At 41.7% G+C, this 61,731-nt stretch overlaps 4 protein-coding genes and 1 long non-coding RNA gene across 13 annotated transcripts; 3 read left to right on the top strand and 2 right to left on the bottom strand.

Moving 5' to 3' along the window:
* Window positions 1-33,934: 33,934 nt before the first annotated feature.
* Window positions 33,935-34,712, bottom strand: LOC117158459 (uncharacterized). The gene is made up of 2 exons (XR_013058381.1): window positions 34,381-34,712; window positions 33,935-34,310 (listed from the first exon to the last, which is right to left on the bottom strand). It is a non-coding gene; the product is annotated as an uncharacterized LOC117158459 (long non-coding RNA).
* Window positions 34,713-38,107: 3,395 nt separating this feature from the next.
* Window positions 38,108-41,639, top strand: SelR (methionine sulfoxide reductase SelR). Of its 2 annotated transcripts, none has more exons than XM_033337824.2 (3): window positions 38,108-38,343; window positions 38,963-39,135; window positions 40,839-41,639. In XM_033337824.2, the coding sequence occupies exons 1-3, from the start codon at window positions 38,222-38,224 to the stop codon at window positions 41,027-41,029; spliced, it is 486 nt and encodes a 161-aa protein (XP_033193715.1). In that variant the 5' UTR covers window positions 38,108-38,221; the 3' UTR covers window positions 41,030-41,639. The 2 variants fall into 2 exon arrangements, with proteins under 2 accessions (XP_033193715.1, XP_033193716.1); XM_033337825.2 differs by having other exon boundaries at window positions 38,109-38,343; window positions 40,875-41,639.
* A 177-nt stretch (window positions 41,640-41,816) lies between these two features.
* Window positions 41,817-49,814, bottom strand: Pak (serine/threonine-protein kinase PAK 3-like protein). Of its 3 annotated transcripts, none has more exons than XM_076618351.1 (10): window positions 49,679-49,814; window positions 49,318-49,506; window positions 48,383-48,578; window positions 46,965-47,133; window positions 46,725-46,881; window positions 46,537-46,654; window positions 46,154-46,437; window positions 45,567-46,062; window positions 45,241-45,459; window positions 41,817-45,123 (listed from the first exon to the last, which is right to left on the bottom strand). In XM_076618351.1, the coding sequence occupies exons 2-10, from the start codon at window positions 49,371-49,373 to the stop codon at window positions 45,040-45,042; spliced, it is 1,779 nt and encodes a 592-aa protein (XP_076474466.1). In that variant the 5' UTR covers window positions 49,374-49,506; window positions 49,679-49,814; the 3' UTR covers window positions 41,817-45,039. The 3 variants fall into 3 exon arrangements, with proteins under 3 accessions (XP_076474466.1, XP_076474467.1, XP_033193708.1); XM_076618352.1 differs by having other exon boundaries at window positions 49,318-49,426; window positions 49,679-49,813; XM_033337817.2 differs by having other exon boundaries at window positions 46,725-46,860; window positions 49,318-49,685.
* Window positions 49,815-50,129: 315 nt separating this feature from the next.
* Window positions 50,130-55,132, top strand: RagA-B (Ras-related GTP binding A/B). 6 transcript variants are annotated; one of them, XR_004464443.2, is made up of 8 exons: window positions 52,408-52,718; window positions 52,806-52,887; window positions 53,018-53,117; window positions 53,201-53,585; window positions 53,655-53,870; window positions 53,940-54,055; window positions 54,121-54,308; window positions 55,012-55,132. XR_004464443.2 is itself a non-coding variant. In XM_033337819.2 (8 exons), the coding sequence occupies exons 3-8, from the start codon at window positions 52,876-52,878 to the stop codon at window positions 54,210-54,212; spliced, it is 921 nt and encodes a 306-aa protein (XP_033193710.1). In that variant the 5' UTR covers window positions 52,413-52,472; window positions 52,642-52,718; window positions 52,806-52,875; the 3' UTR covers window positions 54,213-54,262. The 6 variants fall into 6 exon arrangements, 5 of the variants coding, with proteins under 5 accessions (XP_033193712.1, XP_076474468.1, XP_033193711.1 ...); XM_033337819.2 differs by lacking the exon at window positions 55,012-55,132 and having other exon boundaries at window positions 52,413-52,472; window positions 52,642-52,718; window positions 54,121-54,262; XM_033337821.2 differs by lacking the exons at window positions 52,408-52,718; window positions 55,012-55,132 and adding an exon at window positions 50,130-50,256 and having other exon boundaries at window positions 54,121-54,262.
* On the top strand, window positions 54,171-58,559 carry CAHbeta (carbonic anhydrase beta). The gene is made up of 6 exons (XM_033337823.2): window positions 54,171-54,308; window positions 55,207-55,406; window positions 56,094-56,178; window positions 56,466-56,653; window positions 56,723-56,914; window positions 57,680-58,559. Exons 2-6 carry the CDS (start codon window positions 55,314-55,316, stop codon window positions 57,887-57,889), a joined length of 768 nt encoding a protein of 255 aa, XP_033193714.1. The 5' UTR covers window positions 54,171-54,308; window positions 55,207-55,313; the 3' UTR covers window positions 57,890-58,559.
* Window positions 58,560-61,731: the final 3,172 nt, after the last annotated feature.

Below are 61,731 nucleotides of genomic sequence, written 5' to 3'. Positions count from 1 at the left end.
CCCAACCTAACCCAACCTAACCTAACCCCAACCTAACCCCAACCCTAACCCCAACCTAACCCCAAACAACCCTAACCCAACCCAACCTAACCCCCAACCTAACCCCAACCTAACCCACTAACCCCAACCTAACCCCAACCTAACCCCAACCTAACCCCAACCTAACCCCAACCTAACCCCAACCTAACCCAACCTAACCCCAACCTAACCCCAACCTAACCCAACCTAACCCCAACCTAACCCAACCTAACCCCAACCTAACCTAACCCCAACCTAACCTAACCCAACCTAACCTAACCCAACCTAACCTAACCTAACCCCAACCTAACCAACACCCAACCTAACCCAACCTAACCCCAACCTAACCCCAACCTAACCCCAACCTAACCCCAACCTAACCTACCCAACCTAACCCCACCTAACCCCAACCTAACCCCAACCTAACCCCAACCTAACCCCAACCTAACCCCAACCTAACCCCAACCTAACCCCAACCTAACCTAACCTAACCCCAACCTAACCCCAACCTAACCCAACCTAACCCCAACCTAACCTAACCTAACCCCAACCTAACCCAACCTAACCCCAACCTAACCCCAACCTAACCCCAACCTAACCCCAACCTAACCCCAACCTAACCCCAACCTAACCCCAACCTAACCCCAACCTAACCCAACCTAACCCCAACCTAACCCAACCTAACCTAACCCAACCTAACCTAACCCCAACCTAACCCCAACCTAACCCCCAACTAACCCAACCTAACCCCAACCTAACCCAACCTAACCCCAACCTAACCTACCCCTAACCTAACCCCAACCTAACCCCAACCTAACCCCAACCTAACCCCAACCTAACCCCAACCTAACCCCAACCTAACCCCAACCTAACCCAACCTAACCCACCTAACCTAACCCCAACCTAACCCCAACCTAACCCCAACCTAACCCCAACCTAACCCCAACCTAACCCCAACCTAACCTAACCCAACCTAACCTAACCCCAACCTAACCCCAACCTAACCCCAACCTAACCTAACCCCAACCTAACCCCAACCTAACCCCAACCTAACCCCAACCTAACCCCAACCTAACCCCAACCTAACCTAACCCCAACCTAACCCCAACCTAACCCCAACCTAACCCCAACCTAACCCCAACCTAACCTAACCCCAACCTAACCCCAACCTAACCCCAACCTAACCCCAACCTAACCCCAACCTAACCCCAACCTAACCCCAACCTAACCCCAACCTAACCCCAACCTAACCCCAACCTAACCCAACCTAACCCCAACCTAACCCCAACCTAACCCCAACCTAACCCAACCTAACCCCAACCTAACCCCAACCTAACCCCAACCTAACCCCAACCTAACCTAACCCCAACCTAACCCCAACCTAACCCCAACCTAACCAACCCCAACCTAACCCCAACCTAACCCCAACCTAACCCCAACCTAACCCAACCTAACCCCAACCTAACCTAACCCCAACCTAACCCCAACCTAACCCCAACCTAACCCCAACCTAACCCCAACCTAACCTAACCCCAACCTAACCCCAACCTAACCCCAACCTAACCCCAACCTAACCAACCTAACCCCAACCTAACCTAACCCCAACCTAACCCCAACCTAACCTAACCTAACCTAACCCCAACCTAACCCCAACCTAACCCCAACCTAACCCCAACCTAACCCAACCTAACCCCAACCTAACCCCAACCTAACCCCAACCTAACCCCAACCTAACCCCAACCTAACCCCAACCTAACCCCAACCTAACCCCAACCTAACCCCAACCTAACCCCAACCTAACCCCAACCTAACCCCAACCTAACCTAACCCCAACCTAACCCCAACCTAACCCCAACCTAACCCCAACCTAACCTAACCCCAACCTAACCCCAACCTAACCCCAACCTAACCCCAACCTAACCTAACCCCAACCTAACCCCAACCTAACCCCAACCTAACCCCAACCTAACCCAACCTAACCTAACCCCAACCTAACCTAACCCCAACCTAACCCCAACCTAACCCCAACCTAACCCAACCTAACCCCAACCTAACCCCAACCTAACCCCAACCTAACCCCAACCTAACCCCAACCTAACCCCAACCTAACCCCAACCTAACCTAACCCCAACCTAACCCCAACCTAACCTAACCCCAACCTAACCCTAACCTAACCCCAACCTAACCCCAACCTAACCCCAACCTAACCCCAACCTAACCCCAACCTAACCCCAACCTAACCCCAACCTAACCTAACCCCAACCTAACCCCAACCTAACCCCAACCTAACCCCAACCTAACCCAACCTAACCCCAACCTAACCCAACCTAACCTAACCCAACCTAACCCCAACCTAACCCCAACCTAACCTAACCCCACCTAACCTAACCCCAACCTAACCCCAACCTAACCCCAACCTAACCCCAACCTAACCCCAACCTAACCCCAACCTAACCCCAACCTAACCCCAACCTAACCCCAACCTAACCCCAACCTAACCTAACCCCAACCTAACCCCAACCTAACCCCAACCTAACCCAACCTAACCCCAACCTAACCCCAACCTAACCTAACCCCAACCTAACCCCAACCTAACCCTAACCTAACCCCAACCTAACCCAACCTAACCCCAACCTAACCCCAACCTAACCCAACCTAACCCCAACCTAACCCCAACCTAACCCCAACCTAACCCCAACCTAACCCCAACCTAACCCCAACCTAACCCCAACCTAACCCCAACCTAACCCAACCTAACCTAACCCCAACCTAACCCCAACCTAACCCCAACCTAACCCCAACCTAACCCCAACCTAACCCCAACCTAACCCCAACCTAACCCCAACCTAACCCCAACCTAACCCCAACCTAACCCAACCTAACCCCAACCTAACCCCAACCTAACCCCAACCTAACCCCAACCTAACCCCAACCTAACCCCAACCTAACCCCAACCTAACCCCAACCTAACCCCAACCTAACCCCAACCTAACCCAACCTAACCTAACCCCAACCTAACCCAACCTAACCTAACCCCAACCTAACCCCAACCTAACCCCAACCTAACCTAACCCCAACCTAACCCCAACCTAACCCAACCTAACCCCAACCTAACCCCAACCTAACCCCAACCTAACCCCAACCTAACCCCAACCTAACCCCAACCTAACCTAACCTAACCTAACCCCAACCTAACCCCAACCTAACCCCAACCTAACCCCAACCTAACCCCAACCTAACCCCAACCTAACCCAACCTAACCCCAACCTAACCCCAACCTAACCTAACCCCAACCTAACCCCAACCTAACCTAACCCCAACCTAACCTAACCCCAACCTAACCCCAACCTAACCCCAACCTAACCCCAACCTAACCCCAACCTAACCCCAACCTAACCCAACCTAACCTAACCCCAACCTAACCCCAACCTAACCCCAACCTAACCCCAACCTAACCCCAACCTAACCCCAACCTAACCCCAACCTAACCTAACCCCAACCTAACCCCAACCTAACCCCAACCTAACCCCAACCTAACCCCAACCTAACCCCAACCTAACCCCAACCTAACCCCAACCTAACCCCAACCTAACCCCAACCTAACCCAACCTAACCCCAACCTAACCTAACCCCAACCTAACCCAACCTAACCCCAACCTAACCCCAACCTAACCCCAACCTAACCCCAACCTAACCCCAACCTAACCTAACCCCAACCTAACCCCAACCTAACCCCAACCTAACCCCAACCTAACCCCAACCTAACCCCAACCTAACCCCAACCTAACCCCAACCTAACCCCAACCTAACCCAACCTAACCCCAACCTAACCCCAACCTAACCCCAACCTAACCCCAACCTAACCCCAACCTAACCTAACCCCAACCTAACCCCAACCTAACCCAACCTAACCCCAACCTAACCCCAACCTAACCCAACCTAACCCCAACCTAACCTAACCCCAACCTAACCCCAACCTAACCCCAACCTAACCCCAACCTAACCCCAACCTAACCCCAACCTAACCCCAACCTAACCCCAACCTAACCCCAACCTAACCCCAACCTAACCCCAACCTAACCCCAACCTAACCCCAACCTAACCTAACCCCAACCTAACCTAACCCCAACCTAACCTAACCCCAACCTAACCTAACCCCAACCTAACCCCAACCTAACCCCAACCTAACCCAACCTAACCCCAACCTAACCTAACCCCAACCTAACCTAACCTAACCCCAACCTAACCCCAACCTAACCTAACCCCAACCTAACCCCAACCTAACCCCAACCTAACCCCAACCTAACCCCAACCTAACCCCAACCTAACCCCAACCTAACCCCAACCTAACCCCAACCTAACCCCAACCTAACCCCAACCTAACCCCAACCTAACCCCAACCTTTTTTTTTTTTTTTTTTTTTTTTTTTTTTTTTTACGTGGAGAAATCCTCATGGACACCCGCTAGCGGGTAGTGTCGGACTCTTACCGACTAAAACTCCACGGTGGCCTGTCCTGACGCCTGAGTCGAGATGCACCCGGGATCTCTCCCGAATTACTACCGGTTACCCCCGGGCGTCTATCTCTCCTTTCGTCGAAGGGAGGCGTCCTGCTCTTCTTGGACCGCTAGGGGGGGACCACGCCCCCTAGCGCCTCGCTCCTGCTGCTTCGTCCTGGGACCCCGTCCCCTGAAGCCTCCTCCTGGTTTCCACGCGCTCCTACGGCGGGCGTGGCGGCGCCGGTGGTGGCGTCGCGCCCCTGTGGCGCGCGGTATTCCTAGGGCGCTGCGATGTCCTGGACGGGTCGCGAGCTCGTTCCCTGATCCTTTCCGCCCGCTCCTTCGCCAGCATCACCTGCTCGCAATAGGTGCGGACAGCGGCGTACTCCTGGCGCCCTCTCAGCATGGCCGCGACGACCGCTTCTGGGGCTAAGCTCTCGCCGATTTCGAGCCGTAGGACGCGTCGTGGTTCCGCCCACGCCGGACAGAACTCCAGCGTGTGCTGCGCCGTGTCCTCCTCTTCCTCGCAGTGGTGGCAGACGGACGTCGCCTCTCGCCGAATCCTGAGCAGGTACTCGCCGAATACTCCGTGGCCGGTGAGCACCTGCGTCATCCTGAAGGTCAGCGGTGCTCCGCCTCGATCCCTCCACGTCTCCCAGTTGGGAAGCACGGCGCGAACGGCCCGGTGCGGCCGCACGGCGTCCTCCCGGATCAGCTGCGAGCGCCATCGTTCCCAGACCTCCTTCTTCGCCTCCTCCCGGATGTTCGAGGCCGGCTGGCCAGAGGCCGATGGCGTCGGGTTCCTCCGCTGGTGTTCGTATACGCGTTCGAGCGCCAGGGCTTGCAGCTCGAACGGCGGGGACGCCGCTAGCACGGTCGCCGACGCGTACGATGTCGTCCTGTAGCCTCTCGCGATGCGGATAGCGGTCGTCCTCTGCAGCCTCCGCAGCAAGGTCAGGCTGCGGCGACTGGTCGCCAGGCTTCTGGCCCAGACGGGTGCCCCGTAGAGAACTCGGGACCGGACTACTCCCTCGTAGAGTCGGCGGACTCTCGATCCTGCTCCGCCGATGTTCGGTAGGAGGCCGCACAGGGCGTTGGCCGCGGCCGTCGCCTTCGGGACCAGTTGCTCGAAGTGCGGTTCGAAGGTCCATCCGCTGTCGATCGTGAGACCCAGGTACCTCATCTGGCGTCTCACCGGAACCTCTTCTCCGCCGATGTTCACCGTCGATCCTGCGGGAGGCGTTCCTCTTCGTCGCTGGTCGAAGAACCACAGCGCCTCGGACTTGGCCGGCGACACCGTCAGGCCGAGCCTCCGAATGGCGCTCATCGCGCACGCCACGGCGTCCTCCGTGCGGTTCGCCGTGTCCTGCCACCATCGTCCCCCGGCCAGGACCAGGGTGTCGTCTGCGTAGCACACCATTCCAGCCCCGGGGGGCATCGGACATCGGAGGACCGAGTCGTATGCCGTGATCCAGAGTATCGGACCCAGCACCGACCCCTGCGGAACGCCGCGCTCGATCCGTCTTCTTTCTTCCCCGTCCCTTCCGGCGTAGACGATGTACCTGTCGGAAAGGTACGCGCGGACGATCCTCACCAGGTACGCCGGGACGTCAAAGTGTCGCAGGGCCTCCACGATCCTGGCCCAGGGGATGGAGTTGAAGGCGTTGGTGACGTCGAGCGACACCGCCACCGCTACCCCTTCTCGGGCGACCTTGTCCTCGGCCATGGTCCTCAGCCTCTTCACCGCGTCCACGGTCGAGCGGCCGCGGCGGAATCCGTACTGGCTGTCGTGCCATCCGGGCGTCCTCCGGGTCACGTGAGCCTCCAGCCGGGCGGCGACGATCCTCTCCAGCATCTTGCCCACCTCGTCCAGCAGGCATATCGGCCGGTACGCGGACGGCGAGTCCGGCGGGCGGCCCTCCTTCCGTAGCAGCACCAGCCTGGCCGTCCGCCATGTCCGGGGGTAGGCGCCCTCCTCCAGGCATCTGTCGAACAGGTGCCGCAGGCGGGGAGCCATGGTGACGATCGACTCCGCCCACGCTCGGCCCGGTATTCCGTCGGGGCCTGGCGCCACGTCGCGGGACGCCGTCCTCCTGGCTGCTTCGAAGAGTTCCTCGTCGCTGACTCGCAGCTCCTCGCTCCATCCCGTCGCGGTCGCCGTCGCCGCCTCCTCGTCGTCGTCGGCGGAGGGGGAGGATGGCGCCGGTCGGCTCGCGTCCCTGTCTTCCGGCGGGAACAGCGTCCCGATGACGTTGTCCAACAGCGTCGGGTCCATGTCCGAGGTCAGCGGGGGCGCCGAAGGTCGCAGCTTCTTGGTGACCACTTTGTACGGCCGTCCCCACGGGTCGGATTCCACCTCCTCGATCAGCTCCGTCCAGCACCGAGATTTCGCGGTCTTGATCTCCCGCTGAAGAGTCCGTCTCGCCTCTCTGTACTCCTCGTAGAAGCGGGAGATCTCCTCCTCGTCGCGCGTCAGTCTGCGACGACGGGCTCTTAGAAATCTTCTGCGGGCACGCACGCAGTTTTCTCGCATCTCGGCGATCTCCGGGGTCCACCAGTACGTTCCCTGGTCTCGTCCACCCCCCGGGACGGAGCGCGGCATCGAGGCGTCGCACGCCGCGGTCATGTATCTTCGGAGCTCCTCCGCCTCCTCGTCGATACTTCCTCGCTCGGTCGTCCGTCGGGCGTCCCAGCTCCAGGCGGACACGGTCGTGGCCGCCCGCAGCATCTCCTTGTCCATCTCCTTCAGGCGCCATCGCGGCGGCGGCGGCGGGCGGCGACGGTTCTCTCTCGGTCCTCGTCGTCTTCTCCCGGCGTCGTCGTCCTCGGTCACCTCCATCAGTACGTAGAGGTGGTCGGACAGCGTTTCCACCCCCTCGGCCACTCTCCAGTCGCGGATTCGCCTGAGCAACTCCGGGGTAGCCCACGTGATGTCCACCACGGAGGATCCTCTCCAAGCCACGCAGGTGCTCGCCGAGCCCCTGTTCGCCAGCAGGAGCCCCAGACTCGCTGCCCAGTCGGTGAGCATCCTTCCACGGGAGTTGGTCCTTGGGTTTCCCCATTGCGTCGAGTGGGCGTTGAAGTCCCCCAGCACGAGCACCTGGCGGGGGAGGCATCCTCGGATGCACTCGCCGACTCGGTCCAGGAAGTCCCCGTACGCGGCCAGGTCGATGTTCGGAGAGACGTACACCGCCACCACCGCCGCTCCTAGCCACTCGACCGCGACGAAGCCGTTGCCACGGTCCAGCGAGACGCACGAGGCCGACGTCCACGTTATCCCCGCGGATCCGTCCAGGTCCCCGATCCAGTTGGGCGAGTCGGGTATACGGTGCGGTTCGGCCACCGCCGCCAGGGCCACCTCGTTCTCCCGGACGGTCTGGACGAGCAGATCTTGCGCTCGTCTCGACCTACCGAGATTGCATTGCAGCAGGCGCTTGAACTATGCCGTCACCTCCATGGCCTCCTCCCGGCCATCCGCCGCTGCTGTCGGTTCGGCGGCGCTTCCTGGTGACCGTACCGCGGCGGCTGCTGCTGCTGCTGCTGCTACCGCTGCTGGTTGGCGGATGGGTCTCCTCCTCTTGACCTTCGGGGGATTGCATGCCTCTCCGCCCATCCTGTGATTCGCGGGTGCCCCGAGCGATTCGCACAGCGGACACTTGGGAGCGGAGGCGGGACAGCCTCTGGCGCGGTGTCCGCTCCCGCCGCACCTGTAGCACAGGTGCCCTCGGTCTTCGCCGGATACGCACGTGGCGCGCACGTGCCCCAGTTCCAGGCACCTGAAGCACTGCAACGGGCGCTTCGGCACGGCCCTTATCCTCGCCGTTGACCAGCCCAGGGCTATCTTCTCCGCCTGGGCCAGCTTGCGGGCTCCTGCCGCCGGGCACTTGATCCATGCAGAGCCGAGGCCGCCTCTGGTGGCGCCGATCTCGCCCACCTGCACCTCCGCGCTGCCGCATCCCGCCGCCGAGGCCAGTGCTCTCCGCAGCTCCTCCTTCTTGACCGAGATGTCTATCCCGGTCACGCGTAGCTCCGCCATCCTGGTCGGGGTGGCGATTCTCACCGCCGTCGGGTCCAGGGTCTCGGCCAGCCGCGACGCCAGTAGCGTCGCCTTTCCCCTGTCCTTGTCGCCGGGGACTTGTATTATAATGGCGCCCGTCATCGCCTTCTTCATCTCCAGGCGCTCCGTCCCGAGCTCCGACAGCGGAATCCTCGTTCTCGCTGCCTCCAGGACGTCGGCGTACGACATCCTCGCTCCCTCGTTTAACGTCAGGGTCACCGCGGATGTTCGCGGTGCGCGAGGGGGCGTGACCACCTTGGGTGCCCGCGGTGGTCCTCTCTGCGTCGCGGGGGCGCTCGCCTTCGGTGCGCCCGTCGTGTCGCCGCCCGGCTGGGGTTGCTCCTGCCGCCGTACCCGCGTCGGTGGTGGCGCGGTCGATCCTTTCCTCGCCGCCTCTGCTCCGGCGGCGGCGGTGACGGCTGCCTTCGTCCCGTTCGCCGTCTTCCTGTTTCTCCTCCTCTTCCTCTTCGTTTCCACCAGCTCCCATCCGCCGTCCTCCCGTTCCCTTCGGGTCGGCATCGGCTGGGCCGCGGGAGGGTCGACGGGGCGGTCCCCGCTGGGTCGTCCTTCGGGGGTGCGTTGCCGTCGTGCGTCCCCGAATCGTTCCTCGATTGTCCGGAGAATGGAGGGTCCCAGTTCTCGGACCGCTCTTTCCAGGGCGTCCAGCCGCGTCCTGTCGTTTCCGCCCTCCCACTGCGCGCGGACGTATTCGGGCGCCGCGTTGGCGCATCGTGGGCACTCGTTGACGCGGGCAGCCAGTCTCCTCAATTCCTGGCGGAGGGCTGCGTTCTCCCCCTCCAGCATGGACAGCCTCGCGTCCACGTCGTCGCCGGCGCCTCGCGCTGGCCTCGCCCTCCTTGCGGATTCCTCGTTCCACGCGGCGGTGATATAACTCGCCGCGTTTTTAAGGGATCTGATGTAGGTCCCCTTCAAGTTCGACGACGTCGTCGCGACGTGCATTATCTCCGACACGTGCATCGTCAAACCTGCGCTGATTTCGGCCGGGGAGCTCGTCTTCATCTGCACCTCCAACTCCTCCGACACCTCCGGTGTTGTCGTGGCTCCCGTTCTCTTCCTCTTGCACCTGGACGCCATCGAAGCCAGCGACGAACGCGAGGCGAACGAGGCGACCGACTCCTCGTCGTCGGACCTCGCCCGCCCCCGCGATCCCCCCGCCACCGGTGACGTACCGTCGTCCATCGTGGCCGGCGCGAGAAAAACGTACTCGGACCTGTTCGCGGCTCTCAGCGAACGTCTCGTCGCCTTCCTCGGAGGCTCCTCCGCGGTCTCCGTCCTGCCATCCTCTGGATGAACCTAACCCCAACCTAACCCCAACCTAACCCCAACCTAACCCCAACCTAACCCCAACCTAACCCAACCTAACCCCAACCTAACCTAACCCCAACCTAACCCCAACCTAACCCCAACCTAACCCCAACCTAACCTAACCCCAACCTAACCTAACCCCAACCTAACCCCAACCTAACCCAACCTAACCCCAACCTAACCCCAACCTAACCCCAACCTAACCTAACCTAACCCCAACCTAACCCCAACCTAACCCCAACCTAACCCCAACCTAACCTAACCCCAACCTAACCCCAACCTAACCCCAACCTAACCCCAACCTAACCCCAACCTAACCCCAACCTAACCCCAACCTAACCCCAACCTAACCCCAACCTAACCCCAACCTAACCCCAACCTAACCCCAACCTAACCCCAACCTAACCCCAACCTAACCCCAACCTAACCCCAACCTAACCCCAACCTAACCCCAACCTAACCTAACCTAACCCCAACCTAACCCCAACCTAACCCCAACCTAACCTAACCCCAACCTAACCCCAACCTAACCCCAACCTAACCTAACCCCAACCTAACCCCAACCTAACCCAACCTAACCCCAACCTAACCCCAACCTAACCCCAACCTAACCCCAACCTAACCTAACCCCAACCTAACCCCAACCTAACCCCAACCTAACCCCAACCTAACCCCAACCTAACCCCAACCTAACCCCAACCTAACCCCAACCTAACCTAACCCCAACCTAACCTAACCCCAACCTAACCCCAACCTAACCCCAACCTAACCTAACCCAACCTAACCTAACCCCAACCTAACCCCAACCTAACCTAACCCCAACCTAACCCAACCTTTTTTTTTTTTTTTTTTTTTTTTTTTTTTTTTTTTTACGTGGAGAAATCCTCATGGACACCCGCTAGCGGGTAGTGTCGGACTCTTACCGACTAAAACTCCACGGTGGCCTGTCCTGACGCCTGAGTCGAGATGCACCCGGGATCTCTCCCGAATTACTACCGGTTACCCCCGGGCGTCTATCTCTCCTTTCGTCGAAGGGAGGCGTCCTGCTCTTCTTGGACCGCTAGGGGGGGACCACGCCCCCTAGCGCCTCGCTCCTGCTGCTTCGTCCTGGGACCCCGTCCCCTGAAGCCTCCTCCTGGTTTCCACGCGCTCCTACGGCGGGCGTGGCGGCGCCGGTGGTGGCGTCGCGCCCCTGTGGCGCGCGGTATTCCTAGGGCGCTGCGATGTCCTGGACGGGTCGCGAGCTCGTTCCCTGATCCTTTCCGCCCGCTCCTTCGCCAGCATCACCTGCTCGCAATAGGTGCGGACAGCGGCGTACTCCTGGCGCCCTCTCAGCATGGCCGCGACGACCGCTTCTGGGGCTAAGCTCTCGCCGATTTCGAGCCGTAGGACGCGTCGTGGTTCCGCCCACGCCGGACAGAACTCCAGCGTGTGCTGCGCCGTGTCCTCCTCTTCCTCGCAGTGGTGGCAGACGGACGTCGCCTCTCGCCGAATCCTGAGCAGGTACTCGCCGAATACTCCGTGGCCGGTGAGCACCTGCGTCATCCTGAAGGTCAGCGGTGCTCCGCCTCGATCCCTCCACGTCTCCCAGTTGGGAAGCACGGCGCGAACGGCCCGGTGCGGCCGCACGGCGTCCTCCTGGATCAGCTGCGAGCGCCATCGTTCCCAGACCTCCTTCTTCGCCTCCTCCCGGATGTTCGAGGCCGGCTGGCCAGAGGTCGATGGCGTCGGGTTCCTCCGCTGATGTTCGTATACGCGTTCGAGCGCCAGGGCTTGCAGCTCGAACGGCGGGGACGCCGCTAGCACGGTCGCCGACGCGTACGATGTCGTCCTGTAGCCTCTCGCGATGCGGATAGCGGTCGTCCTCTGCAGCCTCCGCAGCAAGGTCAGGCTGCGGCGACTGGTCGCCAGGCTTCTGGCCCAGACGGGTGCCCCGTAGAGAACTCGGGACCGGACTACTCCCTCGTAGAGTCGGCGGACTCTCGATCCTGCTCCGCCGATGTTCGGTAGGAGGCCGCACAGGGCGTTGGCCGCGGCCGTCGCCTTCGGGACCAGTTGCTCGAAGTGCGGTTCGAAGGTCCATCCGCTGTCGATCGTGAGACCCAGGTACCTCATCTGGCGTCTCACCGGAACCTCTTCTCCGCCGATGTTCACCGTCGATCCTGCGGGAGGCGTTCCTCTTCGTCGCTCGTCGAAGAACCACAGCGCCTCGGACTTGGCCGGCGACACCGTCAGGCCGAGCCTCCGAATGGCGCTCATCGCGCACGCCACGGCGTCCTCCGTGCGGTTCGCCGTGTCCTGCCACCATCGTCCCCCGGCCAGGACCAGGGTGTCGTCTGCGTAGCACACCATTCCAGCCCCGGGGGGCATCGGACATCGGAGGACCGAGTCGTAGGCCGTGATCCAGAGTATCGGACCCAGCACCGACCCCTGCGGAACGCCGCGCTCGATCCGTCTTCTTTCTTCCCCGTCCCTTCCGGCGTAGACGATGTACCTGTCGGAAAGGTACGCGCGGACGATCCTCACCAGGTACGCCGGGACGTCAAAGTGTCGCAGGGCCTCCACGATCCTGGTCCAGGGGATGGAGTTGAAGGCGTTGGTAACGTCGAGCGACACCGCCACCGCTACCCCTTCTCGGGCGACCTTGTCCTCGGCCATGGTCCTCAGCCTCTTCACCGCGTCCACGGTCGAGCGGCCGCGGCGGAATCCGTACTGGCTGTCGTGCCATCCGGGCGTCCTCCGGGTCACGTGAACCTCCAGCCGGGCGGCGACGATCCTCTCCAGCATCTTGCCCACCTCGTCCAGCAGGCATATCGGCCGGTACGCGGACGGCGAGTCCGGCGGGCGGCCCTCCTTCCGTAGCAGCACCAGCCTGGACGTCCGCCATGTCCGGGGGTAGGCGCCCTCCTCCAGGCATCTGTCGAACAGGTGCCGCAGGCGGGGAGCCATGGTGACGATCGACTCCGCCCACGCTCGGCCCGGTATTCCGTCGGGGCCTGGCGCCACGTCGCGGGACGCCGTCCTCCTGGCTGCTTCGAAGAGTTCCTCGTCGCTGACTCGCAGCTCCTCGCTCCATCCCGTCGCGGTCGTCGTCGCCGCCTCCTCGTCGTCGTCGTCGGCGGAGGGGGAGGATGGCGTCGGTCGACTCGCGTCCCTGTCTTCCGGCGGGAACAGCGTCCCGATGACGTTGTCCAACAGCGTCGGGTCCATGTCCGAGGTCAGCGGGGGCGCCGAAGGTCGTAGCTTCTTGGTGACCACTTTGTACGGCCGTCCCCACGGGTCGGATTCCACCTCCTCGATCAGCTCCGTCCAGCACCGAGATTTCGCGGTCTTGATCTCCCGCTGAAGAGTCCGTCTCGCCTCTCTGTACTCCTCGTAGAAGCGGGAAATCTCCTCCTCGTCGCGCGTCAGTCTGCGACGACGGGCCCTTAGAAATCTTCTGCGGGCACGCACGCAGTTTTCTCGCATCTCGGCGATCTCCGGGGTCCACCAGTACGTTCCCTGGCCTCGTCCACACCCCGGGACGGAGCGCGGCATCGAGGCGTCGCACGCCGCGGTCATGTATCTTCGGAGCTCCTCCGCCTCCTCGTCGATACTTCCTCGCTCGGTCGTCCGTCGGGCGTCCCAGCTCCAGGCGGACACGGTCGTGGCCGCCCGCAGCATCTCCTTGTCCATCTCCTTCAGGCGCCATCGCGGCGGCGGCGGCGGGTGGCGACGGTTCTCTCTCGGTCCTCGTCGTCTTCTCCCGGCGTCGTCCTCGGTCCCCAGGGTTACCTCCATCAGAATGTACAGGTGGTCGGACAGCGTTTCCACCCCCTCGGCCACTCTCCAGTCGCGGATTCGCCTGAGCAGCTCCGGGGTAGCCCACGTGATGTCCACGACCGAGGATCCTCTCCACGCCACGCAGGTGCTCGCCGATCCCCTGTTCGCCAGCAGGAGCCCCAGACTCGCTGCCCAGTCGGTGAGCATCCTTCCACGGGAGTTGGTCCTTGGGTTTCCCCATTGCGTCGAATGGGCGTTGAAGTCCCCCAGCACGAGCACCTGGCGGGGGAGGCATCTTCCGATGCACTCGCCGACTCGGTCCAGGAAGTCCCCGTACGCGGCCAGGTCGATGTTCGGAGAGACGTACACCGCCACCACCGCCGCTCCCAGCCACTCGACCGCGACGAAGCCGCTGCCACGGTCCAGTAAGAAGCACGAGGCCGACGTCCACGTTATCCCGGCGGATCCGTCCAGGTCCCCGATCCAGTTGGGCGAGTCGGGTATACGATGCGGTTCCGCCACCGCCGCTAGGGCCACCTCGTTCTCCCGGATGGTCTGGACGAGCAGGTCTTGCGCTCTTCTCGACCTACCGAGATTGCATTGCAGCAGGCGCTTGAACTATGCCGTCACCTCCATGGCCTCCTCCCGGCCATCCGCCGCTGCTGCTGGTTCGGCGGCGCTTCCTGGTGTCCCTGCCGCGGCGACTGCTGCTGCTGCTACCGCTGCTGGTTGGCGGATGGGTCTCCTCCTCTTGACCTTCGGGGGGTTGCATGCCTCTCCACCCATCCTGTGATTCGCGGGTGCCCCGAGCGACTCGCACAGCGGACATTTGGGAGCGGAGGCGGGACAGCCTCTGGCGCGGTGTCCGCTCCCGCCGCACCTGTAGCACAGGTGTCCACGGTCTTCGCCGGAAACGCAAGTGGCGCGCACGTGCCCCAGCTCCAGGCACCTGAAGCACTGCAACGGGCGCTTCGGCACGGCCCTTATCCTCGCCGTTGACCAGCCCAGGGCTATCTTCTCCGCCTGGGCCAGCTTGCGGGCTGCTGCCGCCGGGCACTTGATCCATGCAGACCCTAGGCCGCCTCTGGTGGCGCCGATCTCGCCCACCTGCACCTCTGCGCTGCCGCATCCCGCCGCCAAGGCCAGTGCTCTTCGCAGCTCCTCCTTCTTGACCGAGATGTCTATCCCGGTCACGCGTAACTCCGCCATCCTGGTCGGTGTGGCGATTCTCACCGCCGTCGGGTCCAGGGTCTCGGCCAGCCGCGACGCCAGTAGCGTCGCCTTTCCCCTGTCCTTGTCACCGGGGACTTGAATTATAATGGCGCCCGTCATCGCCTTCTTCATCTCCAGGCGCTCCGTGCCAAGCTCCGACAGCGGAATCCTCGTTCTCGCTGCCTCCAGGACGTCGGCGTACGACATCCTCGCTCCCTCGTTCAACGTCAGGGTCACCGCGGATGTTCGCGGTGCGCGAGGGGGCGTGACCACCTTGGGTGTCCGCGGTGGTCCTCTCTGCGTTGCGGGGGCGTTCGCCTTCGGTGCGCCCGTCGTGCCGCCGGGCTGGGGTTGCTGCTGCCGCCGTACCCGCGTCGGTGGTGGCGCGGTCGATCCTTTCCTCGCCGCCTCTGCTCCGGCGGCGGCGGCGACGGCTGCCTTCGTCCCGTTCGCCGTCTTCCTGTTTCTCCTCCTCTTCCTCTTCGTTTCCACCAGCTCCCATCCGCCGTCCTCCCGTTCCCTTCGGGTCGGCGTCGGCTGGGCCGCGGGAGGGGCGACGGGGCGGTCCCCGCTGGGTCGTCCTTCGGGGGTGCGTTGCCGTCGTGCGTCCCCGAATCGTTCCTCGATTGTCCTGAGAATAGATGGTCCCAGTTCTCGGACCGCTCTTTCCAATGCGTCCAGCCGCGTCCTGTCGTTTCCGCCCTCCCACTGCGCGCGGACGTATTCGGGCGCCGCGTTGGCGCATCGTGGGCACTCGTTGACGTGGGCAGCCAGTCTCCTCAATTCCTGGCGGAGGGCTGCGTTCTCCCCCTCCAGCATGGACAGCCTCGCGTCCACGTCGTCGCCGGCGCCTCGCGCTGGCCTCGCCCTCCTTGCGGATTCCTCGTTCCACGCGGCGGTGATATAACTCGCCGCGTTTTTAAGGGATCTGATGTAGGTCCCCTTCAAGTTCGACGACGTCGTCGCGACGTGCATTATCTCCGACACGTGCATCGTCAAACCTGCGCTGATTTCGGCCGGGGAGCTCGTCTTCATCTGCACCTCCAACTCCTCCGACACCTCCGGTGTTGTCGTGGCTCCCGTTCTCTTCCTCTTGCACCTGGACGCCATCGAAGCCAGCGACGAGCGCGAGGCGAACGAGGCGACCGACTCCTCGTCGTCGGACCTCGCCCGCCCCCGCGATCCCCCAGCCAACGGTGTCGTGCCGTCGTCCATCGTGGTCGGCGCGAGAAAAACGTACTCGGACCTGTTCGCGGCTCTCGGCGAACGTCTCGTCGCCTTCCTCGGAGGCTCCTCCGCGGTCTCCGTCCTGTCATCCTCTGGATGTCCTCCTGTGGTTATCCTCCTCCTCTCTCCTGCTGTTCCGTCGCCAGTCGTATAAACGCGTCCGGGGGCCTGACGGTCCACCCTCGAACGGCCGTGGTCGCGAGATATCGACGCAGCGGGGCCCACTTCACTACCCACGACTGCGCCGGTACTGGGGTATCCCTCCCCTGCACCGTAAACGTTGTCGTTTCTGTTCTCCATTTCCATGTTTCTTTGTTTGTTTTTCGCCAAGGTCGTCGTCGAAGTCTCCGTCCTGGTGCCACTCACTCTTTCGCACCCTGCCCCGGTCGAAGCCGGTGCAGGGCGACAGGGAGCCCCGCGAGAAGGTGAGGTGAGTGGTCTTGACAGGCATGGGCCCGCCAACTTCTCCGAAGTTCTCCGCACCGGATCGGCGAACCGACGGGAGCCAAGGGCACCGATCGGCCGCCACCCGACTGTAAGAGAACATCAGATCCATCGGGGTTTCCCAGGGCATGGTCCTATGCCCCGGGAACCCATGCCCGCCTCGTGCTCCCCAACCTAACCCCAACCTAACCCCAACCTAACCCCAACCTAACCCCAACCTAACCCCAACCTAACCTAACCCCAACCTAACCCCAACCTAACCCCAACGGTGACCAACGCTGTCCAGCTGTCCAGCGTTGTCCAACGGTGTCCAACGTTATCCAGTGGTGTCCAACAGTGTCCCACGGTGGACACCGATGTCCAACGCTGTCCAACGGTGTCCTACGACGCCCGACGTTGTCCAACGTTGTCCCACGGCGTCAAACGTTGCAGTCCAGTGTAGGTCATCCAAAATTCTTTTTTCGAGGCATTGGATGACCCACACTGGCCCGACGATGTCCCACGTTGCAGTCCAGTGTAGATCATCCAAAATTCTTTTGGCGGCTTTTGGAGACCCAAGCTGGACTGGTGCGTAGTTCTTAGCTTGGCATTGTTTTCCAAAGATTAATCAACTGATTAATTTTTGAAAAACGATGCCAATTACCAGGTCTCACCACGAGGAGGTGACTACGCACGAGACCCGCCCATGAGTGATTCAACATTATGCGTCGGTCTCGACATTCAACCTATTGGTAAGAATGTCGAGTTCTGACTCTACTTGATCATGGGCCTGCGTAAAGAGATAGTTGTTTCGTAGCCTAACTGCGAAACACATATCTCCAACGCAGCGCTTACATGAATCTTTACAAACGTAGAACAAAGCCTACGTAACGCAACATCCATCTCCCACACAACGATTACATCGATCAGTACAAATATCGTACAATAATTCGCATCCCTACTGGCATCATTCGGTATCAAACACACATTTATCTAACTTGGAATGAAAGCAAGAAAATGTAGCTACTGACACTGTATATACCATTTCGTGTCTCGCAGAAGGGACATACGAGTCGCTGTACTAAACTAGTTATCGTTCTATTTTTGCGACACTGTAAGATATTGAAGATACTGAAAAGTTATAAACTCTAACGTGATCTCAATCAGTATCCCTTAAAAATGGGTAAACAAGAAAATGCCCGATGAATCAGATGATAAAGGAAAAAAAAAAAAAAAAAAAAAAAAAAAAAAAAAAAACGCGGCGCGCCCGAAACGAACGAGATCGCGATCTCTCGAAAGAACTAACAAACCTACACGACGTACCCCCGTACACGAGATAACCCCGAGGTTCAGCGGAAAGCCCAAGAATTGACCGTAACTCGATTCCTGTTTCGCCGTTCGAAACTTACACGAGTCGCGGTCGATGGCGCCGACCGATGATGCTAGTGATCCACGGGTAATTCAGCCGTGGATCCAGCACATAGGCCAGCAACTTAACACACTCCAACTGAACATGTGGAACCCGGGGATGGACCGCTGAACAGGATTACGAAGGCAAGAGGCCTCAACTGAACAGTGGGGTCCACTCACGGGGAGGGACCGCTGAACAGGATTACGAAGGCATTGACCTCAACTGAACAGTGGGGTCCACTCCCGCGGGCCCGAACAGAATTACGGAGGACGTGAAATTGCAGGTCCCTGACCGAGTACCAAAGTACCAATCGGACAGGACTGCAGATCCACGACTGAATCCCCAACAGATTCGCCAGCATCACCGGCGCGACGACAACTCCCGCGATACGATGCGAACGTCGAGCAGTCGTCGAGCAGTCACCAGGACAGAGGTGTCCTTGGGGCGACTTACGAATCCAAAGAGTTGTCCAGTGCACGTTGACCCGCACGTACGCGGAATACGCGCGAGCGAGTACGTCACGCTACGGTTTGAAAGAACTGAGTGATCGCGAACCGATAAATCGCGAGTACAATAAGTACTGTGTGGTAAGCGAGTGAAGGGAGACGAGATTTTCCTTTTTTTCGTTCTAAGGTGGATAAATGTCGTTGTACAGAATGAGCTCACAATGCACTTAACATAGGTATCTACCTTACGATTAATTAAGACTAAAACGTACGCATCCCACGATGTCCAACGGTGTCCCACGGTGTCCCACGGTGTCCCACGATGTCCCACGATGTCCCACGGCGTCCCACGATGTCCAACGGCGTCCCACGATGTCCAACGGTGTCCAACGTTGTCCAACGTTGTCCAACGGTGTCCAACGGTGTCCAACGCTGTCCAACGGCGTCCAACGTTGTCCAACGGTGTCCAACGTTGTCCAACGACGTCCAACGACGTCCAACGACGTCCAACGACGTCCAACGAAGTCCAACGATGTCCAACGGTGTCCAACGATGTCCAACGACGTCCAACGGTGTCCAACGCTGTCCAACGATGTCCCACGTTGCAGTCCAGTCTAGATCATCCAAAATTCTGTTGGAGGCTTTTGGAGACCCAAACTGGACCGACGGTATCCCACGGTGCAGTCCAGTCTAGATCATCCAAAATTCTGTTGGAGGCTTTTGGAGACCCAAACTGGACCGACGGTATCCCACGGTGCAGTCCAGTCTAGATCATCCAAAATTCTGTTGGAGGCTTTTGGAGACCCAAACTGGACCGACGGTATCCCACGGTGTCCCACGTTGCAGTCCAGTCTAGGTCATCCAAAATTCTGTTGGAGGCTTTTGGAGACCCAAACTTTACCGACGGTATCCCACGGCGTCCAACGGTGTCCAACGGCGTCCAACGGCGTCCCACGTTGCAGTCCAGTTTAGATTATCCAAAATTCTCTTCGTGGCTTTTCGTAATCCAAACTGGACTGTATTAGCGTGGTTCTTAGCTTGGTATTGAATTATTGTGCAATGTATGTACTTATCGATGTTGTGGTTTTCCAAAAGTTAATCAACTGATTAATTTGCGAAAACGATTACATCGATCAGTACAGACATTGTACAGTAATTCGCAACCGTACTGGCAACATTCGGTATCAAAGATACATTTGTCTAACTTGGAACGAAAGAATGGAAATGAAACTATTGACATTGCGTATACAATTTTGAGTCTTGCAAAAGAGACATACGACTCGTTGTACTATACTTTTGAAAATATCGAAAAGTTATATACTCCAACGTTACCGCAATATGTTTCTTTTTAAAATAGGGGACGGGAAGAAGCCTGAACAATCAGACAATGGAAGAAAAATCATTTGGGTATCTAGCATACATATTTAATATGCTATGAAATTTTCATATATGTAACTGAAATGTACTTTCTGCAAATTGATAAATTTGAAACAAACTCATTTATTTGATTTGGTATATGAAAGAAACAGGTATCTTTAAAACGAGAACATTTTATACATGGAAAATAAACTACTAATAATGGTTAATTATGGATCAAATGACTATTGATTAAATTTTAGCAAATATAGGGAATCATTTGTATCTTTTTAATCGAAACTAGGGTTACGTTGAAAACAAGTATTTTAAGTGATTGAATTTAATCTGAATAAAAAATTCAATATGAAATTCGAATATTTATAAAATTCTACATTACTGTTAAAAGATTGAAAATATCGCGGTCGAAAAAATGTTAAAAGTTATGGTTCTAAGAACGAACAATCACCAGCACTAGTACCAATTGCAATGAATTCAATTTTAATAAATATTTTAAGCCTTCATAGCAACATTAAGATATTTCATTATAATACTTTGTTGCGCATGAAATCCCTCACAGATTCATATATGTAAATATATATATATATATATATATATTATACATTTGTAATAAAGTTCTGTATTTTAGCAGTCATGGTAACGTTAACGCTGACAAAGAAATATGTCTTATAGCAGTATTTTCAGTAATAAACGTGGTAATAAGGGGAGCTGAAAAGGAAACAAAGCAGTAGCCAGAAGGGCTACTAAAATTCAATCGTCTTCCACTCTATATAAACCCGATCAACACGCCGAGAGTGGAACTGAATATTCTTATTTCGCAACACTAATTTACTACTAATATTTATGAAACAGAAAATTCTCAAAATCAAACGCGATGAGTGCTTCGTTATATCTAATCTACTATTAAAAAAAAAAAGGAAAAGTCTGAAAATTCCCGATATTTGATACGCAACTCTAATAAGTATAAATCTACGCACTCGTATTTAAGCAATACGCAACACTAATGGCGAGAGATAGAAGTGCAACCATTTAAGAGGTTGCTGATGAACGATCACACTTGCACAGCTCTTGCAGCTGTACGTGTGATCCAGGAGCAGTGTCCGACAAATGCAGTCGGAGGGTTTGGGCATTTTGTAAACGCAACTCTAGTGAACAAAACGCGATCATCCATTATCGCAACGCTAAAGGGAAAAATTAATAGAACTCGCGATGGAACAATATCGCAACGCTAACTCTTATAGTGAATTTAATAAAAATTACTATTTACTATATAAAAAAGCTACTTTAAATATTCTAGTATTGCTACTTGCAATATTATAAAATTAATTGAAAACTAACACTTTTATAATCTAATTTTAAACAATAGAAAACAGGAAAAATTCTAAAAATTGCAAAAGACAATCGCGATATCGTAATTCGCAACTCTAAAGCAAACACGATTATCATTTTATCGCAACTCTAATTCAAACCGTAATCATTTTCTCGCCACACTAATGAAAAGCCACGATGTTATTTCGCAACTCTAATACAACCCGTAATTAATTTGTCGCAACACTAATAAAAAAAATCGCGAGTGGAGGGCTGACATATCGCAGTGCAACCATGTAGGAGGTTGCCGATGAATGATCACACTTGTACAGCTCTTGCAGCTGTACGTGTGATCCAGGAACAGTGTCCGACAATTGCAGTCGGAGGGTTTGGGCAGTTTATGAACGCAACTCTACTCAACAAAACGCGATCATTCATTATCGCAACGCTAACAGGAAAAATTAGCAGAACTCGCGATGGAACATTATCGCAACGCTAACTCTTATAGTGAATTTAATAAAAATTACTATTTACTATATAAAAAAGCTACTTTAAATATTCTGGTATTGCTACTTGCAATACTATAAAATTAATTGAAAACTAACACTTTTATAATCTAATTTTAAACAATAGAAAACAGGAAAAATTCTAAAAATTGCAAAAGACAATCGCGATATCGTAATTCGCAACTCTAAAGCAAACGCGATTATCATTTTATCGCAACTCTAATTCAAACCGTAATCATTTTCTCGCCACATTAATGAAAAGCCGCGATGTTATTTCGCAACTCTAATACAACCCGTAATTAATTTGTCGCAACACTAATAAGAAAAATCGCGATTTGCCCAATGGGACGATGGACCGATATATCCATCGGCCAAAAAAGCAAACTACTACTACTACTACTACTACTACTACTACAAATACTAAAATCGAGCATAGTGACAAAGTAGTAACAATAATGACTTCCCATGCTCTGGATGACCCAGAGGATGGGCAGCCATTAGTAGTTGCCCTCTTGAGTGGCAGTTTGCCGGGCCTCTTCGGCTTATAGCCTCTTCTTTCTTCGGGCGCAATGCCCGCTGAAACTTAAATCTAAGCTCGAGACTTCTAAATCGCAAACAAAAAAAAAACTTACCAAGGTAAAATAAAAATATAAACCGCGGAAGCTGATTGGAGTGCACATGGACTGACCAACGATCACAGTAGTAATCGTTGCTCACTCGCATGTGCGTGCTCGAGCAATAAACGTTCGTTTCGACCCATTCGCGACCGCGACCGCGAAATTCGAAAAATCGAAAGGCAAAACCAGAGACGAGTGCATGCTCTACTCGTGCCAGTTTCACCGTCGATTTTTCAAATTAGATTTCCAGAAACAGGTTGGTCACACGAAAACGCGCCTACCCGACCAGAGACTGTGCCAACCTGCCCGGCCCTACCTACTTATAATTAACAGACATACCAGAAAGTATACTACCTATCCTACCTAGCGCTATATTTAAAAATGGCAAAACAGACACACCAACACACTCGCTCCACGGTTCTCACACAAACGCTCGGGCGCAAAGGTCCTACACTAGAGAGGACGTCCCGGGACGCCTCCGACACCCGAGCTTAACACACACCATGCACACTCTAAGGTACGTACCGTTTTCCTGAAATCGACTGACGAAGGCTAGTGACCATTGCGTAAAACGTGATAAAACACGTCTGAGAAAATGATATCGTTAAAATAAATGTAAGTAAACTTGGAATTATAATTGTAATTTGCGTCAATATTTAAAGCGTGGTTACACTTAATCGCGTGGGCGATATTATCACAAATTGTGATTGTATCGAGACGTAAATTGAATCGATATATGTTTCGACATTTTTAATATTTGATGTTTTAACGAATGAAAAAAAGCGACGCAGTTCCACGGCCTAACAACACACACACATAACGTGGAAAATACGTCGTGCACGGTACACTAACGCATCGTCAGTCGCTGACAAATTATTACATTACTTAATTCTAGATCATCGTGCCCAGTGTCTTTCTCCCATTCAAGTAGCACCTGGGCACGTGAATGAGATCCTGACAATGGGCACGGAAAGGGTTAAACCTGAAAATCCTGATCTAAAAGAAATGATTAGTTCGTGTAAGTTTTATTTAACGGACTAACGTTCTTTGATTTTATATTTTACTACTTCGTATTTGATTAAATCTACTTTATTAATTTAATAGTAACTAAGTAACTCTACTTTATTAATTTAATAAATCAGAACAAAACTTTAATATTGCAAAAAAGGTAGCGTTAATTGAAAAAGACTGAAACTCGATCAAATGGAATAATTGACTCTAAATATATTACTAAGAAAGAAATATTCTCAGGCGATCTCTTTATCAAAGCACATACTCGAAAGTGCAGAAGAAGTGTTCAAAATTATTGCTTTGATTCAAAAATCTGCCTGTCACGAAGTGTCTTCTTGCACGTAAAATTTCACACATTCTTGTACGGGAAAAAATGAATTTTGACTCATATTTTAAATTCTAACCGAAATGAAATAAACGAACGTGACTTGATATTGTCACGATTAATTCATTGCTTAAAATCAAGTATGTTTATGTTAAACAGGTATATTCGTGTACATATTTGCCATTTGCAAATATTTCTAAGGAATGTTAACATGCATATTTATAAATAACACGAATATATTCTCAAGTGTATGTATTTAAACTAATTATTATACTCGCGCTGTGCAAGAAAACCTATCCTAAACTAATAAATTTCAAAAAAGAATGTTACTACTCACGGGTATAAAAATACCCGCGGTCACTATGCTCGCAACAAAATTCTACGTAATACAACCGGTCACCCGTGCCGATTCGGACCTTTCATCCTACGACATGATTGAGTGACCGGAGGAACACAAATGCATGCGACTCACCGTTCGATGCGGAGAAACAGAGGACGTTACCCTGGATGCTGCGGTATCCCAGCGAATATCATCAGGGAGACTAACATCAGGCAGGAACCGTGTAAAGTCCAGTGGTGAAAATGGTGGTTGTTTAAAGGCGGGTGGGGGGGGGGGCGAGGAAGAAGCGAAACTTCGTTTCGACAATTTTCTTCTTTTTCCTATCGAACGTTTATTTAGAAAATACTGCTATTTTTTTACGCTTAAAAATTATTATTAAGAAATTGGAACAAGTTTGAAAAATATTATTTAGTTGAAAATTGTGAGATATTTTTCGATAGCAAACAAATGCTCATGAATAACGTAAATGCAATGCAATCGTTTGCAAGAATTATATTGTTCGCAATTAGAATATATACTGTGAATTTTCGTTATTAGAATACAAAATATACATTCCAATAATACACTACAGTCACGTGTTTTAAATAATGGAAAATATTTGCAAGAATTCAAAAGTTCGCCACTAAATATATTTAAAGAATACTGTGCAAACGCGCGCGAAACCTTGTTTCGAGGTATTTGAATCTACCTGTTACTAATTTGCAAGTTTATGACGTTATAACTCAATTAGAAACAATAAGATAATTCGTTAAAAAGTGGTTTGAAATAAGGGAATGATTTCATACATCGGGATCTTTCAGAAGAATCAATGGACTCACGCGACGCACTCCTGTGCACAAAATAACCGCAAGACTCAGTGGAAAAAAAGAATAGATTTTTATATCTCGTTCCAAGTCAGATAAGTATCATTGTACAGAATGAGCTCAGAATGAAATGAAATGAAATGAATGAAATGAAAAAGACATATCCCACGGTGTCCCACGGTGTCCCACGGTGTCCCACGGTGTCCAACGGTGTCCAACGGTGTCCAACGGTGTCCAACGGTGTCCAACGGTGTCCAACGGCGTCCCGCGGTGTCCAACGTTGTCCCACGGCGTCCTACGTTGCAGTCCAGTGTAGGTCATCCAAAATTCTTTTCGCGGCATTTGGTGACCCACACTGGACCGACGATGTCCCACGTTGCAGTCCAGTATAGATCATCCAAAATTCTCTTAGAGGCTTTTGGTGATCCATACTGGACCAACGTCGTCCCACGGTGTCCAACGATGTCCCACGGTGCAGTCCAGTCTAGATCATCCAAAATTCTCTTAGAGGCTTTTGGTGACCCAAACTGGACTGTTGCGTAGTTCTTGGCTTGGTATCGTTTTCCAAAGATTAATCAACTGATTAATTTTTGGAAAAGGATGCCAATTACCAGGTCTCACCACGAGGAGGTGACTACGCACGAGACCCGCCCATGAGTTATTCAACATTATGCATCGTTCTCGATATTCAACCTATTGGCAAGAATGTCGAGTTCTGACTCTACTTGATCATGGGCCTGCGTAAAGAGATAGTTATTTCGTGTCCTAACCGCGAAACACCTATCTCGAACGCAGCGCTTACATAAATCCTTACAAACGTAAAACAACATACATAACACACCATCTATCTCCCACACAACGATTACATCGATCAGTACAATAATTCGCAACCCTACTGGCCGCATTCGGTATCAAAGACACGTTTGTCTAACTTGGAACGAAAGACACAATATGAGGCTACTACGGAAAAGGAGCCCCAACAATCAGACGATGAAAGAAAAACCGTAGCGCGCCCGGAACGAACGAAATCACGATCTCTCGAAAGAACTAACAAACCTACATAACGTACCCCCGTGCACCGGATAACTCTAAGGTTCAGCGGAAAGCCCAAGCATTGACCTTCGCCCGATTCCTGTCACGTCGTCTGGATCTTATCACGGTCGATGGCACCGACCGATGATACTAGCGATCTAGCAAATAGGCCTGCCATTTAACACACTCCAACTGAACAAATGAAGGCCCGGGGAGGGACCGCTGAACAGGATTACAAAGGCAAGGCCCCAACTGAACAGTGGGGTCCACCCCCGCGGGTTCGTCACTTGAACAGGATTACGGAGGACGTGAAATGCAGGTCTCTGCCCGAGTACCGATGTACCAATCGGACAGTATTGCGGATCGCAGGCATCACCAGTGCGATGACAACTCCCGTGAATCGAGGCAAACGACGAGCAGTCGTCGAGTAGTCATCAAGACAGAGGTGTGCTTGGGGCGACTTACGAATCCAAAGAGTTGTCCAGTGCACGTTGACCCGCACGTACCCGGAATACGCGCGAGCGAGTACGTCACGCTACGGTTTGAAAGAACTGAGCGACCGCGAACCGATAAATCGCGGGAACAATTTTTCCAGTGTGGCAAGCGACGGGATCACGAGAGACGAGATTTTTATTTTTCGTTCCAAGATAGATAAGTGTTTTTGTACAGAATGAGCTCACAATGCACTTAACATAGGTATCTACCTTATGATTAATTAAGGCTAAAACGCTCGCATCCCACGGTGTCCCGCGATGTCCCACGGTGTCCCACGGTGTCCCACGGTGTCCCACGATGTCCCACGGCGCCCCCGCGGGGGGGTCTTAGTCCGGTCTAGATCTCCAAAACTATTTTGGATGATCAAGACCAGACTATATTGAAGTAGTTTTTAGCTTGATATCGTTTCTCAAATACTAATACTAATATTCAAAATAGTACTTGGTGTATTATTATTTGGGAAACGATACCAATTACCGGGACCCACCACGAGGAGGTAACTACGCTCGGGTCCCATTTACATATACAGTTTTTAAGCATTGGAAGCAGAGATGTAAAATTATTTTATAATAAAGCGACATTGTAGCGGCGATATTGTTTTGCCCGGAGTTTATTTGTTCTTACATTACTTGCAATCTAACGGTCTTGATACTCCGAGGCAAAACAACAACATGATTTGAAATGTCCTCTGACTTATGTCCAGCTACAGATAAGATGTGGTTGCCTTCGGTTAAATTGCACTCGCTTCCTTGATTCCATGGATATGGTGTTGCTTCCTTACTTTCGAGCAGACATGGAAAATTACATCTTAAGATTACACTCTGTGTTAAGACAGGTTTTATACGAAATAGTGAAATGAGAAATTAAATACTGTATTTAAAATTAAAAAATAATGCTATTTAGAAATAAAATAGTACTTCAAAAACTTGATAGATTTCGTTAATAAAATGAAACAAAATAAATCATTAATTCACTCACTACGAATTGATGGTATTGATTTAAATCAATGAATGTAGAGCTACAACCGATTAACGGTACAACTGTTATAAATTAAGAGCATAACTACTTTGAATTAATGGGAGAATGTGGTTATAAATTATTGGTATAACTGTTAAGAATTAATGGAGTAATTGTTTTAGATTAATGGCTCAAATGTTTTAAACTAATGGCTCAGATGACATAAATTAATGGTCTAAATGTTATAAATTAATGGCTAAATGTATAAAATAACAGTTTAAAAGTTACACATTAGTGGCCTAGACGTTAAAAATTAATAGCTTAAATGTTATAAATTAATAGCATAAATGTATACAGTAACAGTTTAAATGGTGTAAATTAATGGCCTAGACGTTATAAATTAATAGCTTAAATGTTATAAATTAATAGCATAAATGTATACAATAACAGCTTAAATGTTGTAAATTAATGGCCTAGAAGATATAAATTAATAGCTTAAATGTTATAAATTAATAGTTTAAATGTTGTAAATTAATAGCTTAAATGTTATAAATTAATAGTTTAAAAGTTACAAATTAATGGCTTAAATGTTATAAATTAATAGCTTAAATGTTATAAATTAATAGCATAAATGTATAAAATAACAGTTCAAATGTTGTAAATTAATGGCTTAGATGTTGTAAATTAATAGCTTAAATCTTATATATTAATAGCATAAATGTTATAAATTAATTGCTTAAATGTTATAAATTAATAGTTTATATGTTATAAATTAATAGCATAAATGTTATAAATTAATAGCTTAAGTGTTGTAAATTAATGGTTTAGACGTTATAAATTATTGGTTGCAATGTTGTTATTTGATTCTTTCTTTATTTACCTTATATTTAAATTCTTCCTCGATGTTCACTCTCCGGAATTTCAGGCACAAAAGAGCTCGCGCGCGACTTCCGTGTTCCTTATATACCTTGACAAGATGCCGGTTTGTTAATCAAACGGTAACGATATTTTCACATAGCAGGGGACGGTTTTTCCATTATAACAAAATCAAATTGAACGATTTCTTAATTTTTATCGTAAATTGGCGCCTTTAACGATTTAATACGATATCCATTTTTATCATTTTAATAGTTTCTGCAAACTAAGACTAAATTCACACTTCTTTAATACTAGTTTTCGACTATCGATTAGTTTGGACAAAAAGGAGAAACAAAGCCTAACGGCAGTCGATAACGTTACTGTGAAATAAGTTAAGGTATTAAATAATCAGACGGATAACATTCATATCAAGCGTTATATTGTATTATCGATATTCGTTCATTTATTCGTGCTACTTAAAAACTAAAATGTTCTTTTTTCTTGAATAACACCTACATCACTGTTTGCGATATTTAAAATTCTTATTTAATGCTTATTGAAAAGTCAGGTATCTGTTTAATTCTTCTCAAGTTAAACGAGTAAATTTACTCGTTACAATTGTAACATAAAATGGCTTTATTTCTTCAATACCGCCTGCATCGCTGTACGTGATACAGTTATTAATTATGTAGCGAACAATATGATCTAATTGGCTGTAATCACGGTTAGGTATTTATTATTGATTCCTTGAAGAATGGTGTGATTCTTATAAATTAATGTTTTACATGTTGTCAATTAATGTTCAGTTGCTATAAATTAATAGTTTAATCTTGCTAATTATTTGCTTAAATGTTATAAATTAATGGCTTGGACGTTATAAATTAATAGCTTAAATGTTAGAAATTGGTAGTTTAAATGTCATAAATTAATAGTTTGAGTGTTATAAATTAATGGCTTAAATGTTACAAATTAATGACCCAGATGATATAGATTAATAGTTTAAATGTTAGAAATTAATGGCTTAAATATTAGAAATTAATAGTTTAAATGTTAGAAATGAATGGCTCAAATGTATAAAATAACAGTTTAAATGTTGTAAATTAATAGCTTAAATGTTATAAATTAATAGCATAAATGTATAAAATAACAGTTCAAATGTTGTAAATTAATGGCTTAGATGTTGTAAATTAATAGCTTAAATCTTATATATTAATAGCATAAATGTTATAAATTAATTGCTTAAATGTTATAAATTAATAGTTTATATGTTATAAATTAATAGCATAAATGTTATAAATTAATAGCTTAAGTGTTGTAAATTAATGGTTTAGACGTTATAAATTATTGGTTGCAATGTTGTTATTTGATTCTTTCTTTATTTACCTTATATTTAAATTCTTCCTCGATGTTCACTCTCCGGAATTTCAGGCACAAAAGAGCTCGCGCGCGACTTCCGTGTTCCTTATATACCTTGACAAGATGCCGGTTTGTTAATCAAACGGTAACGATATTTTCACATAGCAGGGGACGGTTTTTCCATTATAACAAAATCAAATTGAACGATTTCTTAATTTTTATCGTAAATTGGCGCCTTTAACGATTTAATACGATATCCATTTTTATCATTTTAATAGTTTCTACAAGCTAAGACTAAATTCATACCTCCTTGATACTAGTTTTCGACTATCGATTGGTTTGGACAAAAAGGAGAAACAAAGCCTAACGGCAATCGATAACGTTACTGTGAAATAAGTTGAGCTATTAAATAATCAGACGGATAAAATTGATATTAAGCGTTATATTATATTATCGATATTCGTTCATTTACTCGTGCTAATTAAAAAATAAAATGTTCTTGTTTCTTGAATAACACCTACATCACTGCTTGCGATATTTAAAATTCTTATTTAATGCTTATTTAAAAGTCATGTACCTTTTTAATTCCTCTCAAGTTAAACGAGTAAATTTACTCGTCATAGTTGTAACATAAAATGGCTTTATTTCTTCAATGCCGCCTGCATCGCCGTACGTGATACAGTTATTAATTATGTAGCGAATAATATGAACTCATTGGCTGTAATCGCGGTTAGGTATTTCTTCGTTAAATCTATCGATGTATTAGGCTATTAGTGGGAGACTTATTGATTCCTCGAAGAAATATCAAATTCTATGAAAGTTAACTAAATGATTTTATTCAATTAGTATTCGTCAATGTTTGTCATATTCAGCAAGCTTCTTTTATAATAGATTATGCCACTGTATATTATGTTTGCCTATAGCTTTTTTTTTCTAATTCATTGATTTTATTATTAGTCTCGTTGGTTTTTCCCGTGAGTATCTGTTGTACGTACATCTCCATTATGCTCAGGTTTTTAACATCATCGGATAACTATCTTCTTTATAAAATAGTTCGTACAACCGTAAACTCGTACTGTTTTTAAAATCATCCGGTAAGTAATCATTACAGGAGTGAACTTGTCGAAGATTTCATAGGTGTGAATTTTCGTAGGAAGGTATAAAGTGATTCGATTTATTGTAGCTGGTCTTTTTTTTAATAAAAATTTATTTCATGTTGTTCCTGGCAAATGACATGGCGCGATTAATAACTATGATACACGTTCAGTATGGACTCCAGCTTGCTGCGATTAGGCCACTGAGAAATTAAACGAAAGACGAAGAAAGAGTAACGATCATTCTCGAATCTGGCGAAAGTCTGACGAAAGTCATCTTTATCTTCATCTCAAATTGACTAGTTTCCATTCTCATTCTAAGACGAGTATCGCAGAGAGGTTCGAAAAATGATTTTTCGTTGGAAAGTCAGATTTTATTCAATTTTCATTTCTCCAATTTCTACGGAGATTTTCGTTCTTTCAGAATTTTCTTCTTATTTAACGAGTGCCTTGACGAAGGATTTCTACAGTACCAGCCATAATAGAGAGAACTCGTTTGAAACAGTTTATCGCTAGAAAGCAAACACATCATTGGGCTTTTGCACGCTTAGACTTGATATAACAGATTTTAGCTTATTTTTTTGTAATAATAAGTTACAGGTACTTGGATAGATCTCTTTCTCAATCGAAGTCCTTTAATGTCTCGATGAAAGAAATTTTATATTTTAACGTTTCAATATTTTAATGATGCAATAGTATAATATTTTAATAAGAAGGGAGAAATGGTTCGTATACGATTCTATATTTTTAATCGGCAAAAATGAAGTTGAAAGGGTAGAAAAGCTATTGAAAAAAATTTGGATATCATCGAAGCATCTGCAGGTCGATCTTAATTCGATCTATCTATCTAGTAACTTCAAAATACAATTTCTTTTGCCAAGAGGAAACATTGAATTATAGGCTCGCCCTACCAACTCAAGATCAACTTCAATTGACGACTAATTAGACTCTTTGAAAAGTTTCACATCCCTCACGATCACGACAGACATTGCGCGCGACGATTAATTCGTTTCGAAGTTTTTCTTTATACAGAACCAAACACGCGACCGATGAATTCACGGTAGGAAACGGTAACAAGGAGGGCTCGCCGCAGGAAATCCCCGACTCTAAACCCGCGAGCAAGGAGGTTGGAGCGGAGGAAGCGATGGAAGCCATGAACTTAGGGGATTAAGAAGATGCTCATCCTCCAGACCAATCTGGGACGGTCAAGACGGGCACAAGACCTGCTCTTTCAAACCATCCTGGAGAGCACGATGGCCCTAGCGGTGGTGGCCGAGCCATACAGAGTCCTGGACGCTCCGGACTGGGCCGGAGATACGGATGGCTGTCACCTGGACATCAGCGCCGGGGGCGTCCGCCCACGGGGATCCACTGGAACGCGGCAACGGATACGTAGCGGTCGAATGGGCAGGAATGGTGGTAATGGACGTGTATGTGTCACCCAACAGCGTATCGATTATTAATTTAATTTTCATGGAAATTTGATAACGTTTAATATATCTTAACAAAGACAGCCGTGTATAAACGATTCTATCGTTCTTTCTACTCGAACATGGATAACATTTGATATACGATTTATATGTCGGGTTTACATTAGAATTAGGGTTAGGGGCGTAAAGCGAATCTTCGTTTGGATTACACGTCGTCGTTATGCAATAGAGAAGACATTGGCTAGTGCAAATACGATTACCATAGAACCGGACAAGTAACCGTGGTGATTAGATACTAGAGAAACTAATGACAATGATCCTAGGTTCAATAACGAATCCGAAGAATGACTTTCCGTCCCGACGATGCCACAGAGGAAAACTATGATGGGATGTGTCTAAGGACACGAGATCATCGGATTCGTCGGGAATAGCCTTCGTTCGGAAAGTAAGGGAAATTGACGTTGCTGCTAATCGGTCAATCTCCATATGGGTAGTTAGAAAAAGAAAGCCGCCCTCGAGGGAAAGTTGCTAGTGGGAGACGTCGTGCGTTGAAAAAAAATAGATCTCCCCTATCTTCCCATAGTTGGGACAAAGACTGTTTGTCTGTTTGAAGGACTTTAGGTAACTAGATCTTAGTGTTTATAACGGCCCTCGGGCTAGCTGATCACGTACTGTGGAGACACGTCGGCATCTGGTAACCATCATAGCCGAAGAATAGGATCTGCGTGTGGCGAGCCACGGGACAGAAACCGTTGGAATGTTTACTGTCGCGTGCCGTTACAAATATTTCTTTTAAGGAGAGCGTCTCCGCAGTACATGTTCAGCTAGCCTGAGGGCCCGTCATAAATCTTAGGATTTAGTTGACTAAAGTCCTTCAAACAAACAGTCTTTGTCCCAGCTACGGGAAAATAGGAGAGACCTATTTTTCAACGAACGGCGTCTCCCACTAGCAACTTTCCCTCGAGGGCGGCTAGCATCTTTTTCTAACCACCGATATGGAGATTGACCAATTAGCAGCAACGCCAAATTCCCTCACCTTCTGAACGAAGGCTATCCTCGACGAATCCGATGATCTCGTGTCCTCAGACACACCCCATATAGTTTCCCTCTGTGGCATCATCGGGACGGGAAATTCATTCTCTCTCGCGATCTCATCGACGAAAAGAGTAACCCCTTACGACCAGTGAATATTACGAGTCCGACTTAGATTTTCTGAGCACGTTCATCTATCATCCCGTCGACCGCGGATTCGTTATTGAACCTAAGATCATTGTCATTAGTTTCTCGAGTATCTAATTACCACGGTTACTTGTCCAGTTCTATGATAATCGTATTTGCATTAGTCGAAGTCTTCTCTATTGCATAACGACACGTGTAATCCAAACGAAGATTCGTTTCACGCCCCTAACCCTGATTCTAATGTAAACCCGACATATAATTAATCCATTTTTTCCGCAATCACGGCTCTTTTTTTCTTCTATCTTTTCATCAAAAAAATATTTTAGACACATCCTATTATCCTACACTGTTATTTCCATTCACCAGCCATTTTCCACTTAATGAATTACATTTCATTCTTCTTCAGCCCCAACTTTCCTTTCTCAAATAACATTAAGCTTTTCAATAATTTCCTTTTTCCATTCCCTCCCGCTCAACCTTCTTCCAACGGATACATTTTTCTTCCCTGTCTCTGTCTGTAATGCGTCAATTCTCATCCACCCTTATAACTCACCATAGAATGATATTATTAAAGCTAGTAATTCTATATAATTCTATATAATTACTAACTTTAATAATACCATTCCATATTATTGCTAATAAGTTTCATTCCTTTAAATAGAATTCATTTAACGTTAATCACTTTCCACATAGCATCCATGTAATTAGAAGATTCCAACGGTGTTCTTCCGTACTAATATATTTCCAGATCATAATTACTACCTTTCATAATGGTGTTCCATTACCCAATTCTATTCTATCTGTCATCTATATTTTTCAAGCCTAATTTCACAATTTATGGTCAATGGACAAATAAACAACGCACACATATATCTCCTAAATGTATCTTTATTTGTTCTTTAGTCTCCTAGAATTCAAACAAATCTATTCTTCTACCATCCACAAAATTATATTGCCTTACGTATTACCTATTATCTATTCTATTTGCATTTCGCAAACAAACCTCAATTTCTTCTCTCTTTTTGTTCCTTTCTTACTTGTTTCAAATTTCACGCGTCTAACCTACAACAATGGTTTTACATATCTGACATATTCACGTGCTTCTTCTTCCTGTTCTTCTTTATTTCACCCTTCTGCTACTGCTTGTTGTTATTCGTCACAGTTCATTTCGCCTGTGCTGCACCACATTTTTTTACAATTTTTATTTTTTTTACAATTTATACAAAGGAAAACAAATCGGTATAGCCTATAACCATATGTATGACAACTAGAATTTCCCTTAGCGTAATATTTACCTGAATTTTCGATCAATATACCTTTATGTTGGAAACTTCCGAATACAAAAATATCTTACACAGATTCGACCACGTGACGTCCGTCTGCAACTATGGAACATGCGCTCGTCAGATGGCCGAATCACCGCGGACAAGATGTCCGGTCATGAACTACATAGAGTTCAGATCAACCACTCCGTCCAATAAATTATTCTAGTACTTTCGAATAAATTTAACCCGTATGAAAGACCCAATCAACCTTATTGCCTTTGTTACGTTATCGTGTCGACGTTATTAATCTTATTTCTTTGTCTTCCATGTTGTTTTAGTATCGTCTTACTTAGTCTAACTCTACTCATTATCCGTTTCTTTCCTTCTAGTTATTTTCTGTTTCTTCATTTTCCGTTCCCTTTGGTACAAAGTAGCGAATATAAAATTATAAAATTGTTAAGTATAAACTATGTCACATATCTTGTGTGTTCGTCGTTACATTCTCCGTTAAAACACTAGCCTAATAAAACTACACTGATAACCATTTGCGTGTAGATTGGCAGCAGAGCGTAACAGGCTCTGCGTAGCATAATCAGACGGCAGAAAGACAGCAGAAATCCAGCAGATCCTGCGCAACTTCGACAATTTAAAGCGCGCACATACTTTTATTTATTTAAATAAGGCCACTAAATTACTCTTATTACTATTATTGTAGTAAGCAAATGAATAATTTTCATAATACATTTTTTATTATTAATAAATACATATTTATTGTTTTATAGCATATAGTTTTATGTATAAACATAAATTAACGTTAAGCACCCAGTGCAATCCTCGATTTCCGGAATGTCCAAATACAGTATGTCCGTTTTAAATGTCCACGCATTAACATATCTCCAAGTATCAGAAATGCGAAAAGAATGTTTCGTATAAAAGTTGCTTGACACTTGACGGGGAAAAATTAATAAGATATTACCATTTCTTTCTACGTTCTTATCTAAAGAGATTTCAATGCCAATGTATAGCTTTTTCTAATGGTATTGTATATTTTTTTGTACACCGCTAGATACATATTTTTATTCTCTACGAAGAATGTATGAAGATATTGGGGCTGAGAAACGGTTGATTTAAAAAATATAGCAACTTTAATCTTCCAAAGTTTATCGTATGAAAGACAAAGAAAGACAACGCAATGTCTTACATTTCCGCAGCAGTAAGGCGACCAAGGTACTAACGCGTGCGCTGCACGTCACATGAACGCACAACATATATATAGACAGAATACACTGTCATAGTGTACACACTGAATAGACAGAATACATACAGGGAAAAGTTGTTCAAAATGTCCTATATTCGAAATATCGAACGTATCCAAAATTCATTGAAATCTAAGAATAAGTAACTTTATTTATAATTAATACTATATTTATAATTAATTTGTTAATATTTTATAGTCAAGGGTCGTCGGTCGCCGGATTGAAAAAACTTATCTCGAAACACAAATCTAATACACTGATGATATTCGTTTCTAATTGAATTATAACAGATATTTCTTACAATCTTGCATACGTAGTTATGATCGGATTTTGGTAATTATTTATATTAAGGAACACGTATGTCGTTAAGTACTTGATTCTGAGTAAATTTTTGCTGATAACTTCATCGGTGGTCTAATTATTGCTTTATTAGCAATTTATTGCTTAATTATTATATTTGTAGAAAAAAAAAACTGTTCCTCTTAGTACATTGAATTTTGCCTATACGCTTGTATGCTTATTTACTGTTCCTAGATTCAAGTTTCTCTTCAAGATTCTTTTCTATTCCTGTAGAGACTGCCGATGAATGTTAGACATGAAAAAGGATAATGCGAGTGAAAAAGAAAGAGGGACTAGGAGTCGAAACGTTTGGCTTCCATATGAAATAATAGGAAGGAAATCTTTAACTGAAATATCAAACTTTTTTATTTTTCATTTGTGATGAATAGAACCTTTATCAACATGTTTTCTACGCGTTTCTGTTTGCTATAATTTGCGAACATATTCGCTTACTTCATAAATAATAATTAAATACATATCAGTAAGTAAATACAAAATTCAAGTTGTACCGTATTTGGTCTCATTTTAATTAAAATGTTCTTACAAATGACAAAGTTCTGACAAAGTTTCATTGAAAAAAAGCCAAAGATAAGAAAATTTCACTCTTCGATTAGTACTGACATACATACGTACATCATCTGAACGATATCTGACACTGGATCGTGTTACACTACTCGACCGCGGCTGGCTCTGGAACTTACCGGCGCGTTATGTAGATTTCACATGATTGCCTACCTGTAATTTGATCCCCACCCTCCCATCCCTATGATGGGGATGACATCCGTGCGATTACCAAGAATAAGAGTAGATTCTTTTCCTGCAATTGTTATAGAAGTTTTCCTTTCCAGTATTCACTTCCATCCAGGTTCGTGCATGTCTCACGGTCAAAGTATCAATGACATGCTACATATATGTATGTACTTTAAGCGAAAAGTGAAAAGGAAAAGTTCCAAAGGAGGAATAAGCAACTAAATAACTAAAGCGAAAAGATGGAAAAAGAATAATATCTTCGACAAAGTCAGATTTTAAGTTGGATCTGAGGGTTCAACGAAGTCAGAGGAAGCGTTCCGTTGATCAACGCGTTACTAATTTTTGTTTTTATTGCGTTTATTGACAAAGGTTATTAAATATTACAACGAATCCAATGTTGGTTCTTACTTTAGGGCATTCGCAGATTATAATTTTTATCGTTTTTGAATAGCGATCACGACATTTGTTTTTTTTTTTTTTTTTTTTGTAATTTAATTACGATCAAGTTATTAGATATTATATGCCTTGTCATGCCATATTGAAATAAATAGTTGAAATAATAAAATAGTGAATAAAACGGATAATAAATAAAGTAGGCCACAATAAGAAGAGAGTACAATTAATGGAAACTGAGTAATGTACATATGTACATTAGTACAACATTAGTACATACATGTACAGACTGTATATAACTAATAAATTTAGGAAGTGTACTTTTTAAACTTGTATTACAGGCTCAGATGAAGAAGTTGTAAGAAGTGTAGCCTTTACTGTTTTTTTCGCGATTGCGATCAACTGCAATTTATTATGTAATAAACTAATCCTCCTAATTTGTTTTAAATAAATTCAAATCGTTTGGCCTGATTTTAAAAAAGTTATTCTGTTTTCAAGAGTGTACCAACACTTTTGTTCGTGACTACATATGTTTAAACACTTGAACGTTATTAATTCATAACGCTACTTAATTCTGAATATGAATGTTTCCTGTTCTTTCCAAAACATTATAGTATCGATCGCAAACTGTGTGAAGGATAAAAACTGACTGATTTGTATTTTTTCCAAATATGAAATATGCGTTGCATTTCTCACTGTCAATGTATTACAATAGCTAATTTTAATAGAAAATTATAATTTTCATTTATATTATACGTGAAGTATGGAATTTATTTCGTATATTGTAAATAATTGAAATTTCATTAACTTTTATATATATATATATATATAGCGCACACTGAATACGTACATATTTTTTACATTTTTTGTATGTATAATTTAAACAGTGATAATGAAAAACAATCGTACGGCCTGGTCACATCATATAGCTTTTCTTTATAAAAGCCACGTGTTACTGCGAAAGCGTGATTATCAAATCTATTTGCCAGAGAAGCTGATTGGTTAACTCAAGGTCACGAAATCTGATCGTCCATGCTTCAAAGGAGCAGGCAGCAGTGCCGCTTCTGTTCTCTCGGTGTATAGTTGCGAAGTTCTGAGGAAAGCGCGGCAACTAGACTGCGTTCTTTTTTTATTGTTAAAGTTGCTATTATTGCATGCTTCTTAACTTGTTCCAAAGGTTAATTAGGAGAATGACTGTGGAAATCGATAAAGAAGAATTAAAAAAACGTTTGACACCGCTACAGTGGCACGTCACGCAGGAAAAGGGTACAGAGAGGTACGTATATCGGGAATTTAATTCACTTGCTATGAAATTAAAAATTGAATCGTGTCGATCTTTATATCGGTATATGTTATTTCTCGATTTCATTAGAAAATTAGTTGTAGCTGTAGTAAAGTTTCGTGTAAAATATAAATGTACGCCGCTATATCGTTACATACGAGTCTATACATGTAAACAATATTTTACAAAATTCTGAATTTTTTTATACAAACTTGAATAACGATGCTTTTAAATCCTGCAACGTGTAACCTATTAATAATATACGTTTTATACATCTTGTAATTTCCCAAGGATTAATGTTATAATCGACGAGTTCGATTTTTTGTTACGTATAATTATCAACTAACAATGTCGCATTATTGAACCTTTAGTCACTTAGGTTTAAGTAAATTGCAACAGTCGCATGATACAATTTTCCAAAAATATTGTCGTACGATCGAAACTGGTTTACTTTTAGGTGATGTGAGACTAAAATAACTTTTTCAAGAGCATGTATTGGCTTGACTTTGCGTCATGACCGAGTGGTTTAAAAATAAAGTATAGGTCCTCACAATTAACTTCCTAGTGTACATGCATCTTCATGCTTCTAATTGTTCTTTGTTTCTCCATGCAGACCTTTTTCTGGTTGCTACAATAAATTCTATGAGAAAGGCACGTACACCTGCATAATCTGTGATCAAGAATTATTTTCTTCTGACACAAAGTACGATAGTGGTTGTGGTTGGCCTGCATTCAATGAAGTATTGGAACAGGGACGAGTCAAGTTAACCAAAGATACTTCACATGGTAAGCGGATATATGAATTTTGATTTACTGACAACACTTTCAGAATTATGCTCGGATTCTTAATACAATAACATAGTATTCATCATGCGTATCATTTTACATTAATTACATATATCTATTTAAATGGTACATAGATAAACTCCTTATTATCAAATTTGACTTATATGACAGATTGAGATATAACACAATATCATATCATATCACAAACATTAGAGTTTTATCTGTTTACCATTCTTGTACATTCTTCATTTTTTCTTACAATTACTCTATCACAAAACCTTTCCTAAACTTTTAGTTCTGCTACTGTCTCGTAGTCTCCTAAGTCTTCTGTAATTTGTTTATCATTTTATTTGGTCAAGTCTTTGCAATATTTTACATATAGTACAGACATACATACACAAAGTATTATAATATCAATTAGTAAAATATATTGGTACAGTATATTATATGCTTTATGCGTGATAAGTTTATCAACATAATTCAATTTTTGTCACAGATATATACATGTTTTTAATGTATAAGAACAAAATGACTTGTACACATTTATACTATTTGTATAATTTATTTATATTAAAATTATAATACTTGGGAGGCAATATTCCTTGTATCCTTTACCTCGCATGTTAATGCTTAGAGTGTGATTTGTGTTAGACTTACATCGCCTATTGTACAAACTAAGGTCATAATTATCCATTAAAAATAATCCTTTCTATATCTTATTTCTGTATATATGAAAAATATAGAATTAATCTTTTTTTTTTTTTTTTTTTTTTTTTTTTGGTATTTAATCATGTAATAATTCTTTACATATAGCTTTGCTTTATGTAACATTAAGATTTTAATAAAATTATTATAATTATTAAATACTTTGCTTATATGAAGACTAAATAATAAAATTACAAGTTTAAGTTTGCATTAGAAGAGAGTATGCGTTTTGTTATATTGATTACTAAATAATTCATACGTTTGTTGGTACTAGTTACGTTGAATCTTACTTATACATGTAGAAATACATTGGCAAATAATGATGTATAACATGTAATATTAACCAGGTTGTGACTAGAATATTTGATTAGTTATTTGAATGTTACTCTATATGCCACTTACAGATAACAATATTGTAGTAATTTATTCATAAAAGTAGGTTTGGCAATATGTTTAAATCATGTTAATTAAATGAAAATGTTTCTTTCAAATAGTACCATAAAAATATTTGACTAAAGAGGCAAATATTGCTCTGAACTATTTTAATATATCTTTTAATTTTGTCATACAATATCAAGACAATTAGATATCAAAGGGAAATTTGGACAGAGCTTCGATGGATGAGTAAAGCAAGGGACAAGATTACGGGTATTGCTTAGAATGTGTAGCTATTTCTTACTTTACGCATTATTTTAAGGATATAATTAATAATCACAGATATATCTTTATTTTTACTTAAAACTTCTATTTCTTGTGAATACTTATTTAGGTAATTGATTTTAATTTTCGTTACTATCAGTCTATAGCTTTTATTAATATTAGTTTACTGTTTTTGGTGCTGCTATAACTGGAAAATATTTAGAGTGAACAAACAAAGGTGTTGGTCTGCGTTTAATCACACTCTATTATTCTATTTCCTTTGTCTTCCTATTGCTCCGCTACCACCACTTCACTTTCACCATTGACACACGAAAACTGCGTCGACAATTGACGTACAGTTGGTGGAAATCTACTACTGCTGATCGCAAACCCAGATATGGTGCGGACCGAGGTGACCTGTTCAAAGTGTGGTGCACATTTGGGACATGTATTTAATGACGGGCCAAAACCTACAAGGAAGCGATTTTGCATCAACTCGGCATCCATAAACTTTCATTCAGCGGGAGAAGAGAAAAAGATGACATCATAAAACTAAGGAGGGCATAAGTTTTTAATAAAATTTTTGAAAATGTTTAAAATATCTAACTTATCTTATTGACAGAAAGAATTTATATTTCTTAATAAAATGTGACTCTATTTGATATTTTGTAATTTGCTGTTACTGTTTTGTTACTCTTCGGAATTATAAAGTTCCTTTAATGACAAAAGCAATCATGTTATTAAGAAACAATAAATATTTTTATGTTAAATCTTAGCATACATATTCCATAGTTGCTATGAATATATGTCTTGTCTATGCGTCGTAAACTCTGAGATTAATAACATTTATTAGAAAGCATAGATTATAATACACAGATGTACATCCATAGCGACAAATCTATTAATGGGATACTAGTGAATAATAGTGAATATCTGCATTATTATAATCTTAGAATAAATTCGATTCTGTACATACACTCTAAATGACTGTAAAATAATACATTTAGTGTGTATAAAATATAAAAAATTAATGTAAAACACTTGTCAACTAACTTATAAAAACATTCTATTATTTTTTCATGTTACACATTTCATGGACAGAACGTGTAAATAATAAGTACTATTTATTTGTCTGAATATATATGCTAATAATATAAAAAGTTTGTTATACTTTGTAATTATTTGTGGTGCACAGTCTTTTATATCCAAAAAGAAAATCTAACTACATTTGAGTTTCATAAATTTACTCTACTCTTACTGTATCTATAGAAGAAATACTTTATCGTTCAATATTATAAAATAGAAGGAAGGATGATTTCATTCAAAGAACTAGGACGTTTTGTTATAAAATGTTTCCTTATATTTTAACGTTTCAAAACAAACTAAAAGATGTTACAGTACAATATATACGCAAATTCTAGGCATAATTTTTACAATAATTCATTATCCATTTGCTGCTTTCTTTCATTTTTAAATTCGACACTGTTAAGTATTAGTTTTCCTGAGAAACCAGAATTTTACCAAATATTTTCATTAGATAATAAAAGCCAATTTTATACAAATAGAGGTACAGTTGAAGTGGGAAATTTTATTAAAAATTTGAAGCCAAAACGTTTACTGTGACATGTATAAATGAACTAGCGGCTTCAGTATCAGTAGGCCTGATTTATTTTATAATTGAGATCTCGAAGCATTTTCAAAAACATCATAAAAAAAGGTATTGAAAACATGCATATACGTACTTAACTTGATTTGTGTATAGGAACCTATTTCATAGTTCTAAACTGACAATAATACATTCCTTATGAGGATACATAAATGCACTTGTAACGGTAATCAAGATGAAGATGCAAAAACATTTACACTTGTCCACATTTTTATTATGTGTTTTATACGTAATTTTGTATTGTTCATCAATATTAAAATAATGACGATTGCTTGCTAATTTTATAAATAATGTTTACTTTTATTACAGTAAGGCATATTAATACAACTTTTGTACTTTTGTTTATTCTCTATACATAAGCAACAGGATTCATTCAAAATATTCATATTTCTAATTATTATTTGCATACGTTTCTATACAAATTTTTCAAAATATGGACAAGTAAAATTTTGCATCTAACTTGCCTCGATTTACGAATAAAAATGAATCTTATAGATAGCTACTACTTGTAGCTGAAATATGCTTAATAACTGTCGCAGTAATATAATAGACATAAAATGGACGTTACTTCTTTTTTCTAAAGATATTTGTGAAAATGCAGGACCTCGTTCAGTATTTCTGATCGAGTTGTTAACGTCAATTTTGACCCTGAATCTCATTTTCTTTTCTTCTTTTTTTCTTTTTTTTTTTTTACAGAAATGTATATTTATTAATACTAGACGTGCACAATTATTTCGTTTTCTATACCTCCTATAATTGCTTACAATTCCTAGAAAATTTGAAGTTGATGCTGAAACAAAATAATGCAAGAGCTCGTTCTTACAGAATACTGAAACAAATTCCATGCGATTATATATTATAATCCCTGATTCTTTACAGGTAAGTAGATTTACCCTTCAGCATACAACTCCAAATTTAGGCGTAAGCGCACAATACAAACTGAGCTGCTTCGTCTGTCAAGTATAATTAGACATTATCGATTATTATAAAAAACTAATCAGGCTTTTTAATATTACGAAAGTAATAAACTCAGTAAATAATGAATATATTATTACATATACGATTGTTCATTACCAAATAACGTATGCATTTTCCTTTTTTTTTCCTTTTTTTCTTTTTCTTTTTTTGTTTCATATGTAATATGTTAATTTCTTCAATATCTATTATAATTTTACGTGGCGTTCTTTAGCTTTAGTTTACGATAAACTCCTATACGTAACGAAGATGCAAAGAATAAAAGTAACAAATTCGAAAGTTCGTATTCCTTAAACTAAAAGTATCCAAGGTTTCATTCTCAGTAATATAGTATGTTTAAGATATAATATAATTAGGAAAGACATTAATTATTACGTTTAATGTAGTACAACCATACGTAGAAACCTTGTCTTATATAATCATCGTCAACATAAATTTATATATTTTTTCTCAATCTGTATCTGTATTAAACAAAATATGAAATTATTCTGTTGATGGTTCAAGATCATAAGGAATCTAGCGCGAGTTTTTCACGTCTCTAAACATGACAAGACAGGCACTTTATAGTGTCACAAAATGTTCCTATATCTGAACCTTGTTTTAAAATTTCGTCCATCATCCGTTCACTTCTTAATAAGACACGTTAAAGACAACTTATGTTTGACCTGTATCGAAGAACACACGTAACTAGACATTCGTCTATAGAAAGATGTTCTCACATCATAATATACTTTAGCAACAGGGTCGATATTTTAACGTGTCCCGTCAGCGATGCAAATGAGAAAAAGTACTTATATTTTATCCTACAACTATAAATGAACAGCTTTAAATAAGAATCGCGTGTATGAAATTCATCATAAATTTCATTATGTATGAAATTAATTGCCTATACTATATACAAATTAACATAATAATGCGAAAGTTGCAGTGTCCAAATACTTAAAAGATTCATTAAAACTTCAGTTTAATATAATAACATAATGAAGTTTACTAACATCCAATTGACAAGAACGTGATTCTTGAGAACGTTTAAAACAAGTTAGGCTATCGCTTATACATCTACGTCATACTGACAGACCAAAGACTGAAAACATATTGCTCTGCTCTCCATATCTTCATTCAAAAAATATAAGTCTGACACGAAGATCAATTTTCTTCTTCTACGATTTTTTTTTTTGTTAAACCATAATAATATATTAGAATAGGTCCTATGTACTTGTTCACATTTGTTTTGTGGTATTATCTAATAAGGTTTTTGCTATAAATAATGTATGTTTGTAGCTAACTCTGATCTTCAATTTTAGAGTCAGTAATACTAGCTTTATATTTTTAGAAAATAACTGACAGTCGCTTGAGAATCCTCGATGACAGTTCGGTATTAGTACAAGAGCTCTTCAGGCAACAACCCACTCGTACAGTTTATCTTTTACTTTGAAGACTATTTAAATAAAATGTTGAACTCTTAGTAACTAATATATACCCATCGAGGAATACAAGATTTCTGCCGTCAGATCGTTCACAGTTCTTCTGATTTAACTTGATTTCCTCGCAACATGCGAGAATCGAGCAATTTAAAAACTTTGAAACCATTTCTCGATACTTTTCAAGGTATCGGATAAGTTCTATCTATCTATCTATGACCTATATATATATATATATATATATATATATATATATATATACATATATATGTATATATGTTTATAAATATATATATATATATACATATATATTTATATACGTACATACATACATACATACATACATACATACATATATATATTTATTTATTTATTTATATATGTTTATTCATTATTTATTATATATTATTGAATTATTGTGCCGTTCCATTTTGGGAGGGTGATTCATTATTTTTCTGCAAAATTATATTTTTATGATCATATCATAATACCACTCTTCTAATTACCTTTAGCAGCTTCCTTTGCTGCCATTATTAAAGGTGTTAGGGAAGCAAGTGGCCTTGCTAATTTCAGAAAAGGATGCTGCAATTTGCCATAAAAGTACAAATTTTATTAAAAGTTTATTCCATTTACGTAAATTTAAATATAAAACATATATTAATTGTACTTTAGGTTAGTATAAAATATTGTTAGAATTACCTTGAGTAATTCTGAAGCCGCTGATCGTTTCTCCACTTCGACCTCCAAACACTGATCCAAAAAGTCTTGAAAAATTCCTGACAGTTTATCCTTTTCTTTGATTTCAGGTTTACCATTTGTTGCGATCAAATATAATGCTCTTAATGGATTTTCATTTAAATATGGTGGTTCTCCTTCTATCATTTCAATAGCCATTATACCCAACGACCAGATATCAACCTATAAGATTTAAATAATTTATAAATATTATAGTACAATAGTTATATAGTAATTACTATATAGACATTGCAATGTAATAGTTGTAGAGTATCATTCTTTTCATTCACCTTTGGACCATACTGTTTTCTTGTAACTACTTCTGGCGCCATCCAATATGGTGTACCAACCATTGTAGTTCGTTTGCTTTGCTCTGGTGAAATTTGTGCACAAAATCCAAAATCTGTTAATTTTACTCCACCGTCTAGTCCAAGCAGGATATTATCAGACTTAATATCCCTGTGTATAACTTGATTACAATGAAGGAACTCCAAAGCTTGTAGGACCTCTCTACACACTGCTGCTATTTGACCCTCATCCATACAAGTCTCAGTTACAACATCTGTCAAACTACCACCAGGCAGATATTCCATAACTACCCATAATTCTTCTCCTACGAGGTAACTATCCAAGTAATTTACAACATTTGGGTGCTTATTCTCCCGCATAACCAATATTTCATTTATTATTAACTCCTTCTTTGGTTGTTGTGAAAGATTCATTTGTTTTATTGCAACTTCCATACCTGTTGATGTTTCAATTGCTGTGTACACCGTTCCCGAAGCACTGGAAGATAACATTAAAAATATATAAAAATGCAAAAAAATTCCATAAGAGAATATTTACATTTTATATTATTTTATATTATATAACTTACCCCTGTCCTATTTTTTCCATTTTCGTATATTTCCTATTTGGGTCACCTACACTTACAATTGTTCTTAATTTTTCTAATATTTCATCATCTGACATTTTTTTCTTTCTAGCTTTATCACTTTGCGCTGGTCTTGTTTGATCGGTTGTCGTTGATGTAGGAGTCGCTTGATTTTTATTTCTATCCAGTTGTGATTGATGTGGCTGTTGCGGCGTTCCGTTTCGTTGGGGTGATCCTAACGTGGTAGTTAATGGAGGCGGTGGTTCTTCTTCTATTGGCTTTGTATACTATTGCAAAGTATTTAATTTTTTAGTTTAGTACTTACAACACTCAAATATAGAAAAATAATTCTAATTTTTGACAATTTGCAGACAGTTATTACTTACGATCGATTTCGTACGTTCGGGCCTAGCAGAAATCGGTGGTGGTGGCGGTTCATCTTCCTGTTCGGAACTAGTCGCGCAAGCATCCGTTGGTGTACTACTTGGACTACTGCTGCTTACTCTATAATTTTATATACAGAATAAGTACAAAAATAGGAAGAGAAAGAGATTTGGAAGCATATGAGGCTTACCTGCTGAGCGAATGTTGAGAATGAGAACTTCCAGAAGCTTGTGACATTGCTTGACCACGAATATTTCCTCCTCCTCCTCCTGTCCCAACACCTATACCCACCATGCTTCTAGGACTACTGGCTCTCTCAATAGGAGCTGCACATAAAATTTCCTGTGCTTCATTCGTTAATGTATATATAACTGGCATATGATAATAAGAACATTATATATTAATCTTTATGTAAATGTTATTAACTTACCAACCACCCCAACCATTTTTGTAGTTGTCATGTATTTGGAACCTTTTGTTTCTTTACTGCTACTGTCATACCAATTCAGAACATCCAATACAGCCTGTGGATTTTTCTTCTGTTCTTGTTTACTAATATTACTAGACATAAGCAACCTTGCCCATGCTTCTGGCATCCCCTAAGAACAAAAGTTATATTTCAAAGTAATCATTAATAGTCTTACATGTACAAAACTTTAAAGAAGATGTAACTGATAGGTTAGGATATAATATTTACAAAAGTATAATTCTCAAAGTTCTGAAAACTAAGAGAACACCGTGCAAATATAAAATATTTAAGACTCCAATTGTTACAGTTGTTGAATAAATAGTAAGATTGTAAGCACTCAAACCAATGTTAAAATTCATTCTGCAAGAAAGCAATAATATTAAATGCAACGTTGACTAAAGCATCTATAAATCTACTAAAGCAGCTATATGCTTCTAATCTATGATAAACTCTAAATTTTGAAATAAAATATAACAACTTAATCCTGTTAATTGCAACAAAAACAAACAGTTAAATTAAGTGTATGTATAATAAGAAGGATTATAAACAAACTACTTTTGTGGTCATTTTAAATTACTTACTTTTAATGGCAGCTTGAAAGAAATACGTGTCTAGTTAGTTTTTCATGTGAAAAAATAATAGGTATAAGAAGCATCAGACAAATTACCAAATTACTTTTCCACAATGTCCATACACATGTGAACAAGTGATGAAAATTTATTTTTTTTTTTTTCGGTACGAAAGATCCATTTGAGATATACTTTTTAGACAAAGAAAATTGTTTGCATTAATATTTAATAATACATTACTAGTTGCTCTTACGATGACACACGTTTCACAAATGAATTATTCTTCACATACATATATATATATTCATTTATCACAAACACACTCGCACACGCACACATACATACACGCACGCACGCACGTACGCACAATTTTAATTTATTGAAATATAATAAAAATTGCACTATAAAGTAAATTAAATTCTATCCGGGTTGTAGTACTGTAACTTACTTTATTTCCACATATTTTTATTATCATTTATTATGCAATATATTAATACATGAATAAGCCAATGAAAATTGCAAAGCGATTGCTAAATATTACCTATTAATAAATATCAATTTAATAATGTTCCATTGGTGAAAACAACAAATAAAAATTCAATCAGAGATGTTTCATATCTAAGAATTAGTTCTTTTTTTCTTGCATTGTCAGAAGGGATCTTGGAGAATTTATGTAACCAGTAATGTAATGCAATAAAGAATTACTATGTAATGTCTATTTGGATACTCCGTACCATCGTATAGTAGCAAAGCGGAAAGCGAGTGCATCTTGAACAATAGTAAAAAATTGCAAATAGTGAATTGACTTACCGTAAATTCACCAGTAACAGCGTCAAATCCAACATGTACAGTATGTTCAAAGTTGGTGGGATAACTGATGTTGGGTTTATCCTTATTTTCTTTTACCTTCATTTTGCTTTTCAATGTTTTCTTCTTACGTTCATCAGAATCAGGTTCCTTAGGTAGTGGACGCATATCCACTGGTAAATTAGGTGTTGATTCACCTCTGAAACATGTTTAATCTATCATTATCTAACTAGTGATATCAAATGAGACAAAATAATCTTACAGTTATACATTCATTTCTATATACATAAATTATACATAAATGGAATTTGTAGATTAAATGTTATATTGGATACTTTAGTATATATTTTATTATTTATATATTTAAGTAGTAAGCTATTATTTATAGAACATACAAATATATAACTAACTTTTACATTCGTTATAATAGCTTTTATGTCTAATACATTCAAAATATGTACAAAATTAATATAAAAATTATATGTTTCACATGTATAATACATATATATATATATATATATATATACACACACACACACGTTTGTTAGTAAGACTGCATATAAAGACTTAAAAGGATGGTCTCCCACATCAGAATGTCATCGTGTCTGAACTGTAGGATTTTATTTTTAGCAACCACTAGATTAGTGTCTGTTATCCTATTTTTGGAAGATGTAGACATTTACTTATTGTAAAGAAAATAATAAAAATGTAATGTGTAACAAACTTATCAGCTTTTAGTGTTACAGAACAGTGTTCTGATATTACATCTATTATATTACATAGAAATGTATAGAACTAGAGAATGAAACATTAGACATATCTGTTACTGAATATATATTAAAATATCTAATATTAAATGATATATTCTTTCATTGAGAAATTTTTCGGTACTAGTAAATTATAACAACATAATAATATAGCATAGAATATATAGTTACCTATTTGATGTAAGTCGTACAGGAGGTGCAGGGGGTTTGTCTTCTTCATCTGACATGTTGTTTCTACTTTTGTCCCTTTGTTGCCAATCTACCTTACGTTGCTGCGTTTCTATAATTTTGTTCAAAGATTTGTTTAATACTATTAGCCCCTGCCTCAGAGATCCTAGTCGTTCTTACGTTATATAAATCCTAAAAGACTAAAGGTTTGAATCACAGTATACAGAGAATTCTTTATGTTGACAAAAACACCAAGTTGTTTGTTGAAAACATGAGACTTGAAGATCCATTCACTTTCGTTATAGATAAAAGAATTTGCTTTCTTGAATTTAGCAAACGTTATCGAAATGATGTTTGAAATTACCGGTTCTATATCACAGATATGGATATAGTCTTGGTGACCGGTAAAGAACAGGAGACAAAACGAAAGAAAAATGCCTCTCCTCGTGAGTGACAGTTTCGGGTACTTGTGAAAGGTGTTCGATTTTGAAGAATAGCGGCGTCTTCGAACGGGTCAATGTCGTGAGTATAGGGTGTGCTCGAAGACGAGGGATAGACAGGCACCTCCAAAGCGTGATTCACGCACGCACGGGAGCAGACACCGCGCCGCATCCACGGATCTCTAGTTCTCTCTCCCTCTCGCCCTCCCTCTTCCTCTGTCTCTCTCTCTCTCTCTCTCTCTCCCTCCCTCCTTCTCTTGTTCTCACTTTCCACCGTTCTCCGTGTCTGGGATGTTCTTTAGTGTCGCGATTGCTCTTTCGTTCTCGGAGTGTTTTCACTCCTCCCTTTTTCTGTCGTCTCGCACTCGCGAAAGAAAAAATACGATTGTATATCGTGTATATATGGCGCCGCTTTATCCACACGTCCGTGATGTGCCGTGTTTGGGCACGGCGGAGGCGGAACCACGCGGCGCTCTGAGTCTTATCAATGGTATCTCATTTCGTACGTATAATCGACGCCCAATGACGACGAATCTCTTCCTGTTCTTCTCCACACTTTTTTCAAGGTTGATAAGAAGTCTGAATCACCACCGCTGCCACAGTCCTCTACCACTGTACAGCGCCTCTACTACTGGAACACCGTTCACTCCCTCTCTTTCTGTACCTCCCTCCTTTCCTTTCCCTTTCTTTCCCTCTTTTCCACTTTTTCATTTGCTTCTTTCTCTCTCCTTTTCACCATGTATTCCTCTGTTCATACACTTACAAGGTTTGATCGTTAGTACTTAGTATGTACACGCATATACTTACTTTCACCCGCAACCTATTGTCGGTTAACACGAGTAAGTCCGTATATGTACATATATGTATATATGCGTGCGTGCGGGTGCCTGTGTATATATATATATATATATATATATATACACACACACATATATGTATATGTATATGATTTAAAAAGAAATTTAGAACAATATAGGTTGGAACGGTGGTAAGACTGCAAGTGAATCAATTACAGGTTAGCCAACATGGAAACAAATACATATTGTTGTAAACTTCAATATGGTTTTACTCGTTAAAATGAAAGCTTTCAGTGGATTATTATATACTTTTTAAAGATAAATTAGAAATTTGTATGTTCAAAGAGAGTGTGCTAAAATATCTTAAGATTTCGTATGTGTATAAATCGTAGTTTAGTAATTATAAAACTGCATATTTGCTATTTTCGTGTAGGTACCTATTCATATTTTTATTTTTATTTATACTAGAGTTTGTACATAATGAATTAAATATGCTTTTACAAATTAATTTTATATTCGTATTCGAAACTATTCAATCTTTACCTTTCGAAAATAGATGTAATATATATTTTTATAATTTATGTATCATAATTACATGTTTAAATCTCTTCAAAATATTTGTCACTAAAAAGTGTGCTTGTTAAAAATGTATTATCTCGGTTTATATTTCTGACAAATGAGTATCTTACTTATCTGGAAGAAGCATATATGGGGGTTAACTATATACTATAAATAAAGTAAATAATAATTTAAAAAATATGAACTTAAATTCTTAAGACATGGAGTATAATAATAATAACAATAATAAATACATATATATATACAGGACTATTTATAATTATATGCATAACAAAGACTATATAAAGAATATAATGTTCAGATATCATAAGCATTATTAATATGTATGAAATTGCATCTTAATAACTTGTATATTTCTAAGTCCATAATAAAATTAACTGATTTTTTTTCTTTTTTTGGCAAATATAAATATTTATCGTTATCCATTACAGGTAGTTTGTTAACGTGTGTCCAGAAATGAATCCTTTGATTATATTATACCTGTCTATGTAATATATTTTTGTAACTTAAGAAAAGAAGGAACAAATATATAAAAAATCATATTATGACATATTTGAGGAAGTTCTTACATGTTTTACATTCCAAAACATTTGTAAGAACATTGCTCTATCATATGTAAATTTATCATATGTAAGTTTTGTTTTGTAATATAAAATGCTTGTTTGAAAATCAAAATTCTCTTAAAAGTACTTTTTATTATTTTCTCTGTTATTCTTGATACTTTGAATACATAATACTATGACATTTTAATCTTGCAGATTTTTATCGTTTGACATATTCATATTTATAAGAATTATCATTCTGTATTTATGCATAGAATCATCATTTAGTATGGTTATAAGCCTTCCGCATGATTAAGTTGTATTTATAATGTATATTAATATAAGTAAAATGATATCAATTCTTTTATAAATGATTTTTTACCGCAATTATATTAAAGAAAATAATAGTTTCAGAAGTGTATAATGTTAGATTAATTACATTTCTATTCGATATAAGTGCTTTCCAGTGCTGCATAGTCTAAAAGCTTAAAAATTTAGAATTTATTTATTTGTGTGTGTGTGTGCGCGCGTGTGTATATATATACACGTAACATTAAAATAATTTAGAAACTTAGAAAAGATAAAGATTGGTTAAATTTGCGAAATGTTACAGAAATATTAAGTAATACTTGATAATATTAAAGGTATTAATATGCATTAATGATAAATACATTGTTTGTCATACATTTTATTAAGTACAGTTGGCTCAATTATCTTATCTTTCAATGATACGTGAATAATGACAACATGTGTGAAGTTAGCTACATACTTAGCTTAAAAGTTAATCACATTGGAAGAAGGTAGAGAGTAATCACAATTATTATAATTCATAACATAAGACTGTTTACTATTAAGGAGATCGTTATTTTCATTCTGAACAACCCATGTTTTTGATATTATGAAGTATCTGTAAATGATATTTAATGCCATTTGTTAACTGACAAGAAAATTGGTGTGCGTTTATTATAGGTTATAGAGTTGTACTATGTGATTCATCGAACAGTGTGAAATAACCTATGAATTTAACATCTGACCACGTATTTGACGTATGTTCGGAATGTACTCCTGTCATAAGTGTAATGGAAACTGTTTAACTGTGTAACTGTATCATACTATTCAATAATTTGTTGCAGGACACAACAATTGATCAACTGTCGCATACGATTTTTAACTAATTCTTAGATATAACATTATCAATTCAAGATGAAGAAGAAGGTATTCAAATTTTGTACTTATCTAAAATCATAACCGTTTAAATTAATTTGTACCGTTTATTAATAGATGTTCGTGCGTGCGCGCGCGTGTGTGTAAGTTTTACATATAATGAATATTCTATATTTTTTAGGTTCTGTTGATGGGTAAGAGCGGTTCAGGAAAGACTAGTATGCGCAGCATAATTTTTGCCAATTATATTGCTCGTGATACACGTCGTTTGGGAGCAACAAGTGTGTAATAGTTGGCTTATACCAGTTTTATCAAATATTTGTACCTTATGCATTATTTATTAATTTACTGGTATGTTTAATAGTTGATGTAGAACATAGTCATGTTCGATTCCTTGGTAATTTGGTGTTAAATCTTTGGGATTGCGGTGGTCAAGAAGCATTCATGGAAAATTATTTTGCATCGCAACGTGACAATATATTTAGGAACGTGGAGGTTTTGATCTATGTTTTCGACGTAGAATCCAGAGAATTAGATAAAGACATGCATTATTATCAAAGTTGCTTAGAAGCAATATTACAAAATAGTCCAGAAGCAAAGATATTCTGTTTAGTACATAAGATGGATTTAGTACAAGAGGATCAGCGAGATTTGATATTTAGAGAAAGAGAAGAAGATCTGAAAAGACTTAGTTTGCCACTCGAATGTACTTGTTTTAGAACTAGCATATGGGATGAAACATTATATAGGTATATCTTTGTAACTGTACAATGATTTCAATCTTTATTTTATAATTCCATGCAAGCTATTATGTTTAGGGCATGGTCTTCGATCGTATATATGTTGATTCCAAATGTGAAAGAGCTTGAACAGAGTTTGAAACAATTTACAAATATTATTGATGCCGATGAAGTACTCTTATTTGAAAGGGCAACATTTTTAGTAATTAGTTATTGTCAAAGGCAACATCATAGAGATATACATCGATTTGAAAAAGTTTCTAATATAATAAAACAGTTCAAACTTAGTTGCAGGTAACTTGCTTATAAAAAGTATATATATAAGCTAGTTTGAACATATATTTATAAATTACATATTTTTAGCAAACTAGCGGCACAATTTCAAAGTATGGAAGTTAGAAATACAAATTTTGCAGCTTTTATTGATGTGTTTACATCAAATACATATGTAATGGTTATTATGTCGGATCCTGCTATCCGTAAGTATTTAGTATCTTAATTCGTTTTTTAATAAATACTGAAATAATTATTCCTACTGTTTCAGCATCAGCAGCAACATTAATCAATATTCGTAATGCACGAAAACATTTTGAGAAATTAGAGCGTGCTAGTCAGAGCTCGGCATTAAGTAGATAGAAATCAGCTCGACCCAGGCGCGTTGTCACCCGGGTCCAGGCTGTTAATCGCTATTGAATCTAAGAGTCACTTTAAAAGAGAATCATCACAATGAAGGTGCATGAGAACTTTCCTCTTTTATTAATTAAAGTAAATCGATAATTTTGCTAATGAATGAATAATTTCAATATGTAATTTGTGACAAAACTATTATTAATACTGTCATTTTCAAAGAATTATATTGTATTTCAGAATTTTTAGTTTATTCTATACAAAATTTGAAAGAATATTTAAAAATTTTGCTACGCATGTACGTGTTAATAAATGAATACAACATATATATATACAAAATATATATATATATATATATATATATATATATATATATATATATATATATTATACTTGTTAGTATGAAATTGTACGCTATTAGTATCATGTTAAGTGGACATATATATCGTTGTTCGCTTATAGTAAATACTGTCTTGGCTCTTAGAGATAATACATGGTTTTCTGGGTTAAGCTTTTTCCTGGTTCTATGATGTTATGTATTTTATTTCTGTATAGCAATTATTCTCTCTGGCCTGTTACAAAGATATATATATTTTCTTAAATTATATTTACTTGATATAATAGTGTACATATATACTTATTATATAAACCGTGCTATTGCAACAATCAAGCTAACCGTAATTGTATCTTTCGATTTAGATAACGATAATGTTAAATTATACGTTATATTTTGTATAAAATTTTGATTGGTACCTTTTGACATACGGAAAGAAGAACAAATATTAAACATGTATGAATTTATTTACAGCTGTATTTATGAAGAAGTAATAAAAGGAACATGGAATAATAAAAGCTTATGCTTTCACGTGTATCACTAGACTGTATTTTTTAATTATGCGAATAAATAAAGTCATCGAATTGAATCTAAATTTAATGTCGTATTTAAATGAAAAGTAGAATAAGTTAAGTAATCTTTGAACTAATCTTTATACTCATTTTTTAGTTGTGTGATACATTTAAAATTGCCGCCTTCTGCTCGGCTATGGCGAAATCGTGTGTTGTCACCATTTTAGGTTGATAGAACGTGACAAAGTGTGTATTGTATCCACCATGGATAGAATAATCAAAGGAATTACGAAATATAGGAATTGCCATAGGGAAGAAATGGTGAAACAGTTTCAAAGAGTTCGAGATCATCCCGAAGTACGTTACAATTTTTTTTCTCTAAGTCACTGTTGATAACTTGTGGACATATTTCTCTTTTTATGACGTTTCACGTTTCGTCTGATATTAATATTTAAATTGCGAAAGACGGTGGTAATTATTTTTGATATTCGTGATAAAAGGTATACATGTTGAGAAAGTATAATCAAATTTAAGTAAAATATGTATTTATTTCATATATGTTTTTATTAGATTTGGAAAAGAACAAGTTTGTTTTCATATGTCCTTGAACTAAAGAATCATCCATAGGAATCATACATACATGCATGTGGATAAAATTTTATCTGTGTAAGCATGTGTCAGACATTACTTTGATATAACGCGACCTATAAAGATTAATTTAATAATAGATTGAAATATTTGAAAGTTGAAGTTATTAAATCAAATATTAAAATCCGCGTTGTTATTAATATGCTTTATTGTTGTTTTAAGTGTTTATTGCATTTATTCTTTCTCAAACTGTTGCTATGCATGAAAACTATATACATATACGTAAGATATGTATGTACGTATGTGTATATAATTTAACGTGTAAAAAAGCTATTAGAATATGAAAGTATAAAAAGTATTATAAATAATATACTGCATAAATTACATAACTAATGTAAGGTGGGATATTAACATTTATTGGCATGACTGATTTTTGTCGTTACTTATCTTACACAGCCAAAGGCAGTATTCTTTACTTGCATGGACTCCCGGATGATTCCAACTAGATTTACGGAAACAAACGTTGGGGACATGTTTGTCGGTACGAGACCTTATCATGACATTGATCTTCTCGAATATGAAACTTGTTGCTTCTTTTTTTTTTCCGGACAATTTCACTTTGCAGTTTAATACAATGGAACATTACTGTAACGTTTCTAATGTTTTTAATGTATTAATTTGAAAGATATTTTTTCTTTGAATGTGTCGTTGATTTTGCTGAAGAAACATGGTGTGAAATATTCCAAAGAACAAATATTTGACAAATTTTTTTTTTTTTTTTAAGTTTTTGAAGAATTTAAAGTTTTGTCAAATTTTATGTTTTTTCAGTAAGAAATGCCGGTAATCTTATTCCTCATTCTCAGCATTTCGTAGACGAGTTAACAATGTGTGAGCCAGCGGCCTTAGAACTTGGTTGTGTAGTAAACAATATAAAACACATTATAGTTTGTGGCCATAGCGATTGCAAAGCTATGAATTTGCTGTATGCTTTGCGGGACGAAGAATTCGCATCGAAAGTGTGTACTTTGTTAGTTTTACTATTTTTACACATATTTATTTAATCTATAATAATTGTTACCTCTTAGGTGAACAGAAGGATATCACCGTTAAGAGCATGGTTGTGTGCACACGCTAGCAACAGTTTAGCGAAATTTCAACAGCTTGAAGTTGCTGGCTTCCACGAGCCGATATTATTTCAAGCTGAAACGCCTTTACGGAAGTTTGTGGCCTATATCGACTCAGACAATAAATTTGCTATAGAGGATAAGTTATCTCAAGTTAGTATAGATGCATTTATTATCGCATAATTGGCCAAACACCTTTTAAAACAGAATAAATCGGATAAAATTTTCAGTGTATATACAGGGTGGTTGGTAACTGGTGGTACAAGCGGAAAGGGGGTGATTCTACGCGAAAAAAGAAGTCGAAAATATAGAATAAAAATTTTCTTTTTAATTTTTTTTTTTCTAATTTTTCCATCGAGACAACGATCTACAGTTTTTTTTTATTATTTATTTATTTACATTTTACAATTTGTCCAGTAGGACATTTGGTAAAATATTATAGCTTAGTGATGTAGCAATATAGCATGTGGATGGCTACCCTCAGTGGGATACCATCTTCGAGCGATCTACAGTGAGATCCGTTATAACGTACCGCACGCGTACCGAGCGAAAATTCAAAGTCGATTTTTTCGAAAACAAAGCCTCAAACGAAAAATTTTTATTCTATATTTTCGACTTCTTTTTTCGCGTAAAATCACCCTCTTTCCGCTTGTACCACCAGTTACCAACCACCCTGTATATATATATATATATTAATATATTTTTATTAATTCCCTTAACTTAAAAAAAAAAAGAAAGAGAAGAAGAAGAAGAAGAAGAAGAAGAAAGAAAGATAGAAAGAAAAGAAACGCAAGTTGTTTGGTCCAATTTGGTTATACTATAATAAAGTATATATATATAGTCGGTTACGATCATCTCTGTAATTAATAAATTTAAATTGAAGTCTATTTTAAAGAAATACGTGTATTTTAATTTCAGATAAATACTCTACAGCAGTTACAAAACATAGCTTCTTATGGGTTTTTAAAGAAACGGCTTGAGAGGCATGATTTGCACATTCATGCTTTGTGGTTTGATATTTACACTGGTGATATTTATTACTTTAGCAGGGCAAATAAAAGATTCGTAGAAATAAACGAATCGACCGAAGCGTCTTTGCTTGCAGAAATTAAGAAATATTATTCTTAAATTGCTTAATGCTAAAACGGTAACTTTTACTTATATAGGTGGGAAATCGTTTCGTCGTTGAGATTGAATAATTACGATTCGTTGAACCTCCCTAGAATGTTTAAACGTGGAGTGGGTGCGAGTTAGATACTCGCTCAATCGAAGACCGTGTAATGTACCTGAATGTGAAAGTAGTGAATTCTCTTCTATTTTTTTCTTTTTTTTTTTTTTTTTTTCTTATTAAGATTCATATTACAAACTCGTTTGCACAAAATAGATCGCCATGACAGTGTTGAAGGAATTTATAATAAGGATATTTGATATAGATTTATTTCTAATAATTCGCGGGGCATAGTTTAATTGTATATTATTATTAGTTTCACTGTATATTATAGGGAGATTTTTTTTTATGTAGCACGTGCTCGTTAACATGTAAGGTGTAAAGGAAAAATTATTTATTTATCGATGAGATCTGCACTCAGCAGAAAAATGAAACGTTATTTTTGGAATAAATGATATAATATTTTTGAAATGGTTATACGATATATACAAGGTTTTTCCACTGTGTATTTATAACAATTTATACATGTGATAGTAAATATTTCTACAATTTATGTAACTTGATATAATTACTTGTAATTTGATATAATCACTGTGATAGGTATACAAAATATAATTATTGTTTTCGATATGTTCGGTTTGATTCATTTAACGATCCGCTTGACTTGTCACCGATTTGGTTCAGTATACTTTGCGCTTGAATCACGTGAAATAAAATTGAAGTCGAGCAATAAGAGCTGGAGGACGTACCGTATTGACGGATGGACGATTTCGTGGCCAGGCGAACTAGAGCATGCCACTCCCGAAAGAGAAAGCAAAACAACGAACCAAGGTGTAGAATTAGGATGATTATAAGTATCAATATCAGATGTTCGAGTCTTATTAACGCAATGTACAATAGTTATTTGCACTTACCGCAAATATTTAAAAACCGTTGTTTACTTTTATTATTTTCGTAAATTTAAAAACGTAAAACGTGCAAATTTACATGGAAATGTTTATACGTAGTAACGAATGGTATCACAGTGCTCTGCAATATCATAGGCATCTTCTGTTAACGAACGTTTGTTAACGACGAAACGTCGTCGCTTCATAGACAGGTATTAGACGCGTCGATGCCAACAGTAGGTTTCCATGCAGCGGGCGTTATAAAGTAAAGTGCAATTGTCCACGAAACAGTGGCGAACCATTTTCGTCGCTACGCGTTTTCGTCGTGAGTCATGACGACAGGCGTTAACATTGCCAGTATCGAGACGTGCAGTTATATTTAATAATAGGCAATAGGTAATAACGAGGCAAAATGCAAAATATTTTACTGTACGCTTTGTAGACAGAATCGAATAACATTGCGAATAAATTATTGCTGGAATAAAAATTGCGGATAAACGAAGTTGTTCGAGAATAACGGATAGAGACTTGTTCGAATATGTTTTCGAATATTGTACGTAGAGAGTAGAGAGTAGAGAGTAAAGAGTAGTAGCAATGCATGGAAATCATCGTTAGAACGTTTAATTAAATACAAAGACAAAGCGGTCGCTTGCAGATCGTCAATCGTATCACGCCGGGAAACAGAGTGCCACGGGGGCGTTTTGGCTTCGAGTCGGCGCCTGACTGGCTGTGCAACTATTTAGTTTGCCGTTTTGCCATTTTATTTGCAGTTAGTGCTGAAATCGAAAGACGATTTATTTGCGACTAACGAATAATTTTTCGTCTAATAAAGTCGCTATTTCTTATTCGCGAGTTTATTCGTTATTCGAATAAAACTTGCCCAATTTTGCTAATAGAGAACGCTTACGCTACTACGAAGCGACGCTTCGTGGACAGTGGGGTTTAGCGTGCGAGGCGCGCGTACACGTTCTGTTGGCTGTTTCAGATGAGAAAAATGGTTCGAGCGGCTCGCGCTTTTCAGCGTGTTTCGCGGCAAAGTAAAAGCGAAGGGGATTCGCTGCTATGTTTAGGCGAATCGTCGAGTTGGTCCGGTTAGGCCGGTCTACGGAGTGTGACGAGCTCTGACACGGTTGCCACTTGCCACTTACCACCAACCGGAAGGTGGAAGCAAGATCAAAGAATCTCCGCGATCTTCGGTCTCCACGAACGATACGCGCGTCCCTCTTGCCCATCTTCCTTCTCTTTTTCCTCTTTTTTCTCCTTTTCTCCTCTTTTTCCTCTTCTTTCTCCTTTGCCCCTTTTTCCTCTTTTCCTCTTTTTCCTCTTTTTCCTTCGCATTCGATACTCGCACCCCACGAATCGTTCCGCGGCATCTATCACGGCGCTGAAAGCACGCGTGTACCGTAAATAATAAATATAACACACGTTGTACGTTAAAAAGTAAAATCATGTGATCTTTTGTCTTTATATATATATATAGCCCAAGGTCTAGTCTAAAGACTCGTAACAAAGTTCCAGACTTTTCTCGCCTTCTGACTTGCCGTTGTTACAATCATCATTAGAAAAGTAAAGTGTTAAGCGTCGTACCTCGACGCTTTCCCCATTTATGCTCGAAAATATTTCCTTGGTCATAGAGCAATTTAGTAGCGCTTATAAAACAGCTATATTAAGACAAGTAATTTAGTATGTACAGTTGGTTGGAAGTTGTCGAACATTTCGTTGTGCTGTTTGGTTACGGCTACATCGTTGACACAGCTATTTTCCAACTAGCTATGCAGTTGCCGGAGTTACCGGGGTTACGTCGGAATCGTAAGAAGGTTTTTAAAGCGTGCACACTACCGAACTTCCGTGAAGGGTGACACCTTTAAATTAGACTCGGTTACGAAATTCAGGTGCACCGGTAGTTTCGTGGTTCGTTTACCTGGCCTTACCTGGATAGTCGAAGAATACATATTGTTTATTGCCACTGCGCTACGCTGGACAGGTTGCGTAGTTTTAGTTTTGTGGCGAGGGACAGAATTGCGGGGTTAGCCGAATCTACCCGAGCTACGGGGGTTCTTCTTGAACCAGGAAGTCAAAGAAGGAACGATTGACAGCCTTTCAACCCTCTGTTGACCGCAATTGTTCGATGCGCTGCTTCCGCGTTCGCCTCGGTCTTTGTTCCGCAATTAGCGGAACGAGTTTCACCGAAATATCGCTCGACAGTTTCTTTGCAAAGATTGAAAGATGCTCTGAGAGGTGCTTCGGCAATTTAATCCCGCAGATTTAACGACTAGCACGATTTGTTACAAGAAATTTACAATAAGAAATTTTCCAAAATTTCTTGTTAAGCTAAATTTATTTCATCGACACGCAATCGATATACAATATTTAACATATTTTACAAAACTCAGCTTTATAAAAACCTGTAGCTATTCTATCGCTCGCGTTTTAGAAATTTCTTCAACGTTACCAAGCACAGAAACGTTTGTTTTTCAACGTTGAACTTGTACTACTGTATTTAAGTAGTTTAAATAGCCAAATACCTGTAGTTAACCTATAGTTCTATATATATATATATATATATATATATATATATATATATATAGTATGAGATTTTGATAAAGACGGGATTCATCTATACGTGCATCCAATCCTATAGAGAATGCTTTAGACATTTATTTTGAATTCACTTTTTTCTTATCAATCCCGTGTCTATTTATATGAACAATATGTCTATACGAGCTTTTTGTCTCGTCCCAAACCCAAATCGTTTAAAACCAACTGTATAGGATTTTCACAGCACCTGCAAACGGGGCGAAAGAGCGGCAAAGGAACGGCGAAAAATCGGCGAAAGAGTAAAAGAACGTTCATATCTTTTGTTTCGTCTTGCCAGAATGCATTCGTCATATCGTTTTTTTTTTTTTTTTTTTAGG

Source organism: Bombus vancouverensis, chromosome 5 (genome assembly GCF_051014615.1).
Source record: "Bombus vancouverensis nearcticus chromosome 5, iyBomVanc1_principal, whole genome shotgun sequence".
Lineage (NCBI taxonomy): Eukaryota > Metazoa > Arthropoda > Insecta > Hymenoptera > Apidae > Bombus > Bombus vancouverensis.
The sequence above is the reverse complement of the archived record's forward strand: the minus strand, read 5'-3'. Positions and strand labels throughout refer to the sequence as shown.

What these genes read in the sequence shown, in the direction of transcription:
- CAHbeta (XM_033337823.2), top strand. Translation starts at nt 55,314, where the DNA reads ATGGATAGAATAATCAAAGGAATTACGAAATATAGGAATTGCCATAGG. An exon ending in GAGTTCGAGATCATCCCGAA is followed by an intron (nt 55,407 to 56,093) that starts GTACGTTACAAT and finishes TATCTTACACAG; the next exon opens with CCAAAGGCAGTATTCTTTAC. An exon ending in TAGAGGATAAGTTATCTCAA is followed by an intron (nt 56,915 to 57,679) that starts GTTAGTATAGAT and finishes TTTTAATTTCAG; the next exon opens with ATAAATACTCTACAGCAGTT.
- RagA-B (XM_033337821.2), top strand. An exon ending in ACGTCGTTTGGGAGCAACAA is followed by an intron (nt 53,118 to 53,200) that starts GTGTGTAATAGT and finishes TATGTTTAATAG; the next exon opens with TTGATGTAGAACATAGTCAT. An exon ending in CAGTTCAAACTTAGTTGCAG is followed by an intron (nt 53,871 to 53,939) that starts GTAACTTGCTTA and finishes ACATATTTTTAG; the next exon opens with CAAACTAGCGGCACAATTTC.
- SelR (XM_033337824.2), top strand. Translation starts at nt 38,222, where the DNA reads ATGCTTCTTAACTTGTTCCAAAGGTTAATTAGGAGAATGACTGTGGAA. An exon ending in CAGGAAAAGGGTACAGAGAG is followed by an intron (nt 38,344 to 38,962) that starts GTACGTATATCG and finishes TTCTCCATGCAG; the next exon opens with ACCTTTTTCTGGTTGCTACA. An exon ending in AACCAAAGATACTTCACATG is followed by an intron (nt 39,136 to 40,838) that starts GTAAGCGGATAT and finishes ATTGACGTACAG; the next exon opens with TTGGTGGAAATCTACTACTG.
- Pak (XM_076618351.1), bottom strand. Translation starts at nt 49,373, where the DNA reads ATGTCAGATGAAGAAGACAAACCCCCTGCACCTCCTGTACGACTTACA. An exon ending in ATGGAAAAAATAGGACAGGG is followed by an intron (nt 46,063 to 46,153) that starts GTAAGTTATATA and finishes GTTATCTTCCAG; the next exon opens with TGCTTCGGGAACGGTGTACA. An exon ending in GAAAACAGTATGGTCCAAAG is followed by an intron (nt 45,460 to 45,566) that starts GTGAATGAAAAG and finishes TAAATCTTATAG; the next exon opens with GTTGATATCTGGTCGTTGGG.